Below are 72,089 nucleotides of genomic sequence, written 5' to 3'. Positions count from 1 at the left end.
ACCGATAGATTTTCAGTTAGCATGTTGAAAGGACTTGGCATTAATTTAGCTGCCCTTCTGCAAGAAACACTGTATCAGCTACAAGATGGGATAACGGCAGAGCTACGCACCAGGGAGAGCCACGTGATCCAAGTTCTTGGTGAGCAGAAGATAAACATAGAATGCCTCAGCTTGTAGCACGACGAATTGGTGTCGCAAAATCAACATTTGGTGCAAACGGTAGATGACGCTTGCCGACGCGTCCCAAAACTAGCCATCGCAGCAGATCTACTGGTAGAAGTGCAGATCCATAATTTGACAACTGGAGTCCACGAGGCTAGGGAAAAGACGACAAAGGTGTAGTTGGAGCTGAATCTCTAGATCACCAAGCTGCGGTTGAAGGTGCAACCTTCCACTCCCCTGGAAATCAGAGAACAACCCGCTAGTGCTATCACAACAGGGTTGGATGAAATTGGAGGTGCAGTGCGCGACTGTACCAGCATGTTGGAACAGGCACTTGAGGTCCTCATGACTTTGCAGGAGGACCCCAACATCCAATGCCTGGAGATAGAGGCATGCAAACTGCAGCAGTAGTATGACTGTGTCAGAGGAACTGCGCAGACAGTAGTCCTCACTCAGCGGCTTGCGAGGATGCAACAAGCAAAGGCATTAAAGGAGCAGGTGGACGCAACACACCATAAGGAAGTAGTTCTCAAAGCACACGTTCAACCATGGATTGATGAGGCCTTCATGATCATGGTGAAGATCGAAGGAAAGATTGCATACATACAGGGGATGCATGCATAGATACAGGGAAGCACGCTAGACATAGAGGTCTCAGAACAATGGATGCGGCAGGTTTAGAAAGCAGTAGCTCAGTGTGCTGCCGACATCAGTACCATTCGAGAACAGTTGGAGGGAATCTACACAAAGATCGTCGGGCCAATATAATGACTTGAGGGTGAGTAACGATGTTTGTGTTGGAGGCCTGTTGGGCAGGGATCCCCCCACGACATGTTTTGGGGCTCAAAGCCCAAGTTTTGAGTTGATATCGTTGTAAAGCTTCCACGAATTGAAAGTGTGAAATGTATGATAGAGTCATAGGCTATCCGCCCTAAGTTTTGAATGTAATGTCAGCCTAACCATGGTTCGCGGACCATGGGATTGTATAAATAGAGCGAGGCTCTAAGTTGTAAAGATATCTAATGGGATGGAATAAAGGATGGGCATGAAGGGTCTTAGAGATTAAGTAAAAGTGCGAAGTGTGTCTTGGGTCGTAAAGTAGGAAAAGGCTCTGCAGCTGAGTGCACAGAGGCCTAGTAGAATCTGTGGCTGAGTGCGCGAACCCTTGCAGCTGAGTGCGCAGGGCGGAGTCAAGTCTGTAATCGGAGAAGAGAATAATAAAACAAGCTTATTCCAAATTCTGTGTATTTGTTCTTGAGTTATTAAATGGTTATATCAATTGCTAATGTACTGTTTATTTACTGCACGCACTTGTATGAATGATTTATATTGCTAAGTATACTTTACACATGCAAGTAAGCTAAGTTAGTCAACTAATATTGGATTACTAGTAAGGACTTGGATAATAACACTGTTTGGTCCCCAAGTAGGGTTGCGCGAAGGCAGCATCACAGGCTGCAAGGTACGGGTAAGTGCGCGTAGCAACATGCGTATAGGGTTGAACCGTGGACCACTTGAACCCATTAGACATCTATAGGGTGCAGAAACTTGGTTCTAGCACCCTCCCATACTACTTCGGGTGAGACCTTGGTCCGCGCTCCGCGGACTGTTACCGAAAGGGTCAGTCGTATTGGGATTTGTATGGCTAAATCACCTTTGAACCTGGGTCAGGCCCCAACAAGCCAACAAGGTTGATTACCCCATCATGTTTTTGGCCCAATCAATTTCGAGGAGCACAGGGTAGGGATTGTTGTCATCCACAATCTCTATTACCTCAAAATATGCTAGTGCACTTGCGCCTTCGATTTCAACTATTACCCCTGGCAACTTCTCAATCTAGATAATTTTTTGTTGATTTTCCATCGTTAACTGGATCGGAGACCACTGGAGCGTAGGTCTCCCCATTCTTTCCCATGTTTTATTTGGTAAAAAATTTGCGTTGGTACCTAGATCCAGGATAACTTGGTGCATTTTGTATTCCCCTATCTACGTGGTGAGTCTCATCTCACACTCGATCCTTACCTTATGCTTGCCAAGCTTTCTGACCATGCATGGTTCGCCAGTAGCACCATCCTTGCCAGCGCACTGATTGATCAGTTCCTGCAAGCCCTTTACAACCTTACTATCATGGAGTAGTTTCATGCAAGCCTATAAGAATGTGGTAATCATGGATGGGTCCATTTCTTCAACTAGTTTCTCCTAACTTCCTAAGGTAGAAGCCTCAGCTTTGCTTCCATAAATTTTTCTTTTGTGTGCTCCAAATCAAACCCAACCTCCTTCAGGTGCTTTGCAGACCCACTCGCCTTCTATAGGCTGCTTGCCTTTATCCTTCCCAGTCGTAGTTCCACTTCAAAGCATAATTTTTACCTTAGGGTATTCCTCGCGAGGCTCAGCCCTCATCATCTGGAGGTTCTATGTCGGCTGTGGAGGCTGCGCCCCCTTTTCTCAAATCTTAGCCAACAATATTGGGCAATCCTTAGTCACATGGTCAAACTGAGTACAGTAGCGGCATGACAGCCGCGTTGGATTCAGACAGTTCCTCATGTAGTGTCCCAGGCCTCCACAATTGTAACAAATCAGCTATCCTCGACCTCTACCAGTCCCTCCTCCACCTCGGCCTCGACCACATCCCTAATACTCACCTCGCGTTCCTCCATTGCCTTGGTCTAGAGGCCATGTTTCTCCCTGCAACCTGTATGCAAGTGTCATGTCCATCATTAATTCGTAACTACAACAATTGCACTCATCATGACCTATTGATTGATAGAAATTACAAAAGAGTTATTGTGGTGTCTGTACGAATTTCTGCAGCAAATGGAAATTGTTGGTCGCATGTTTCCTAGCCACCTAGCATATAGTGCACCATAGTGTGGGCCTTGCACTTGTCCCTGTCGCAGCCTCCGACTGTAGAGGCATTGGTCCCCATGCTGCAACATATTTCGTGAAGACTGGGCAGTGATCCTTGTCATGCCCCTGACCTTTACATTTTAGGCACCAAAATTCTTTGTGTGCCTCTGGCTGAGCTGTTATGTCCTTCTTCAAACTTTTCATTTCATGACAAAGGTTTTGCAACTGCGCATGAATCTGCTAAACCCCCAGATTAGCATCCTACATTGGTGTCTCATGCAGTCTCATCACTATTTCCAGAGCTTCTGCCTGGGTCCCAATCTTCTATTGTGATAGCGCAACCCTTAGGTGGGGCAGGAGTGAGGCCACGAACCATTCACAGTGCTACCCATTAGTTAAGTTCATGTTGGCTTCATGGATCATACACTTCAATCTTTGATCCAAATCCCAGGGCATCTCACCCGGCTTCATCATGATCTCCTTGAATCCCACAATCGACTGTGCTTGAGACTTAGGTCTACTGAATTATCTATTCAACGCAGCCTAGATATCTACCAACGCAAATGCTGGGTTATCAGTACTGTACTTAATGTACCACATTAGTGCGCAGTCCTATAAAGCACTAAACAATGTGGCTTTCTTCGTTTGGTCATCCATTATACCCTAATCTCCTCATACAGCCTTCGCGATGAGCCAAAACTGGTTTGGATCTTCATTTCCTACGCCCTTGAATACAAGTAGCTTTACGGAGTTCGCCATGTTGAACAGAGGTGGAGGTGGGGGTGGTGTGGGCGATGGGTGAGAGGTGGGGGTGAGGATGAAGGCAGTGTGGATGGATGGGACGAGGATGGAGATGGTGTAGGTATTCGTGGGAACCATTGTCTTATTAGCTAAACAATGCTCAGTGGAGAAGACTCCGCTGCTCCTTCGTCATCACTCAAAGGAGGTTCGATCAATGGGCTATACTCAGGACCTTTTCTTCCTCCATCCCTGAAATAATTTCTGCTTCACGTAGCTCCAAACATCAAGGTAACTGCATGACCCAATTTTCACACAAGAGCATCTTAATCCAAGTATTTAGTGACTTCAAATACTTACCTCACTATCCTTTGAAGAAGTGATACTCTGCTTCGCTATAATTGACAGAAGTATCGACCGCGAAATCTATCACAAATCCTCCTATGATGCGGTCAAGACAGTCGATAGTGGGAGATCATATCTTCAGAGGCTTCCGATCTCCTTACTAACTCTAGTTTCCAAACAATCAAATTGTCAAGCCTCCACCTTCTTTGGTCATCTGCCAACTTTGCGATCCACTAGTATAAATCGATTGGGAAGGAACATAAGAAGATTTTGTGTATTTCTATATACAGATATCTATCCAACCATTATTCTTTCGTCAATCATGGATTCTTGTTCTCTTGTGCCATGAATTCATGGATCTTTCTATCCAGCTAGTTTTCGATCTCTTTCTTAGTTGGATTCCAATTATATGAAATCACACATCTCGTTATGCAGATCTCAGTCCCAGCAACGAAACCATTTTTTGGCTTGATGGGCCCTGACCCAGGTTCAGCGTTAGGCAGCCAAGCAAATCCCTACACTACTGGCCCTTTCGGCATCAATTCGCGGAGCACGGACTGAAGTCTCATTAGAAGCAGTATGGGAGGATGCAAGAACCAAGTTTCCACACCTTGAGATAGTTGTGATGTAATCTTACACCTTGACCCTGTATTCACGTAGATCAATAAGCCTTTAGGGCTTATCGATGTACTTCTTGTTCCTTCTTTCAGAACCTCCACGAAGGTATTCGTCTATCCTTTAGGCAACCCTAGATGATGATTCAGGCACTTACGCACCTCTGTAACTAGGTTATTGTCTTGTTCCCAAAATTATCTTAAGTATTAGCCAATCTTTTCCATGCAATTAATATTATCCTCGCGTAAACATAAATTATGACTTGCGTTCATGTAACATATGGAAACATATATTTTCGCGCATCAACTTAACATCTTATCTTAAACCCAACATTCAACATAGCATAATCACAACATTTATAATAGAAGTAAAATAACGCTTACACAAATGGAAAGTACACAGTAAGTTCAAAACACTTCTCTTTATTGATGATTCATATTTCCAATACAGACTCTAACCGCCCTGCGCACACAGCGGCAGGGGTTCGCGTACTCAGCTGTGGACTTCTACCCTAGGCCTCTGTGCACTCAGCTACAGAGTCTCTTTCCCCACTAAGACTCTCACTCTTAGCTCTCACAAACCTATTACATCAATGACTCGTCATTACTGAACTGCTTTAGACACTTTAAGCCTCTCCTTTTTATACAATCCCATGGTCCACGGACCAAGGGCAGATCTCCAAAACCGACACAACCTATCTAGACTAAGTACGAAAAAGCCTCTTTGAATTTAGATATCTTCGCACTCCGCAACCACAAAATGTGGAGACTTTACATTATTTACACAAAATTTGGGCCTTCTGCCCCAAAACTTGGGTTTTTAACCCCAAAAATGACCCCCAGGGGGACCTGTTCCCAACAAAGTGGGAGATCATGTCTACTTACGACTGAGACCCAAGAGAATATCTCTAAAAATTAGGTCATGTGCCAAGATGGAACCATGTTTTTGTGGGCCTTTTTAAGTGCTCATAAGGATAGGGCTAGTGGCCTATATGATAGCCTATTTGTGTTAAAAGTTCATAATGTATTTCATGTTTGTTTACTCAAAAATTATGTATAGGATGCTAATCATGTTATTTATTGGTCGATGTTACAGGTAGAACCAGAGGGAGAGTTCCATCCAGACCATTTATGTGTCATGGACCAAAGGTAGATCATGCTCCAGAGTCGAGTAATTGAGTAATTCAAAGTGCATTGGAGGTACTTGGGGCCTGATGAAGCTACATGGGAGATGGATGATCATATGTAGGCAACATATCCATTTTTGTTTGCTGGTTAAGAAAATGTAAATAAGTTTGTAAATGATTGTACAAAGATGTGTATATAAAGCTACTAATAGTTTTATGCTTGGTTTAAAGCATAATTGTAAATGTGTTTGGGTATAGAACACCGAGGAAAATGTTCTTCCAAAGGGGTGGGATTTTTGAAAACCCCTTGAAAATTCCTCAGTTGTAAATAATGTAGAAATTTTTGTTAAAATTAAACTAGTTGAGATATTAGGACATGTATTTCAGAGCTTGGGGAGGCCGATTTCTTGAGAAGTTGGAGGAAATTGGTTATTAATTCTAGTCATGGGAAGTTGAATGGTGTTCCTTAAATGAGAAAGAAAGGACAAGAACCATACCTCTATTGGAAAAAAATGTAAGGGAAAGAGGATGAAAATTAAATTATGGTGGACCGTGCTAGTAGGGTGGTTTCACTGGTAAGGTGCATGACCACATAAATGGTATACGGTTGCACCTATAGTAGTGGGAGGCCATGAAGACAAGTTTTGAATGAAGCAGGGAATTTTTCATGGATTTATATGAAGGATCACAGGGGATTAAGTCTTCAAGTGGGTGAAATGATTCATGAGAGGAGGGACAAGAAAATAAGATGTAGAGATAATTCAAAAAGGAGGGAGATCGCTCTAGTGGTAGCTTTTCTGAGGAACCCCAGAGGGCTTGCTTCTTAAGAATCATAGAGCAATGATTTTCCTTATGGATAATGAAACTACCGGGAAGCTTGTTGGATTGATGAACTTACTAGTTAGGAGAGAGATGCACAAGTATCTACGGGGTTGATGAACCACCAGGCATAGCCATGGGGTTGATAACCTTGTTTCTTTCACTCACTAATGAACTACCTAGAGAGGTGGTCTCTATGATCGTACAATAACTTATCCAACTGATGAACCCATTCCTGCTAAAATGGAACTCCTCTCGTTGAACCAAGCTAAGACTCTTTATTCTTGCAAAAACCCCTATGTTGATGCTGACCAAGTTAAAGTCCCTATGGTGCAACAATGAAGAACTGTTGAGAACACCTGAGAGAAATAAGTCCCTTTTCAATTTATTTTGACTTCCTAAATAGTTGGTGGGTGGAGGTGGTGTAGCCTCTGGATTCACTATTTGAACTTGAATTCTTGATTAGCAGGTTGGTGGAGGTGGTGTACCTCTAGACTCATTGTTTCAACTAGTAGCATTGGTTTTATTCCTTTGAGCAGTTTTCCTCAAGCTTTGAAATTTGGCTAAGGGGTGATTGGCTATAAGAAAGGTTACAATGCAGGCCAATCTAAGGTTGGGTGGAGAGTTCAAGTCCCAACCTCAGTTGCCAAACTTCCTTATAAGGTAAGTGTTTGATATTGTTTTCTATTGGTCAGGCCTAACTCCTCAAATCAAATTGTGCTCTTGCATTAAGATTGATCATAGATATATACATGGAGGGAGAGACTCTTAGGTTTCATCTCCCAGTGTTTCTTCATATTATAATTCTCCTTATTTGTATTTACAATATTTACATGGATTTACCTAATCCCAAATATTATGTGTCAACATTCCCCCCTTTAATTTGAAGGGAGTGGTGAGTCCAAGCATCATTATAAATCTTTCAAACTTTTCTCTTCCAAGTTCTTTGGTGAAGATGTCTGCAATCTTCTCATTTGTGGAACAATGGTGTAGGTGGATTTTATTAGCCTCAACATGATGTCAAATTAGATGGTATTTTATATTGATGTGCTTTGTTCGATCATGGAACTTTGGGTTCTTGGCCAAATTTATTGTAGAAGTGTTCTCAATCATGAGAGGAGTTGAATGCACTTGTTTCTCCTGCAAATCTTCCAAACTTTTCCCAAGCCACACAATTTCCTTTGTTGCTTCACCTGCTGCCACATATTCTGCCTTAGTTGTGGAATCTGTTGCATTATCTCCTCGAAATAAATCTTGATCCAAGACTCATAACATAACCTGAAATAGATCCCCCAATTTCTTTATCTCCTTCAAAGTCTGAATCAGAGTATCCAATGAAAATGAAGTTGCCCATCTGTGTATACTTAATTCCAAAGTCTTGAGTTCCTTTCAAGTACTTTAGAACTCCTTTTTTAGCAGACCAATGTCCATCACAAGGATTTTTCATAAAATTGGAGAGGATTCCAACAACAAATGAAATGTTTGGTCTGGTAGTAGTCAAGTAGTTGAAACTTCCTACAAGATGTCTATACTTTGTTGCATACTCAAATTATATTCCTTTAGAGGATGTGAGCTTTAAATTCTATTCCATTGGAGTGGTTAAAGGATTTCACTGAGTCATGCCAAACCTGTTCAACAAATATCCAAAGTACTTCTTATGAGAGAGGAATATAAACTTCAATGTTGAGTTACTTCAATGCCAAGATAGTAGTGAACATAGCCCAAGTCTATCATTTCAAAACCTTTCCTCAATTCCTTATTTATGGATGAAATATAACTCTCATTATTCCCTATCATCAAGAGATCATCTACATACACCACAAGGTATACAATTGTTTTTCCAACTTTCTTGACAAACAAAGTTGCATCATCAAGATCATAATGTTTGAAGTTGAGTTTTAGAATATGCTCAGTTAACTTCTCGTACTAGGTTCAAAGAGCTTGCTTGAGGCCATACAAGGATTTTACAAGCTTGCATACTTTATGTTCCTAACCCTTCACAAAAAATCCTTTAGGTTTGGACATAAAAACATTCACTTTCAGATCTCCAATTAAGAAAGCAATTTTTACATCCATTTGATGGAATTTCAAACCATTCTATGCTGCCAAGGTAAAGAGTGTCTGGATGGTAGCACATTTTTTTGTGGGGGAAAAATTATCCTCATAATCGAAAAAATCCTTTTGTGCAAAATATTTTGCCACATGATTGGATTTGTGTTTGTCAAGTGTGCCATCACATTTATACTTTTTCTTGTAGACCCACTTGCAACCTATCAGTTTAGTTCCAAATGCAGGATCAACTAGCTTCTAGGTGCCATTCTTTATCAGCGAGTCATATTATTTCTGCATCACTTCTTTCCATTCATCATGAGAAGCGACTTCTTTGAAGGAAGTTGGTTCAAAATATATATAAAAATTCAGTTCACAATCATAAGAAAAATCCATATCAATAGGTGAATCATAAACATCTACATCACCTCCTTTTTTTCTGGTTGAGCTTCTTGTTCTTGTCTTTCCAACCTCATCAAGATGAACATGTTCAAGTGTCTTTGTCAGCCATTTTGGAGGACCTTTCTGAGATGGCCCAGGTTGCTCGGCTGATTGAGATGGGGCTAAATCAATATTTAGTGTCCACATTTTTTCAATCACATCACTCAAAGTATCATTAGTATCTGGAGATTCTTGTGGGGGAGAGAGTTCTTCAGAAGAATATTCCACAGATTGATCTAGCATAGGAATCCCCCCTTCAAGATGTTGAATCTCATTATCAAATTATTCAAAATATTTTGCATGTACAAATCTATCCAAGCGATTAAGCTGTCGCTTAACAACATTGTCAGTCTTGGAAGACTAAAAAAATATCACATATCTAGATATTATAAACTTCTTTTTCACTTCATCATAGATATGGTATGCTTTGGAGATATTTGGCTACCCCCAAGAAGATAAATTTGTGAATCATTGCATCGAGATTGTTTCTTTGTTCTGTAGGTATCAAGGCATAATAGGTGGAACCAAAAATTGTGATATGCCTCACCGAAGGAATATGGCCATACCACATTTCATAGGGAGTTTTGTTTTTGATAACATTAGATGGACACCTATTCTTTATATACACGACACATAAAACTGCATCAATCCAACAATTTAAAATTCTATAAAAACATCATGGAACATACCATATTTAAGATTGTCTTGTTCATTCTTTCAGCTACTTTGTTTTGTTCGGGATTATAAGGCACTATTGTTTCATGTTTGATCCCATGCTAGCGAAGATAGTTTTCAAATTCATTTTAAGTGTACTCTTTTCCATTATCAGTGCGAATAGAGCCAATATGATATTGTGCATCATTTTCAATCCATGCATAAAAGTTCATGAATGTTTCAAAAAAATCAGATTTGTTCTTCGATAAATAAACCAACACATTCTAGTGTAGTCATCAATAAATATCATATATTTATTACCATTTACAAAAGGAACAAGCATTGGACCACATAAATCAGAATGAATGAGTTCAAGTTTTCTATGTGCTCTGGAATGAGAATCATGAAAAAACTATTTGCTGTTCTTTCCTAAGATACAAGCATCACATTGCCTAAGTGTCCTAGGAATTATAGGAAAACCAATAACACCATTTTTATTCAAAAAATGAAGGCTATCATAGTTCAAGTGTCCAAATCTAGCATGCCATAAAAAAATTGATGGAAATGTACCTTAATCATAGTGAGAACTGTATGAAAAGTTTTGTGCATGAGTAAAGGTACCTTGCATCTTCAAAAGTATTTCTTCTTCTATCCCTGTCATGACAAGTGAGTGATCTAATGATTTTATAACCTTAAACTTGCCATCCAATATATGAATAGAGTTTACTTGCTAGAGGATGTGGACCAAATACAACAAATTTCTCCTTAGCTCCGAGAGGTACAGAATAATATGTAGAAAAAATTCTGGAAGATCAGGCAGTTTGAGCCTGATGGTGCCAAGATATGATGGCTTGAGTTTTGACTTGTCTACAAAGTATAATGCTCCACCAACATTATCATTGAATTATTCAAATAAATATCTCCTGAAAGTCATGTGGCAAGTTTATCCTAAATCAAGCAACAATCATCTTTCCATGAAGCCAGTGAAGCATTGAACAAGTCTTTAATTACTCCAATATTGCAATGTGCCACAACATAATGAGTGGATTCGAGTGCCTTATCTTTCCCTTTGTCAGTTGTTTTACGTTTCACTTCATCTCTTTCCTGATAAATTCAGTCCCAAGGAAACTTACATGTGGATGCATCATGTTCAACTCTATTGCATCGCATGCAATTAAGATCAAAATTTTCTCCTTGGAACTGTCTGCCCCCCTTGCCTCTAAAAATCATCCTTCCTCTTCCTCTTCAGCCACCTCTTCCTCTAGAAGAATCTTATGCAAGATTCTTCTCCTTTTGTGTAAGGCATACAATTTCTTCAGTAGAATGAGGAGTTATGTTGTTCCTAAAGGCCTTATCTCTCTCAACAAAATTCTTCTCAAGGGAGTCAAAGGTAGTCTCCTTAAGGTTTCCACTTTCTTGCAATGACTCAAGATAATGTGAATAAGTGGGATATAGTGTCTTGACATAAGCTATGAGATGAATATCTATCTTAACACCAGTGGATTTTATATCATGAATAATGGATCTTACTTCTGATGCTAAGGCAAGAGGGTCATCTTTTTTCAATTCAAGACTGAACAACTTAATCATTAATTGAATAACTTCAAGTTTAGAGTGTGAGTCATACAATTCCTTTAAATTATTTAGGGCTTCAAAAGATTCTGAAAATGGAGAAATATGGTAACTCACCTCTTCATTTACTGATGTTGCAACCAAGGCATAGGCCTTACTTTTCTTGTTTCCCCAAATGGAAAGCTCCTTGTATGAAGTGGTCTTTTCATGTGCATTGTATCCTACACCTTCACAGGCTCCTTTCCACAACTCATTGAAAATGAGAGTGTGTTTTATCTTTTGGGACTACTCAAGGTAGTTTTCCTTTACAGTGAGAACCACTCCCACAATAGATATGAGTGAATGCATCATAAAAAAATGGTTTTAGCCTCAAAACATTTCAGTGGTTGTACAATTTTTTAATTTTGTATTTGTAATAAAATTTAGTGGCTATGTATCCAAAACATCATCACCTATATTATCCATATAAAATATGGCCTTTTTAAAAACTCAACACATAAAGGAGCATACCATCTTCAAAGGAAGAGCACACGATCATGTATCATATATCAACCATCCAATATGTAATAATGCACATCCACACTATATACCAACCAATACATTCACCATATAATAATTTCACACCTTTGCCATTCAATATATGACCAGTATTTAAAAAAGAAGTATCAAGAAATTCAGTCAACATACCATTTGGTCCAAATACAAGATTTTGAAGCAATATAGCGAACGATATTTAAAATTATGGCATCTTAGTCCTCCACGCAACACAAACCTCCAGGAACAACGCTTGCACTAACATTGTAAATCCATAAATCGATAGTCCTTCCACTCACAACAAAACATTTCATGAATTGAGGCAATAAATAAGAATTCAAGATGAATAGAGGCAGAGCTGTGGGAAAGAAGGTCGTTTGCATCAAACAACTCCAACAATTCTGATAGTGTTTCCAGCAACAAATTCACAACAAAAAATTAAATTCAAAATGTGATGTTTCTCGATGGTGGTTTTGGAAAACTCCCTGTATGTGATGGAACACCTTAGGATTCTGAAAAACTGGCTCTACTAGTATCATGACAAGGCCAGTTGAGGAACCGATATTGATATCAAAATCACTTTTTAGTGGTTGAGGGACCCTTTGCAACATTATTCAATAGTTTAGAGACCAATAAAAGTGAGGTTCTGCTGCAAATCCATGCTATTTGTTAGTAAGGTGCGAATTCCCGAAGTTAAGTTCTGATTCCTTGTTCCAATCCAAAGTTCTGTTGCTATTCTATGCTAATCATTAGAGGGTGACAATGCTCCAATATTCAAAAGGTGGTAAGCAGAGAATGGGGGAGTGGAGAATTTTTTTTTGAACCACGGGCCATAGTTGTCAGTTTGCAAAATATTCAAAACAGAGGCAGAAGGGAGTTACACAGGTAGAAAGGAAGCCAAAGCGAGTCTGGATCTGATACCATGTTAGGCCAGGAGGTAACTCCTCAAATCAAATTGTGCTCTTGCATTAAGATTGATTATAGATATATACATGGAGGGAGAGAGTCTTGGGTTTCATCTCCCAATGTCTCTTCATCTTCTAATTCTCCTTATTTTATATTTACAATATTTACGTGGATTTACTTAATCCCAAAGATTAGGTGTCAACACTATTCTTGTGATGTTATTTCATTGAATCAAAGAATATGTCCTTGTGGAAAGTATTGTTGTTATTTATATTCTATGCTCTATGTATATTTAGCTGTAACGAATAAACATGGTTCTTGGGAATTTAATGCTATTGTTTATATTCATATTCTCTATTTGTATTGAGCTATAAGAAATGAATGAACTTAGTTTTACAACTACATATAAGTGAACTAGGAGCTTATTAAGCTTCCCTGTAACCTTGTGGTTTACATTCACAAGTTGACATTCATTTTCATGATATATATGTATTTTAATGGGTAAATGCAATGGTCTGAGATTTTGGTAATAGTTCACTGAAGTCTAGAGAATAAGAATTAACTTTCTATCTCAACAAGTTTGATAGATAGGTGAAAAATAATGAAGTTTTCATGTTTAAGACAAGTTGGATGAGGTTTGTATGATCTTGGATTTTCGATCCATGAACTCATAGAGGATGATACAAAGTCTTGTAACTGTGAATCAAATGTGAAAATGTAGGTTTATGTAGCCTGAAATAACTTCACAAAGAAAATTATAAGTCCAGAACTTCGCTTAAACAGATCCAAGCTTGAGTCGGGAGTTAGCCAAGTTGGTAGTGAGGTGATTCATCCAAGAAGTGGTGTTTAGGTGAAGTTCAAATCCAAGTTGGTCAGGGCCTAGGTGAGTCAAGAGTTCGCTAGGTTGGGGGTCGAGCATTAGACTCGTAAGGTAGTTTGTTGTTTGTGGCAATGGGGCTTGACCTTGAGTAATCTACTTGTGATTCCAATATTCCACATGAACCCATCTAAGAGTGGGGGAGTGACCTCATGGGAAACACATAAGTGCCACGTGGCAGACCCTAATAAGGTGGCAGGATTTAATGGGCCAAACTTATAATGGACATAACTCTTGATCTGTAAGTCAGATTATGGTAAAACTTATATTGTTGGAAAGGTCTCAACAAGCCTAACACATGATGATACTATTTTTTAGTTTTAAAGTAGTTAGAAAAGGAGAAATTTTGTGACCCCATTTCCATGACATGACTATGAAGGTTAAGTCAAATATAAGTAACACCTCTCATGGCCTCAAGAATCCAAGTGGGATGGGAGTGAATGTTACAACCAATCAATCCATTCCCCTCCCTGCCTCCCAGCTTATCGACAACATAGTTCTCTGGACTTACAACTCTTGAGTCCCAACTTATAATTGCTTTCGACTTACTCTCTTCATGGTCAAAGACTTACCTATTTACCTCATTCCACTGCTTGATATGCTCTTCTCTCATCCTCCTTTCCGATCGACAACACAATGCTCTTGAATTATAACTATGGAGTCTCGATTTACTCCTCTCAACTTACAGTTCTCCCAACTTACTCCTCTCTGCAATCGATGACTTACATACATTGTAATTTACCTATGTACTCCTCCAACGTCATCGAATTACAACATTATAATTTAGTAATTTAGCTATGTATCGACTATTACTCCTCTTGATAACTCGACACTACACAATGAGCTTAACCTCTACCTCTGCCCCTTGACGGCTCAAGAGAATTGAGAGGCAAGTTATTTTTTCCAATTTATTGCTTGTTGTTTCAAGGTTATTATTTTCTAATTCTTTCATTTCTAAAATTTCAATCCTAGTAGCTAGATCCTAAAACTCAACATTTTCCATGTTAGAACCATGTAAAACTAAAAGCTAAAATTTAATAAAAAAACCTTTGCCACTAGAAAAAAGAGAGTTGTTGATAAAATTAAACCCAACAATATGAGTGATGATGATAGTAGCCACCATGCCATTACTAGTGATAGTGAATATGATCCCCAAATAGCAAGTCAACTTTAAAGTGTGATTGGCAAGATCTCATCACAATGAATGAAACGTAAGGTAGTAGTGTAGCTAGTGCTACTCTTAGTCCATCCCCATCAAAGACATTGAGACAACATATACAAACATATAAACACATACACACACATAGATGCATGTGTGTGTATACACAAAGATATACATATATATACATGTGTCTGAAATTAATGAACCCTACCTTTAATATTAATGGCTCAATGGGCAGTCTCAAACTTTGAATGACTCTAAAATTTGTTGATTTTCTTTTATTCATTTAAAACTATATTTAACATAAAATCGAAATATATAATATTTTATTTTACTTAGGGAAATAGATAAAATTAAAGGATACTTTATATTAATAAAATACATTTTACTTATAATGAATAAGAAATAAAAGTGAATAATAGACTAAATTAAACTACACTATGAGAATATTCATTAATTTACAACTTGACTTTGACAATTTTATTCCCAAGTGTCACACAATCACACACAGGCAGGGGGGATGCATGTGTTTATACACATACACACACATGTGTCTGCATGTATATGTAAATATATGTATATATGTATTTGTGGGTGTCTCTATATGTGTATGTGTGTGTAAGCGTGCACATATATATACACAAATAGATACATATATACATATGTAAATACATATACGCACATGCACACACACTTGTATATTTAAATTGTTAATGTTAAGATGTAAATCAATGAATTGTCTCTTACTTCAATTTGAATTAATTTAATTTAGTGTCTCATCCATTTATATTCCTTATGTACTAGAAGTAAATTTGATGTAATATAAAAATATCCATTTTATTTATTTATGTAAATAAAATAAACTAATATATATTTCCATTTACACAAACATATATGTATGTATATCTGTGTTTGTACACACAAACATATATAAGTATAAGTATGTGTCTGTACACATGCATACACATATATAGATACATATATATGTATATGTATATGCATATTTGTATATGTGGGTGCATACACACATATGTGTATGTGTGTAGATATATAATTTGTGTATATATATACATGTATCTATTTGTGTTTGTCTATATTTACACACATATTTATGTGTGTACATATATATCAATAAGATATGTACATATATACACAAACAAATATGTATATGTATATATGCACCTATGTATATATGAACATAGCAACCAATATATTACACACATATTATTTTTATTATAATGTGATAATCAAAATAATTATTTTTTAAAAATATTTTAAAACATTACATCACTATATATATATATATATATATATATAAACAGTTTTCAAATCTATATGATTTTGTAAAACACACATCATTTTTAGTGGGGATATAATTTCTATGTTTATATGGCCCAAACTAATAAACCCTATCTTTATTATTAATGGCTTAATGGGAAGTGGCGAACTTTGAATGACTATTGGCTTTCTTTATATTCTATTATTTATTTTAAAATATTTTTAAAATAAAATGGATTATATATATTGATTTATTTTATTTAAGTAAGTAAATAAAATGAAGGTATATTTTTATATTAAAAATATTAATGTTACTTATAATAAACAAGGAATAACTCACATGTATATGCATATAAGTATCTCTATGAATATGTATATATTTATTTGTGTGAGTATATATACACTTTAACACTCAAACATACATATATGTGTATGTGTTACACATAGATACATATATACATATACATGTCTGTACATTTATGCATATATATGTATGTGTATATAATAGTTATTTAATATATATATTTGTGTAAGTCTATGTGTCTGTGTATACACATATGTGTGTATATGTGTGTGCGTATATATATATATATATATATATATATATATATATATATTTATGCATACACACATATTTGTGAGTGCATACACACATATAGACATATGTACATATTCTCTGTGTGTGTACAAAAAAACATATATACTTATAAATGTATCTATAAGTATTTATATATGTATTTATGTGTATGTATGTATATATAACTACAAATATAGACACACATACATCTCTATGAGTGTATACACACATATACACAAATATATGTGTGTGTATGTGCATACACACATACATATATTATATAATAAAATTGTGTGTGTATTATATGTTTGTGTGTGTATGCGTATATATATCTAAATTTGTAAAAATATATATATATATACACAAAAATATAAATATATATATAGATCTACACACAAAGATATATGTGTATATGTGTGTCTATATATGTGTGTGTGTGTGTGTTTGTATTGAAATATATATGTATTTATAATTGTATTTGTGTGTGTGTACGAATATAGTTATATACACACATAGATACATATTCCACATACACACATTTATATTTATGTGTGTGTATACACACACACACACACATATTTATATATTTATATATATATATATATATATATATATATATATATCTATTTGTGTACACACAAAAACATGCATGTGTTTATTACACACAAAGATACATACGTACATACATACATGTATCTATGAGCCCATACACACATACACATAAAAAATATAAAGACATGTATATGTATATATGTGTTTGTAACACATATAAATATATATTTATATCTATTTATAAATTTATCTATATGTGTGTAAATACATACACACTTACACAAAGATAAATGTGTATGTACAAGCTATGCGTATGTATACACACATATACATATATACATATACATGTATCTATATTTATGTATGTGTACATGTATTTTTATATAGATACAAATACACATTTACACATATATAATATAATTAAAATATTTATTTAAAATAAAAAAAATATCTATTTCAAATAAATATTTCAATTATATTATATTATATATATTATAAAATATAAATATATATACCTTTATTTTGTTTAGGCAAATAAATAAATTCAAGGATATTTTTGTATTAATAATATAAAATTTAATTATAAAAATAAGGAATGAAAATATATAGTAGACTAAATTAAATTAAACTAAATTGTAATAGAATTCATTATTTTACACCTTGACTTGGACATTTTTATTCATATATCTTAGTGTAATATATATGTGTGTACTTGTATGTGTGTACATGCACACGCACACATATATGTGTTCCTACACACATATATGTGTGTGATGTGTGTGACCCTGTATGTACACACATACACATAACACAATATATTTCTGTATGTATGTATGTATGATATATCTATGTATGTATGTATGTATGTATGTGTCACACATATATGTGTGTGTACACATGTCTTATTTATGTGTGTATAGTTGCATACATGCTTGTGCGCCTGTCTTGTAAAGTGTGACTGTATGATATTAAGATAGAAATAAAATTGTGGAAGTCAAAATGTAAATTAATGAATTGTATCATGCTTCAAATAATTCTAATTTATTTTATTTTATTATTAATTTTTATTATGTATGTTACTAATATAAAAATCTCCATTCGTTTCATATCTATATATATATATATATATATATATATATATATATATATAATATAATAGAATATCCAAAAATTGGAGAGTCATTTAAAGGTTGACTTCCCATTCTAAAGTCAGGGTTTATTAATTTTGTCCATATAAACACATAAATTAAATCCATACTAATGAATAATATGAGCTTTACAAAATTATATAGTTTTGAAAATTATAAAAATATTTCATATATTATAGTATTATAATATTTTAAAATTTATTATTTTAATTATGATAATATTAAAATAGGTGCAATCTAACTTATAGACGAAATGACCTATTTCAAGGCATTTTTTCTAGTTAATTTTAAGCAAAATTCGGCACATATTTTTAAAAACTTGAGTTTAATTTGTTTAATATGTAGTATTCAAGTGTCCCAAGAGGTTTTTCAGGTTACTGAATCCATTTATGCATTCAAAAATGTAATTTAAATAACAAAAAATCACATTCTTTCTTGAAATTATTTGATGTGTCCCTGAGGGTGGGGTACACACACCTCACCCACATGGGACAATGGGATGCCTAGGGAAATGTTTCCCCGCATCCCCCTTTTGAGGAGACACATGGAGACATAGGGGGAAAAATTTCCCAGAGTGTGGGGGATGTGTCTCCCCAAAAAAGGTGTTTCTAGGCATCCCCTTTTGAGGGGGGCAAGTACCCCTCAAATTTGTCTAATAACCCTTAAAAAAAATAAAAAAGTACATATGTTAAAAAAACAAAAGAACAAAAACATAAATAAAATTAAAACTTTATATCTATATATATATATATATATATATATATATATATATATATATATATATATATATATATATATATATATATATATATATATATATATATATAACCTACCTACTTACATGTTTACCTAATTTTGGTGCTGCGACAACCCTTGGAAAATTCCTCTGTTGTAAATAATGTAGGCATTTTTGTTAAAATTAAATTGACAGAGATATTAGGACACAAATTTCACAGCTAGGGGAAGGAGATTTCTTGAGAAGGAGGAAGTTAGTTATTAATGCCAGTCATTAGAAGAAGATTGGTCTGCCTTAAATCAACTGACTATACCTTGACTTCAGCTGAAGAAGGAAAGGATGAGAACCATACAATTCATTAATTTACACATTGCATTTGACACTTTTATTCATATATATTAGTGTCATACATATATATGTGTGTGTGTGTGTGTGTGTGTGTGTGTACACACATGCACACACATATATATGTTTTGTGTGTGCATACACACATATATGTGTTTGTACAAACACATGTACATACACATATGTGCGTGTGCACACAACAAACCCATGTGTGTGCATGTATGTACATACACGTAACACATAGATATATCTATGTATACATGTATGTATGATATATATGTTTATTTATGTATGTGCGCCACACACATAGATATGTGTGTGTACACATGTTTTGTCTATGTGTATATATTTACAAACATATATGTGTGTGTGAGTGTATCATTTAAAGTGTAATTATATGACATTAAGATAAGAATAAAATTGTGAAAGTCAAAATATAAATTAATGAATTGTCACTTTAATCTATTAATAAAATTATGAGTTTTACAAAATTATATAGTTTTGAAAATTGTAAAAATATTTCTTATATTTTAGCATTATAATATTATATTAGTTATTATTTTGATTACCACGTTGTGTGTGTGTTCCATGAGGATGCATCCTCTAGGGTGGGGTGCACAAACCTCACCCACTTGAGATGGGGGACACTAAGGGAAATTTTTCCCCACGTCCTCCTTTTGGGGAGATGTAGGGGGAAACACTTCTCTAGTGTAGGGGACTCATCTACCCAAAAATGATGTTTCTAGGCATCCCCTTTTGTGAGGGGGCATATCTCCCTCAAATTTGTTTAATAACCCCTAAATTTAAAATAAAAATAAAAGTACATATATTAAAAAAAGAAAAGTAAAGTTTATATATATATATAATACCTATTTACCTCATTCTGCCGCTCAAGCTGCTCCCATCCCCGCCTCCCAGTTGGTCGAAAACATACACTAGTAGAAAATGATGAAATTAGTGACCAGGTGACTAAAAACGTTAGTCACCACAATTTTTCCAAGTTAAATACTACCAGAAATGAGTAATCTTAAGTGACCCAACTAAAAACGACTAACATAAACAACTAATTTAGTCTCGGATTAAAATATACAACTAGATAATAAATAATGTGACTAAAAATGGCTAACGTGAATGACTAATTTAGTTTAGGAACAAAAATACGACTACTTAAAAGTACTACAATAATACAAATTAGTCATTTAATTGTGCACTATGGTTTTTGGATTGTGATTCCTTTCTCTTACATGTTGTGATAGCTTGTTATGTTATAAATATAGATGATACTAATGTAACCTTTGACTCAATTGGAGGGTTAGAATAGGTTAAATAGGAACTTTATGAGCTTAGGTTAAATAGGAATATGACTAGATTTTTCTATATATATTTTTAAAGGTTCATATTACAGTGTAAAAGGTTTATCCTCTTGGATATATGTTGAAACCCATCTAATTCCTAGTTTTTTTCTACCAAACTCATAAGAGAGTACCAATAGATTGAGAAAACCACTATTGGTGCTCTATTAAGCTGCTAGGTGAAGTTAGGTAGCCATTGCAACCACTTAAATACTTCATCAATCCACTTTGCCTTTTGTATGCACTTCATAATTAGCAACTGAAACAATGAGATGTCAAAATATGGATGGTTGAAAGTTGGAATTTTCGTCACTACTTTGTTGTGAATAAGCATGTGTATCTACCAATCAAAAACATATTCTATTATGTCAAATGTTGACATGAAATGATACAAGATTTGTTGGTCCACCCTTGCATTGGGCTATGTTAATAAAACCACAAAATATTTCCCTGCTTTGCTTCCAACTCTATCTTGAGGATTTATCTAGTATACTAATAATTTATCCCAAGTAGATATGCAACTATGTTGTCGTATAAGTATATATAATGTTGTGCCAAACTCAGAAAAAGAAGTGTGTTGAAGACTAAAGTTGAAACCAAGGATATACCATAGTGCCCTAGGTATCCTCAAGTTTTTTCATAGGTTTCCACGAAGATCTAGAAAAGAGGAGACCATTTATTATCTCAACATTCTTGCTCAAATTTATATAAATTGTATTCCATATAAACCTTTCTTCACATATTTGAACTATTTCCCTAGGGAAAGATTGGTCTGTAGAAACAATGTCATCAATTACAGGTTTGAATGAGTGTTTCTGTCCAATATCTAAATTGTCAACATCATTTTGGGCTTGGTGTATAAATCCACTTGTATTTGATTTAGATATAGCTAACACCTCATTTTCACCTCTACGTGACTAATCATGAATGAGGGCCACAAGAATGGGTGGTTGTGTTTACCTCCACAACATTTTCCATTATATTCTTATGCCACCATCCAATCAATGTTGATTTATTAATGTGATACTAGATGATGACCTAATCAACTGCATGCACCTAGGTGAAAATACAAGAGCAAGCCCTTTCTCTCATCATTGTTTTTTCTGCATCTAGGCACATGTGGTCAGGAAAACTAAAGAAAACACCATCCCCTATGATTGCTCTAAAAATAGGGGCCATTGGTTTCTCAATGTAGTGATTCATCATGGAATTATATTCTTTCATATGCATCAAATTAATCATAATGTTATCACCCTGATTGCATAGATTATAAGTAACAAATCCATGGCAAGGATTTTCTAGGTTTGAAATCTGGAAAGTGTAATTGGTGAAACAAGAGGATACCTTTGTTTCAATATGCCTACTATTATCACCCCAAGAAACTCTCTGAGGTTGTATATCAGAGATGCTCGGGAACATTACAAACTCAACAACAATGCTGGTGGATGAATGGAAGGAGTGATGCATATTCAAGCCAGATAACCACTTCTACTATGCTTAACCCCAGACATGGGTGAACACCCCCAGACTGCAAGGTTTTAGACCACCAATTACTCACAATTTAAGGAAAATGTGATGATGGAGAATACTGATCACACCAGCAGATGGACAAGACCCTGTGATGGCCGGTTGCAACCAGTTAAAAGGTCTGCAAATCTATTTCCTAATGCATAGATAGGATGACAGCTCTCTGGCATTAAAACAGCATAAACCTGCATACATATTCAATAATACCTACTAGATTCTAACACAGAGGTGGGATGACAACCCCTCTAATGCTAAACATCAAGAGCACATAAAAAATGCATAACAGGCACAACCTGGAACAAAGAAGAAGTGGAAAGTGAGCAATTAACAACAAAAGAAGCTTGCATTAGCTGAAAATGAAGACCAGAAGCCGCAAGTATCACAGTAGTTACAGTCTCTAGAAGTTGAACTTTACATCAAAATAACATTCATAAACCCTCAACACCTCTTCTTTCTGGGTATATATGGAGTTTTTTTACAAAATTGCTCTGCTATGCTATGCGTGGAGGGGTCATAATGGACCACCAACCACATTTACAATCAGATATGGGTCTCTGCTGCAAACTGTGTGTTTTGATGAACAAAATCGGCCTTTCTGGTACTCTGTTGTACTTCACGAACCAGTGCAATTCCGTGTTTGTCTGCTCAAGGCTATCCTTCTCGTCCTTCGGGCGTACAATGTGTTGAATGCAGTGGGTGAAGTATTAACTACGCAGACTATTTGGTGAGCGATCGCTTCATGCTTCGGGTGAATGATATAGGTCAGTGGCACGCAAACAAGATGGAGGATGTATAGGCAGGACGGGGATAAACAACAGCCGTCAGATTCTGCAGATGGACGATGAAGATTGAACTGGAGGGAGCTATTGGAGAAAATAGGTGGATACAAACAAGAGCCATCAGATCAGGGAGCAGCGGATCCAACGGTCATCGCACAAGAGAGGTGTGTGGACGCTAATGGGCGGGGAATGTACGGGTGAGCGGTAAGCGGTTTCCTCGCGCCGCTTGCAGGCAATGGCGGTAAATTTATAGAGGGGGCGTGATGCAATAAGATTGAGATGCGTCGCTGGTAGGTCTGGCGGGAAACCGCTTTCCCTGCGGGCTATTATGCATGCGGATTACGAGAGCGGAAGTAGCGTATGTCATTGGATCATGAGGTGGAGGATCAGATGGCCCAGGTTTAAAAGTGCGTGTTTTGGATTGATGTGATAGGGACAACCACAGTGATAACACTTTTTCATATGCGTGTAGCTATAAAGGGTTAAGAGCTTAGCACCGGGGGGTTACATGACCACAGTCTCATGAGTTATCTTTGCGCTCGGGGTCCGAAGGAAAAGGACTTATACAGGGTTTATGAAGGATTATAGAAGAAATAGGAATAATGGGTTAAGGGGCGTAGAAGAATAAAGGAGGAGGGGAAAACGAGGGTAGCGGGAGTCATAGAGTTGTAAAGAAAATGAAGGAGGGAAGGAAAATCAACTGTTATGACCCCTTTTTTGATCATCAAACACCCAAGCAGGCTTGCATTTGTCCTTAAAATGTTAGAAGTAATAGCAGAGCTAACACTGGCTTCTTTTGGGGATGAGATCCTCCCTGTGAGGTCTCAAGAACCTGCAGACCATTGCCTTTCCAATTGAAAACAAATTAGCCAAAATTCCTAGTGTTCCATTGGGCATGGAGTCTACTTTGCCTACACAAAACTGATAAACAAAATATTTGCAACCTTTAAGGCCAAAGACCTTAAACCACATAACTTTTCAGAAAACGCCCATTGACTGGGCCATCAAAAACTGCTTCTCCTCCCATACTTTTCAGTATGAAGGTGTTGTTCCCTTAAATCTGTGAAATAATAAAAGGGCTTGTCCAGAAAGCATCAAACTTCCTATGATTGCCTTTCTTTTCTTTTAATACATCCCAATTCAAAACCAAGTCACCAACCTTAAAATTATCTGTTTTTGCCTTCTTGTCAAAGGCTTCCTTGATCTTTCTCTAATGTGCTGCAGCCTTTTCACCCAGCTGTTCTCTAATCTGAAGTACCTCCGCTAAATCAGTGATCCTTTTCGCCATGTCTTCTTCTTCATTCTGTTCTGTTTGAAGGAATTTTGCCACAGGGAGAATTAGCTGAATTGGGAATATAGCCTTAGTGCCATATACCAGTTGAAAGGAGAATTCCCTGTAGATTTCTTAATGGTCACTTTGTTAGCCCACAACGCATACTTGAGCTTTGAATTCCAATTCTTTTTGTGGTCCTCTAACAACTTCTTAATTATTCTTATCAGGCTTTTATTAGAGGATTTTGCTAGACCATTACCTTGAGGATAGTATGAGGTGGAATGAACCAGTTTAATACCCATTCAATCACACATATCCACCAATTCTTTTGCCCTGAAGGCTGCTGCATTGTCTGTGACTAATTTATGTGGACAACCAAATCTGCTGAAGATGTTCTCTGTCAAAAACTTCATGACCACATTATGATCATCCTTCCTGGTAGGGATTTCTTCAATCCACTTGGTGAAATAATCAGTGGCTACTAATACCCATCTATGTTGGCCACTGGAATGAGGATTGATTTCTCCAATGAAATCCAAGCCCCACTGCTGAAAAGGACCTTTTGCGTGTACTGGTTTTAAGGGCAGTGACTTCAACTGATGTTTTCCTTCAAATCTTTGGCACCTGTCACAAGATTTAACAAAAAAAATACATCAGAAAATAAAGTGGGCCAATAGTACCCAGCTCTGAGAATTTTATGGGTTGTAGTCTTCCAGTAATGGTGCCCTCCACACGCACTGGAATGAAACTGCTGCATAACTTCTGTTGACTGCTCTTCATCCAGACACCTTAAAAGCACTCCAGATGGATCCCTCCAGTAGAGAAAATTTTGATTAATGCAATATTTAGCTGCCCTAAGCTTTATAGTCCTGGCTTGACTTTTGCTTAAACTTGAAGGGATCTCTAGCTTCAACAAGAAACTAATTATTGCAGCATACCAATTACAAGAAGCTAGATTCTCGGCCACTGATTTCTCTCTGTCTGGTTTAGCTACTTCGTCTTTTTCACTTGCCTGACCATTTTCTGCAATTGTGCTCAGGAAATCAATATCCAATGATCTGCAATTATCTTTAGCTAATAACTTGGCAAGACCCTAACCTCTGACCAACTTGGTGGGCTTCAGTTCTATATTAAATTCTATCATCTTTGCAATCCATTTAGCGCTTCTTGCATCAGCATTAGGCTATGTTAAAACATATTTTATTGCAGCAAAGGGTACATATGCAATTATCTTTGAATGCAATATATAAACTCTGAAAGCTCTCAAGGATTTGATAAGAGAATATGCTTGTTTTTCAATAATTTCATACCTCAGTTCAGCATCCCTCAAGTTCTTGCTGAAAAATGCTACTGGATGTTTTGAACCTTCTTCATCTACCTACAATAAAACTGCTGCAATGGTGTCTTCAGAGGCAAATGAGAATATATGGAACTCCTTGCTGTAATCTGGACTTATTAAAGTGGGAGCCTCCATGATAGATTTCTTAATGGACTTAAAAGATCGTTTTGCTGTATCAGTCCATTTGATTTATGCCCCTTTCTTCAACATGGAGGTAATGTGCTTCACATATTCAGCAAAATTTGGGATAAACCTCCTTACAAAGTTAATCTTGCCCAGAAAGGACTTAATATCCTTCTTTGATCTCGGGACAGACAAAGCCTATATTGCTTTGACTCTTTCTGGATCAATTTGAACACCTGCAGCAGAAACAACATGTCCTAACAACTTTCCTTCTTCTAAAGCAAATTGTGATCTTTTAGGATTGACTGAAATCCCAAACCTTCTACACTTCAAAAACACTTTTTTCAAATGCTGCAAATGATCTTGATGGCTGCTGGAGTAAACTGTTATGTCATCAAGGTAGATAAGGACAAATTTATCCTTCTCTCCCACAAATGCTATATCCATAGCTCTCTGAAAGGTGGCTCCAACATTCATCAATCCAAAAGGCATTTTGTCATACATAAAAGTGCCCCAAGGAGTGGTAAATGCAGTCTTCTCTTGATCATTTGGATGCACAGTAATCTGATTAAAACCTGAAAATCCATCCAAGAAAGACATTACTTTGGCTCCTGAGACCTTCTACAACAAATGCTCCATCTTCGGTAGGGGATAGTTGTCTTTCTTAGAACATTTGTTTAAGTTTCGGAAATCAACACACAGTCTGATTTCACCACTTTTCTTCCTCATCACTACTAGATTGGCTACCCATTTGGAATATCGAAGAGGAACTATAAACTTGGCAGCCAACAATTTTTTAATTTCTTTTTCAATCAGAGGAACAAGCATCGGATTTATTGGTCTCATCTTCTGTTTGAAAGGAATGGTGTCTTTCTCTAAAGGGATTTTATGCTGAATAATCTTTTTATCATATGTTTTCAGATCACTATACTCCCAGGCAAACACATCAGCAAATTTCTTCATTAATTTGCAGTATTCAACACTTTGGTTAACAGATAGATGAGTGGAAAAATGTATGTATCTAGGCTGACCAGGACTTCCTATATCATGCTTACAGACTGCAGATTGGTCTTCTTTTTGGGCAGCCTTGTAAGGCACATAATTTTGGTCAAACAATCTTTCTAGAGGAATTAGACCCTTTGGAATATGATTACTAGGAAGTTGGACAATTATATTTTTGCGAATTTTATTTCTAAGCTGGGACTGGGGTTTTTCTTGCAAGGTTTCATTCTCTTGGTCAATTTCCATTTCAGAAAATTCATCAATGACTTACAGAAACCTATTTAATTCATCATCATCTTCAAAAAATTTCCAATGGTGGACATTATCAGGCAAGGATGGTCTGTATTTCATTTGGACTTCATAAACTAGTCTGGGAGGCATGGGAGGGACAAATAGACTAGCAGACACAGCAAGGGAATCAACAAACTGATTTTTGGCTCTAGGGATATATGAAATACAGAAATAATCAAAAGAGTCTCTGATTCTCCATACCTCATCTCTGTATGCTTTTAGCCTTGGGTGCTTTGCCTGGAATGTTTTATTTACTTGCTGAATAATCAAATCAGCATCTCCAAACACCTTCAGATTCCTGATTCCTCTATCTTTTACTGCATTAAGGCCCAATAGCAGTGTTTCATATTCTGCTATATTGTTTGTGACTTGAAAAGCCAGCTTAAAAGACAGCTGTGTGCTTTCTTTCTCTAGAGATATCAGCACCACCCCTGCTCTTGCAGTCTCCCTGGAACATGCTCCATCAAAGAACATCTACCAAACTCGACCTCCTTGCTCTTCCTGAGCCTGAACTGTTGGTTTCCTGATCTGCAATGAGGCCTTCTGAGATTCTTCTATTTGGAGAATACATGCTCCAAAATTAGTTTCCACTGCATATATGGGATGATTTGTAGGATTCTTCTCATCACTGATGATATATGCCAACTGTGCTTCTCTATACAATCTCCTGCTTTCTCCTCCAAACACTAGGATAGTGGCATAAGATAGATCATTCTATAATGTCCCACCTAGTCTCTTAATCCACCCTCTGGACATCAGCATGCCAAACTTGGGAAGGACATCTGCTACCACAATATCCATCATCATACTCTTCATGGGCAGTTGAGTTAGGGTAATGGCCAGATCTTTAATCAATCCCAGACATTTCACTTTCCTTTAATCAAAAGAAAATAAATCATGATAGGGTCTGGTGATATCAAGGCCTAATTCTTCCATGACAACTTTAGGCATTAGATTGTGGCTGGCCCCTATGTCTAGCAGGCAATTGTGGAGGATTTTGTCATGAATGGTCAAGGAGACATAGAAAGATGGAGAATTATTATCAACAGGTTCCATCATGGGGCTAGGCACAATGGCAGGCTTGTCATCTTGCAAATTGACAGAGTCAGTGGAGGTTTATGTGGTTTCTAGCTCAAGAGCTTCAAGTATAGGCTTTCTAAATACTTCACTCTTCACCAACTCTGTCAGGGGCACAAATATTTTCAATTTCTAAACTTCTGACTCAAGGCTGAAAGAGGAAGGAAACTTATCAGAACGTCTTACCTCTTGAACTGGTGCTTTGAGGATGATTGGGTCAGCTGCTGGTCTTCTCTGCCTGATATTCTGTGATTCTGTTTGGATAGCAGCTCTTTGGGCAGCATTCTTCTTGACATTTTTTGCATTCGACCTCAGGTTATACCTTTGCTGTTCACCAGTTTGTAGAATAGACTCTCTGTCCCACTCCTAACTATTTTGTTCCTGCAGCAAAGATTCGTCATAAGCAGCCAATGTCAGAAAGGCAGCACTGCCTTTATCTTCCATGCAATGAATTTCATCCTCATCTTCAATTTGTTCCTCCTCCATGACTGCATTTTGGAAAGGAGCTTTAACTCTCTTTTCTTCTTTTGATTCTTCACTCCTTTGCATTATTTGCAACTACTCATTTACTCTTCTGAATGGATTTGGATTTCTTGGAGCAAATGTATTCTGCTGCCTTTTTTTCCCTGAATTCTGTTCAACCTTCAGCTTAGAAATTTCAGCAGCCAATGACTCTATCATCTTAGTCATTTTATCTAATTTAGGCTTTGAAGATGATGCAGAGGAAGTAGAAGCCTGACCTCTCTACCTCCTTCTGTCAGCTTGACCTTTGAGCTTTTCTGCAACCATAATATTGGATTCCACCTCTAGTGTTGCATCCTGCATATCAACCAGTGTAGCACATCTCCTTTCTCTCAACAATAGGCAGAAATCAGAGTCAAAAGAATTGGCATAAGTGAGTTTGGCAGAGGTGTGGGTAGGCTTTACCTCTGCTGGTATCTTACTATACATACGGTTGAATCTTTTATTAAAATCAGGCAATGATTCCCCATTTTCCCTCTTCAGGTTACCAAACTTAGTATGGTAATACAACAAGTCCTTTTTATCTCCCCAGTGCTTAAAAAATGCATCATCTAATGCTTCAATATCTGTTATAGATCTCTGGGGTAATTCTCTAAACCACTTCCTAGCCTCTCCATCAAGGCTCTAGACAAAAATTCTCATCCACACATCATTTTCACTTATATCTAAGTTATCAGCATAACTGTAAAAACCTTCTAGGTGTTCTTCTGCTGTTACTCCCTCTGTGCTAGTGAATTTAGGCACATATTTCTATATTCTCCCACAGGCATAGGACTCAAAGGAATAGGAAAGACCAAGGGTCCATATCTAGTAGCAAAAATTCTTTCTATCTTCGTGGGTGCTTGTTGGCCTGCCATGATTGGGATATGTGGAAGAACACTGGCAGATTGAATGGTAGGAAGTAATGTGATGGATGGCAGAGACAAAGGGATGTTTTGGACTGGATGGGAAGCTTTCTTTGGACTAAGATTCAAAGGGGAACTATATGAACAAGGGGCTTTATTAATCTCTGCAGGTATTTGTTCACTAGCAGCACTAGGCTCTAAGTCTTCAAATTGTGAATTTTCAACTAAAAACTCCTCATGCAGAGACAAATAAGATTTCTTGGGCTTACCTGATCCTGATGCCCCTTTCTGTGATGCTTTCCTCGATTTGACAGTCCTCTCAGGGTCAGGCACTGGTTCAGCTGGTGATTTATGAGGATTTCTTTGAGTATGTCTCATAAATTGAGCTAGAACTTCAATGTGGAGTCGCTAAAGGTTGGTCTTCCTCCAGTGGAGTCACCAGATAGATGATTACAACCAGATTATGTGTCCAAACCTTGTTTATCATCAAAGCTTGGAACTGTGTCGTTATCCCAGGGAAGCTGAGCTTCAATCTCCTCTCCCCGGCAATGACGCCAATTAATGTTATCACCCCAAGAAACTTTCCTAGGTTGTATATCAGAGATGCTCGGGAACATTACAAACTCAACAACAATGTTGGAAAATGGTGGATGAATGGAAGGAATGATGCATATTCAAACCAAATAACCACTTTTACTATGCTTAACCCCAGACATGGGTGAACACCCCCAGACTACAAGGCTTTAGACCAAAAATTACTCACAGTTTATGGAAAATGTGATGATGGAGAATACTGATCACACTAGTAGATGCATAGGACCCTGTGATGGCCAACTGCAACCAGTTAAAAGGTCTGCAAATCTATTTCCTAATGCATAGACAGGATGACAACTCTCTGGCATTAAAACAACAGAAACCTACATACATATTCAATAATACCTACTAGATTCTAACACAGAGGTGGGATGACAGCCCCTCTAATGCTAAACATCAAGAGCACATCAAAAATGCATAACAGGCATAGCCTGGAACAAAGAAGAAGTGGAAAATGAGCAATTAACAGAAAAAAAAGCTTGCATTAGCTGAAAATGAAGACCAGAAGTTGCAGGTATCATAGTAGTTACAGTCTCCAAAAGTTGAACTTTACATCAAAATAACATTCATCAACCCTCAACAGCTCTTCTTTCTGGGTATATATGGAGTTTGTTTACAAAATTGCTCTGCTATGCTATGCGTGGAGGGGTCATAATGGACCACCAACCACATTTACAATCAGATATGGGTCTCTGCTGCAAACTGTGTGTTTTAATGAACAAAATCGGCCTTTCTGGTACTCTGTTGTACTTCACGAACCGGTGCAATGCCGTGTTTGTTTGCTCAAGGATGTCCTTCTCGTCCTTTAGGTGTACAATGTGTTGAATGCAATGGGTGAAGTATTAACTGCGCAGAGTATTTGGTGAGTGATCGCTTCATGCTTCGGATGAATGATATAGGTCAGCAGCACGCAAACAACATGGAGGATGTATAGGCGGGACGGGGATAAACAACAACTATCAGATCCTGCATATGGACGGCGAAGATTGAACCGGAGGGAGCTATCGGAGAAAATGGGTGGATACAAACAAGAGCTGTCAGATCAGGGAGTAGCGAATCCAACGGTCATCGCACGAGAAAGGTGTGCGGACGCTAACGGGCGGGGAATGTACGGGTGAGCGGTAAGCGGTTTCCCCGCACCGCTTACGGGCAATGGGGGTAAACGTATAGAGGGTGCATGATGCAATAATATTGAGACGCATGGATGGTAGGTCCGGCGGGAAACCGGTTTCCCCGCGGGCTATCATGTGTGTGGATTATGGGAGAGGAAGCGGCGTATGTCGTCGGATCATGAGGTGGAGGATCGGATAGCCCAGGTTTAAAAGAGCGTGTTTTGGATTGATGTGACAGTGACAGCCACGACGATAACACTTTTTCGTATGCACACAACTATAAAGGGTTAAGAGCTTAGCACCGAGGGGTTACATGACCACAGTCTCATGAGTTATCTTTGCACCCGGGGTCCGAAGGAAAAGGACTTATACGGGGTTTATGAAGGATTATAGAAGAAATAGGAATGACGGGTTAAGGGGCGTAGAAGAATAAAGGAGGATGGGAACATGAGGGTAGCGGGAGTCATAGAGTTGTAAAGAAAATGAAGGAGGGAAGGAAAATCAACTGCAGCGACCCCTTTTTTGATCATCAACCACCCAATCAGGCCTACATTTGTCCTTAAAATGTTAGAAGTGATAGCAGAGCTAACACCTACTAATTGAGGTTGTTACCTGATCGATCTCTCCATCTTTTATATCCTAGAGTTATCTGTCAACAACATTCCTCCACAACATTTTCCATTGGATGCTTATGCCACCAATAGATCGATGTTTCTTTATTAATTTGATAATACATGATGAACTGATCCAATATATGCACCTCAGTGAAAATAAAAGAGCATGCCGTTTCTCTCATCATCTATTTTTCTACATCCAGGTACATGTGGTCAGGAAAACTAATGAAAACATCATCCCCTCTGATTTTTATAAAACTAAGGGCCATTTGTTTCTGAGGGTAGTGATTCATCATGGAATTAGATCCTTTTGTATGCATCAAATTATTCATAATGTTATCGCCCAGATCACAAAGATTAGAAGTCATATATCAAGGGCATGAATTTTTTAGGTTTGAAAGCTGGAAAGTGTCATTGGTGAAACAAGAGGAGACCTCTATTTCAATATGCCTATTGATTGAGGTTGTTATGTGATTGATCTCTCCATCTTCCATATCCCAAAGATATCATTCAATTTTTACCAAGTGAAAGAGTATGGTCATTGGGTTGGGTTGTGGATCCATATGCATTTGATTTCTATTCCATTCAAGATCCAATTTTGACACCATCGTCCTAGTTAATATCTTCTTGAGGGCCACTACACTAGATGCCCTCATCTTTGTTAGAGGTCATCCTCTCTCTCTTATGTGGACCAAGTGTAGGGACACATAGCATAGATCATGTCTTCAAAATGCATTCCATCAGGGAAGCATTATTTTGCTTGTTCCTTGCCGACAATTGTCATCAAATAAAGTTTTTATTTGTCACCATTCTCTTCTTCATTCACCAATACAACATATTCATCGATTTCCTCAAAGAGACCCATTTCGTTCTCAAGGTGAATATCTGCCACAAAGTTTTTTGTCTATATTTCACTGGTACCCTGGAACATGACTGTAATGAAATTAATGTATTTTTCACTATCACACTCAGTGTTAAATACTGATAGATCATCAAGGCCGAACGCATAGGATAATGCATGTGTGAGAAATTGTTGATTTCATGATTTGCAAAATCTGGGCAATAAGAAAAAGGTTTTTCCAACTTATGGGAGGCGTTAGCTTTTACCCCCACTTAAAAAATATTAAAATAATCAGTCTGTTTTTAAGAAAATCATCTAACTTGTCATTCTTCTATGTGGAATATGTTGTTGTTCTTTACAGGAAAGTTTCTGGAAGCTTGGAGGGTTGCTCCTCTTCAGAAAGTCATATTACCCTCGAGTATGGTGTTTTCTTAGACCTGGTTGCTATGGGTCAAAACAAGTGTCATATCCCTACCTGCTGCCTATGTTAGGCTCTATTCCTCCTAGTACAATTTCGACAGAACAATTCTTTATTGATTTCTTTCGAGGCCTTTGGGAAGGGAATTCTATGTGTCTTAATCCACCGGCTAATCGAGTTTCTCTTTTTAGAGCCATGAAAGAATGATTTATGTGGATTGTAAACAATGCATCAAGGTATGTCAAAGATGGGTTACGCTCTATTGAAGTTTTTCATGTTAGACTTATTGAATGCATTATTTTTAAGCTTTTATGGTATGGTTACATCACAAAGGAAAATTATATATCAATAACGGAGCACTAGTGGATAAAGATGGTGCTTTAGTCACAAAGAGTATCCAGATTGCAACACAAAACATCCAGGTTAAGCCGCTTCCCAATTATCCCAAGAGTTTCATGCAGGAGTTGGGGAAATATATTATTGAAATTTATCAAGCATCTCTACTTTAGATCCTAGCTTGCTTCATGCCTTCAGTGATCAATTCCAAATAGAATCACTAAAAATCATTCATCTATTTGGAGATGGTGCATCACTTGAATGCAATCAGTGCATGGATCAATTTTTAGAATTTTTCTCTTTATTGGGAACATGCTTAAGTAACAAGGTTTTGGCCAACAGAGGCAAAACCCTTGCAATCCTGCAAGCCATGACTGTGGGTATTACTCACAATGCCCATATAAGTATGCTTCCTTGTGGCTACTCATCAAATTTGGGGCCATGTCTATCAATGATACTTCATGCAACGTCTAAATTACCAGAACTAAGACAAAAGACACATATATTTGCTCCAAGGGGACGAAGCTTGATGGGGTGCCTTGATGATAGTAAAGCATTGAAGCAAAGAGAGATGCTCATTCAAGTTTCTTGCACACCAGGAAATAATAGATTCCATGATTCAGGGTATTTTTCTTTTACTCAAAACCACCAGAGCTCTGGAATTAACAAAGCTCAAGGAAAAATAGTTGTGGCCAAAAAATTGTGCCTTCACCCAGGTGATGTACAAAACATGTATGCTATGAACACTCTCAAGCTTCATCATATGGTCGATTACATATTTTTCCTGCAACAAGGTGAAGGGTCTCATCCAGATAAGTGTTCAGGAAGTGATTTGGATGGTGGTTTATATTATATAAGCCTGGACAAGTTCCTAATTCCATCTCAACAGAACTGGCCCAAGGACTATAACGCTCCTCCTATAGGCTTATTAGATCACGGTGTTACAATTGAGGAAATTCAAAAATATTTTTCAAATCTTATGCTTAATGAAACATTGGGAGTTGTGGCTAACAATCATACTGTGTTTATTGATTACAGTAAAGAAGTATGGAATCTATGGATAAAAACTTGCAGGAAAGATGTGTCAACATTGTATTACTTCCTCCATGGTGGTATGATCCCTAATAATATAATATTTGATGGCAACAAGGAATTTAAAGGAGTTGCAGTTCAAAAAGGGCGGTAAGAGAAATGGACTTCTAGTATTTCTCATAATGTCAACAAGGATGCTGCCAATAAGATAACAACATTGAACAACCTTGTAGGACATTTCAACCAATTTCATGACATCTCAAAAATTGTTTGGTAGCTTGGGGCACCTCTTCTAAAAATGAGCGTGCAAGATATAAAAATATTAGGGTCAAGTGATAACAGTGAAGTTGGTCCCAGGTGTGTACATCAAATATATGACAAAACCTTTTTCAGGCATATTTGGGACCCGAGAATACAAGGATGGATTGCTTGAGGACAAACAATTTTTGGAGGGGAGGACTGTAATGTCCCTAATTTTGAGTGCAAAAGTTACCAAGGAATTTGCCCAATTTTGATAAAAGAGGGAAAATATTATTTTATGAGAAAATGGTAGCAAAATATTATTTTATTTGGAAAGGGCGGAAAATATTATTTTATTAAAATGGCAGCAAAAATCACTTAGTGGAGAATGGCCCCACCAATAAAATAATATTAAAAAGGGGAAAATCTAGAAGCTTGGGAGGCTCAAATGGAAATTATAAAAGGAGGGTGGGGCTCAATGGCTAGGGATTCTATTCTATCTATCTCATTGACAAATTGAAAACCCTAGTCGGATTGATTTACTTGTTCATTATTGAAAATCTAATTGTGAAAATTTGGACTTTCTTTAGCACCTTGGTGGATTGCAGGGGTAGGTGAATCATATTTCTTCAAGTTTGAGTTTGTCCAAGGGAAAGTCAAATTTACTTTAAATATGAAGCAGAGAAAGTAGCGAATGAGTTGGTCTATCTTAAGGTTGAATTAGCAAGAGTGGAGGCCAAGATTTCATCCATCACTTGGAGTTCAAATCGTAATAGAAAATTGTGATAATTTTAGAGGTCGAGTTGGGGTATTTCTCTCTATATTTGCATAGCTAGGAGAGTGGGTTGTCAAGAAGTTATTCTAGTCCCTCATAGAGTAATAAGGGAGGCCAATCTAATGATTATTTATTTCCATTGACATGCTAAGTACAAGGGTCGAATTCTTTTGATATAGAATGCTTATTTAATCCTCAAGAAGACACACACTCCCCGACAGGACGACCCAGATCTGAAGCTTAATATTCTAGAAGGGAGGAATGAGATTATTCTTGGGATTTTTAGGAGTTTAATATCAGTTTTAAAAAAGGGAATCAAATTCTCATTCCAGGGAGGCTGAGTTCATGAGCAGACCTGATCCTTGTCAAGGCTGAATGCAAGCTTTCTTTCAGTGGTCAAATTGAAGCTTCATTGTTTGAAGACTAAGTTTGTTGTCAAGCAGTTAAACTGATCTAGAGTGCCACAAAGTGATATTTCTTCCTTTGGAGTGATTTTAAGGCGTTATTCTCAAATTGGCGTGGTAAACAATGAAATCCCTTGTTGCAGGGTTATGCCTAAGAGTTATCGATGCAAATTGAAATGGAGTAATGCATACAAACGCCACAGAAGGGGTCTGTGAATTTGTTACTTGTATGGCTTTAACCAAAACCAAGTTCCATACTTTCTGAGCACTGTAATTTGGGATTGATATCTATATTATTGAGTTATATATATTGCTGAAGTAAAGAATGTCATTCATATTGTTGTTGTGAACTCTTGATTGTCTACATGATTTTGTGTATGTTAATTCTGAATTAAATATATGATGGAAACAACTACATCAGTGTGACTTCCAAATGTTTGATAAAATGCCTCACTGAGAAAACCGATTAAAACTCAAAAATTGGAAAGGGTTTTTTCATAAAGGGAACATTACAAATCATGATCTTTTGGCTTAGTTTGGTTCTCAGGGTTTGTAGAGCAGTTCGTCCTTGCTGCCGGTTCGTAGTAACGGGTCAATAGTCTATCTATTGCGAGGTAGGGTATATTTGGTGGGTTTGTGAGGTAGGTAATTCATCGTCCGCTTGACCTTATGCCTCTAGAATGGGGACCTTCTCCCCTCTCACTTGTTCTTTCATGTAGCGCGGCCCACCTTGCCCCTGCCTACGACTAGTATTGTGTGGTTACATTATTATTATTCTTCCTTTCAAGTAAAGCAAAAAGAACGCCATCTAACTTTATCCCAATTTTGCTGAGGGACACTTGGTACAGGGAGACTTAGATTTGAATTGGGATAGTACTAAAAATAATGATATAAAACAACATTGCCTCCAAATAGTATATCAATTGATCAACCAATCATTCTGGGCGAACTATATAACTCTGGGGTCCAATTGGTTATGGATGTTGGTTTGACAACGAACTTGGTTAAACTAACAAAGTCAAACAGTTTTTTGTAACCAATTTAGTTTTTAGTTATGTAACAGGTAGTTTAGTTGTGTGTAACGGTAGCTATTCACATAATATATCGAATGCCATGTAATGAAAACTCATTATTCAATAAAATCAGATACACATTCAGTTTCTATCTTCTTGGTCTTCTCTCATTTTGTTCTTGCTATTCTTTCTTTCTCTGCTCTTATTTCAATAAGTGGTATCAGAGCCTGGACGAACTCCTGTGCGTGAAGAATGCTGCTGTGGACGGCGTGAAGAATTCTGCTGCAGTGAAGCTGTTGATTATTGCTGAGATTGCGGCTATGCATTGAAGCTGTAGATTGCTGCTGTGCGTGAGAGATCGCTGCTGTGTCTGCTGTGCGCGAGAGATCGCTGCTGTGTCTGCTGTGCATCGTTGTGAGGCTGCTGAATCCCTGAGGACGGCCAGAATTCCTGAGGACGGTTGGACAGCGTTGTGAGGTTTACGCTGAAGATAGAATTCCTGAGGACGGTTGGACAACGTTGTGAGGTTTGAAGAATCCCTGTGGAGCTGACTCCCTGAGGACGGCCCTGTGGACTGCGTTGTAATCCAGGTACTGTTTTTTTGGCAGAATTTAAAAAAAAAAAAAAGGGTTTGCAGAATTTTATCCCTGAGGACGGCCCTGTGGACGGGTATTGTTTTTTTTTAGCAGAATTAAAAAAAAAAAAAGAGACGGGTTTGCAGAATTTTTTAAAGATAGCAGCAGAGCAGATTTTTTAGAAAAGATAGCAACAGAGGTTGTTCAGAAATTTTTTTAAAGATAGCAGCAGAGATTGAAAAGGGTGTTGTTTTTTTAAATATTGTAGAAGAACAAGTTTGCAAGGGATTTGCACGAATGTTGTGAAACTAGAATAACAAAAGGGTTTGCAAGAAATCAAAGGATTTGAAACTTGTCTTTCTGTTTGAATTGGGGAAGTTATTTTTTTTTTTTGAAAGCCTGAAATCCTAGGAAGGAGGGAAAATGGCCAAGATGTTGAATGCAAGATTCGAGGTGGAGAAATTCACCGGAAAGAGCAATTTTTCTCTTTGGAAACTGAAGGTTAAGGATCTGCTTGTGCAACAAGGGTTGCACAAGGCATTGGATGGTGTTACTCAGAAACCTACAACCATGACTACTTCAGACTGGGAGGACTTGGATGCCCGAGCTCTCAGTACCATCCGGTTATGTCTAGCGGATGAAGTTCTCTTCAACATCGTTGAAGAGACTACGGCGTCAGGTTTGTGGGAAAAACTTGAAAACCTTTATATGACAAAATCATTAACCAACAGAATTTATCTGAAACGACAATTATACAGTCTTCGAATGAAAGAAGGTTCAAGCGTTGCAGAACATTTGAATGTTTTTAATACACTAATTTGTCAATTAACAGATATGGAAGTAAAAATACAGGAAGAAGATAAAGCCATAACCTTGCTGTGTTCTCTGCCTGAATCATGGGATCACTTCGTAACCTCAATCAGCTTTAGCTCTGCTGATTCTTTGAAGTTTGAATCAGTCGTGGGAGCTCTTCTGTCTGAAGAAGTACGAAGGAAATCCAGCACTGATACAACTGCATCAGAAGCCATGGTCGCTAGAGGACGCTCAAAGGAAAGAGGAGACAAACCAAGGGGGTCTTCCAGGTCGAAATCGAAGGGCAAAAAGTGTAAGGCAAAATGTTGGAACTGCGGTAAAGTTGGACACTTGAAGAAGGACTGTTGGAAACGGAAGGAATCCGAAAACCTGAAGAACGAAGCGAATCAGGCTGATTCAGGTATTGTAGACGAAGTTTTATCTGCTGAAGAATTGTGTATGATAGATGAAACTTCACCTGAATGTAATGTCTCTCATAGTTTTGATAGCTGGCTGTTAGACTTTGGTGCTTCGCATCATGTGTGCCCACATAGAAACTGGTTTACTTTGTATGAAAATGTAAACGGTAGTTCTGTGTTTATGGGTAACAATATGTCATGTCAGACTGTTGGGATGGGAGATATCAGGATTAAGATGTATGATAACACAGTTAGGACATTAACTAGTGTTAGACATGTGCCTGATTTGAAGAAAAATTTAATCTCTTTGGGAGTGTTGGATTCAGATGGTTATAAGTTTACAGGTCAGGATGGCATTTTGAAAGTCTTCAAAGGTGCCCTTGTGGTTATGAAGGCAGAGAAGGTCGGGAATCTTTACAGGTTAAAAGGAAGTACTCAGGTCGATGAAGCAACGGTTGCGTCAGAAAAGGAAGAAGCAGGTACTCGTCTGTGGCATCAGCGTTTGGGTCATATGAGCGAGAAAGGTCTTCACATACTGATGAAACGTAAATCTCTTCCCGGTCTGAAATCCTTGAATTTAGATTTCTGTAAACATTGTGTGTATGGGAAGCAGTGTAAACAGAGATTTAAAGTTGGTAATCATAATAGTAAAGATGTTTTAGACTACATTCATTCTGATCTGTGGGGGCCTTCCCCTGTTATGTCATATGGAGGTGCATTGTATTTTTTAACGTTCATTGATGATTACTCTCGTAGAGTTTGGGTCTATATGCTAAAAAGGAAAGCTGATGTATTCAATGTTTTTAAACAATTTAAAGTAATGGTAGAGAAAAGAACAGGCAAATCTATTAAATGTCTAAGAACTGACAATGGTGGTGAGTTCACTTCTGTTGAGTTTGAACAATACTGTAAGGATGAGGGCATTGTTAGACACAAAACTCCTGTTTATACTCCTCAGCAAAATGGTGTTGCTGAGCGTATGAATCGGACTCTTATGGAAAGAGCCAGAAGCATGATCAACAATGCTAACTTGCAAAAGGAGTTGTGGGCGGAAGCAGTATCTACTGCTTGTTATTTAGTTAACAGATCACCTTCAGTAGCAATTGATTGTAAAATTCCTGAAGAAGTCTGGACAGGTCAGTCTTGTGACTATTCTCATTTGAGGATATTTGGCTGTGATGCTTATTCTCTGATTCCGAAAAATCAACGTTCAAAGTTAGATCCAAAGTCGAAATGTTATGTCTTTGTTGGGTATGACTATGCAGTGAAAGGATATAGGTTGTGGGATCCTACATTGCGGAAGATAGTCATTAGTAGAGATGTAACATTTGATGAATCCTCTTTGTTAAAATCGAATGTTGAAAGAATGGAACAGGAACAGGTATCGCCGAGTCAACGAGTTCAGTTGGAGGCTAGATCTTTCGGTGACAGTCGAAAGGAAGGAGAGACTTCTGGAGACAAAGGTGTTGAAGACACAAAGGAAGCCGTTGAAGCTTCTGAACCAGTGCGAGTTTCTGAACCAGTTCAGCAACCAGTCACTCTGAGAAGATCAACAAGGGAAAGGAAAACTCCCAAAAGGTATGAAGATTCTGCTTCATCTTTTGCTTTGGTTACTGAAGATGGGGAACCGTCTTGTTATCAGGAAGCGATAGATGATACAGATAGCGAAAAATGGAAAAAGGCTATGGAAGAAGAAATGGACTCCTTACCCAAGAACAATACCTGGGATCTTGTAGAGCTTCCTGAAGGGAGAAGTGTTGTTGGGTGTAAATGGGTCTTCAAGCTGAAACGGAAAGTTGATGGTAGTATCGAGAGATATAAGGCGAGACTGGTAGCAAAAGGGTATTCTCAGGTTGAAGGTATATACTTTCATGAGATTTTTTCTCCAGTTGTAAAACTTGTTTCTATACGTACTGTGTTGGCACTAACTGCGTTGCTTAATCTTGAGTTAGAACAGTTAGATGTTAAAACAGCTTTTCTACATGGTGATTTGAACGAAGAGATATATATGGAACAACCAGAAGGTTTTGTACGAGGTCGCAGCAGAAGATTAGTTTGCAAGCTCAGGAAATCATTGTATGGTCTGAGGCAGTCTCCCAGACAATGGTACAAGAAGTTTGATTCCTTCATGGTGAGCCAGAACTTTATAAGAAGTGAGTATGATCATTGTGTGTACTTCAAAAGTTTCAATGGCATATTCATTATCTTAGCTTTGTATGTTGACGATATGCTTATTGCAAGCAAAAGCATGGAAGAGATCAACAGGTTAAAGGCTCAACTCTCTAGGGCGTTTGATATGAAGGATCTTGGAGCAGCAAAACATATCTTGGGCATGGAGATACACAGAGACAGGAAAAATGGTAAGCTTTGGTTATCACAGCAGAAGTATGTGGAGAAGGTACTTGAAAAGTTTTCTATGAATAATGTGAAACCTGTTAATGTTCCCCTAGCTTCCCATTTTAAGCTTTCTTCGGTTTTGAGTCCTAGAGCTGATGAAGAAAAGCAGTATATGTCTCATGTACCATATGCAAATGCGGTAGGCAACTTAATGTATGCGATGGTATCTACAAGACCTGACATTTCACATGCAGTTGGAGTTGTCAGCAGATTCATGGCAAATCCAGGTAAAGAACATTGGCAAGCAGTGAAATGGGTGCTTCGATATCTAAGAGGCACAAGAGATCATTGCATCGTCTTTAATGGTAGTGAAGGATCAGTCTGCGGATATGTAGATGCTGACTATGCAGGTGATTTGGACAAAAGAAGATCTACTACAGGTTATGTCTTTACTCTTGCAGGTGGAGCAATTAGTTGGATGTCAAAGCTTCAAGACACGGTTGCATTGTCCACTACCGAAGCTGAATATATAGTTGCTTCAGATGCCAGTAAAGAAGCAATCTGGTTAAAGGGTTTGCTCGATGAAATCGGAAGAACGCAGGAGAAAGTGAGTGTACTTTGTGACAGTCAAAGTGCTATTCACTTGGCCACAAACCCTGCCTATCACAGCAAAACCAAGCACATTGATGTGAGATATCATTTTCTGAGACATGTGATCGATGGTGGAAAAGTAGCTCTTAAAAAGGTCCACACACGAGAAAATTGTGCAGACATATTCACAAAGCCAGTTACAGTAGAGAAGTTGCGGTGGTGTTTAGCTTCTCTTGGCTTGCAGGAAAGATGATGAATGGGAAAGTTGTTGTCAAGGTGGAGTTTGTTGGTTTGACAACGAACTTGGTTAAACTAACAAAGTCAAACAGTTTTTTGTAACCAATTTAGTTTTTAGTTATGTAACGGGTAGTTTAGTTGTGTGTAACGGTAGCTATTCACATAATATATCGAATGCCATGTAATGAAAACTCATTATTCAATAAAATCAGATACACATTCAGTTTCTATCTTCTTGGTCTTCTCTCATTTTGTTCTTGCTATTCTTTCTTTCTCTGCTCTTATTTCAATAATGGAGGCAAAGATTCCCCAAAGGTGGTTTTTCCTTCTGTTATGGGATCTATTGAGAAAATAGGGATGACTGATGCACTCAAAGTTAAAGGAGATTTAGAATCTTCAGATGCCAAAATGAATGAAAAGCTAGACTCTCAGAAGTCCAAGAGGAAATTGTATGTTGGTTCTCAAGCTCTTAGTTATCGACGTGATTTTATGGAGGTGATTCCAGCTTGAAGGATGGTATTGTTGTTGATTGGAATGTTATGGATAGCATATGGGACCATGATTTTCGGGAGTGCTTTCTAATTTATCCAAAGGACCATCCTCCAATTCCCAACCACAAAGGGAGAGAACGACAGGGCTTATGTTTAAAAGTCACAAGGTGCCATCCCTAGTCTTAGAAAAGAGTGTGGTATTGACTTCCTTTGTTTTAGGACGTCCCACTTCTTTAGTTTTTGATTGTGGTGGTGGGTCAACAACTGTTTCTGCATTCCATGATGGTTATGTTCTTCAAAAGGGCGTGGTGTCTTCTCCCTTTAGCGGGGAGGTTTTAAGTAATTTTCTTATGAGGTTTCTGGAAAATTAAAGGGATTTTGGTCAAGCCTCGAGGTTTATTCAAGAGAAAGGAGGCTCAACCACGAGAATTTCAAGTTACAGATCTTGACTTTCCTAATGCAAGTGTGAGTTATAAAATATACCCACATATGTTTATTGTAAATGATTTCAAGGACGTTGTCTTCCATGTACCAGACACAGCCTTCGATGAACCTACTTATTCTAACATTCCAACAACATCTTATGAACTCTCAGATGGAAAGATAATAGAATTTGGAATTGATAGATTCAAATTTCCTGATCTTATATTCAACCTTTCCCTACTTCAAACACTACCTCATATGGAAAATCTTGATAATTTAGGGAATTCACTTCGTGGCCTTCCTCGGATGGTTATCGAGCGTATAAATAAGTGTGATGTGAATATACGCTGAGACCTTTTTTAGCAGTATTCTGCTTGCTGGTGGCACGACATCAATGCAACAAATGAAGGAATGCTTGGAGAAAGATTTGATGGAGGAAGCACCCCAAGATGCATGAGTGAAGGTACTTGCAAGTGGAAATGCAATAGAAAATCTATTTAGTGTGTGGAATGGAGGAAAAATTTTGGCATCTCTAGGATCCTTTCAACAGATGTGGTTTTTTAAAGCTGAATACGAAGAGCAGTCATGGTTAAACAATGCACCTATGTAATAATAGTTTTGGAGACAATATGTGAATATAATATGCCAGTGATCAAAAGCGGAGCATGCTCCAAATCATCAATTTCCTTCTGCGTGGCAGTAATAATTGAGACTTATTTAACAAATTAATTCTTTTTTCTTTGATCCTTTGATTGGTCAAGGCTACAAGGTTGGTGGACTTATGATTGTGGGTACCTTAGTGGGTAGAGCAGCATTGTCAGGAAAGCTTGTTCAAAAGCTGATCTTCTCAGTTGCAAGAGGTCTTCATAAGGATGCCGACATATTAGAATATGTTTCTTTGCTTCAAATGGCACTTATAGCCTTCATTAAGTTGACTCGGGAGCAGAAAATTAAGTTTTTTCCTTCGAAAGCCCTGGAAGTTCTTTCAAATATCAATGATTTTCCAGTTATTCTTTTGGAACTTTTAAAAACATTCGACATGGAGAGGGAAGACCTGGTATGGGGTCGATTGGAATGAAGCAGCACTTAACACCATTTTTACCATCACATCCAGTGGTTCCTACAGGGAAACTCCAGTGGTTCCTACGAGGAAAATCCTACTTCTAAAGACAAGCAACAACCGCTTGGTACTATATCTGCTGCACCGTGGGGCTCTGCTATAATTTTGCCAATATTGTCTTCCTATGGTGCAATGATGGGAAATCAAGGGGTTTTAGTATATCATGAATACTTGGAGGGAAGCTTGTGCTTGAGGCAAGACTACTAGGACATGAGGCAAGTAAAAATCTGGAGCTTCTATTGTATCAGCTGCATTTATCTGATGTTACAATACTTCACAATTTGGTGGTTATTGTTCTGGTCTATAGTCTTGCATCTATTGCGAAGAAAAGGCTTATATTTTATGGAAAAAGTTTTAACGCGTTACCTCACTTCATCATCTCAATTGGATTCACTTGCCTTACGATCAAAACCATCTACGCCTACTACAAAAAGATATGAAGCAATAGAAGAAACAATCCAGTATGTCAAGGCTAAATGCAAGCTTTATTTCAGTGGTTAAACTGAAGCTTCATTGTTTGAAGACAAAGTTTGTTGTCAAGTGGTTAAACTGATCTAGAGTGCCACAAAGTGCTCTTTCTTCCTTTGGAGCGATTTCAGGGCGTTATTCTCAAATTGGTGTGGTAAACAATGAAGTTCCTTGTTGCTGCGTTATGCCGAGTTATGGATGCAAACTGAAATGGAGTAATGCATACAAACACCACAGAAGGGGTTTGCAAATTTGTTATTTGTATGGCTTTAACCAACACCAGGTTCCATACTTCTTTAGCACTGTACTTTGGGACTGATATCTATATTATTGAGTTATATATATTGGTGAAGTAAAGAATTTCATTCATATTGTTGTTGTGAACTCTTGATTGTCTACATGATTTTGTGTATGTTAATTCTGAATTAAATATATGACAAAAACGCCTACAATAGTATGACTTCCAATTGTTTGATAAAATGCCTCACTGAGAAAATCTATTAAAACTCAAAAATTGCAAATGGTTTTTTCCTAAAGGGAACATTACAAATTGTGATCTTTTGGCTTAGTTTGGTTCTCAGGGTTTGTAGGTCAGTTTGTCCCTGCTGCCAGTTCATAATAGTGGGTCAATAGTCTATTTATTGCCATGCAAGGTATATTTGGTGGGTTCGTGAGGTAGCTTGTTCCTCCCCTGCTTGACCTTGTGCCTCTAGAATGGGGACCTTCTCCCCTCTCAGCTTGTTCTTTCATGTAGAGCGGCCCACCATGCCTCTGCCTACAACTAGTATTGTGTGGTTACATTATTATTATTCTTCCTTTCAAGTAAATAAAAAAGAATGCCGTCTAACTTTATCCCAATTTTGCTGAGGGACACTTGGTATAGGGAGACCTAGCCCTGAATTGGGATAGTACTAAAAATAATGATCTAAAACAACATTGCCTCCAAATAGTATATTAATTGATCCGCCGATCATTCCGGGTGAACTGTATAACTCTGGGGGTCCAGTTGGTAAAGGCGGGTTTCCAGTGTTTCTCTCGGTTTTTTTGGGGTTTTATCGAGCATTGAAGCCAACTAGCCGTCAATTTATTCGTAGGAAGTAAGCATTCAAGATGTGTTCATCATGGTTCTAAGCAGGCCAATATTGTGATCGATTTGGATGCTAGCTGTTAGCTCGGCCCCGTACATCTTCTAGTTTAGTTTAGACCATTCGGATGGGAATCACATGAATAAGATCAGCATGTTATTAGCACGGTTAACAATTAAAGGAGTGTTTGTGAGCATCAGACTCCATGGCCTTTCTTGGTCACACAAACCCATGAAAATCTCTTTGTTTCATATTAGAGATCAGTGTCGAGCAACACTGTCATGGCCACACCAAAAAAGACGATAGCAAAGGTCGGAGAAAGTACTGCGAAGGCCACTAAGGTGTGAGGGCTTAATATTCCTATGCTGGTTTCTTCATAAATGAAGCAGTTCCTTGGGCATTTCTAAGGCTCCTCACTCAGAAGCAGTGAAAAAGATCTGGGAATACGTCAAAGCTAACAGTCTCCAGGTTCATCTCACTTCATTTTTCTTTAATGCTTTAATTGATTCATTCGACATAAATTGTTGAGGGTTTCAGTCTTCCATTTATATATCAATCTCATTATTGCTATATTTTAAAGTGTACAACCCAACCACATTTTTACAGAGTTATATCAGGTTATTTTCGCTAAGAAATAGAACGAAAGCAAGCTTCTGGTTGCGACAAAATGTATGAGTAGTTTCGCTTGATTTTGCCCTTTTATTTTTTAATTATCGGTTCACTAGTTTTTTCTGCGATGTTAATAGTTTCTTTCTCATGAAACATTATTAAGGTCAATAGAGGAAATATTGATGTTTCGTCCTGTGGAAACTTCCGACTGGAAAAACACGTTGGATGGTAGGGAGCTTGCGGTAGACAATTGAGGTCATCCCAAATATATATGTCCAGCCAAGAGGACAGACATAAAAGTTAGGGCATAGACTTATCGGACCTGATGATTCACCCTAATAAAACTAGTAAAGAAACCCAAATCTCAATATGGCGGGTCAAGCTAGACCTCGACTGAGATAGTATAGTATTGTGAGGGGAAGGGCTTTGTTGACCGGCTTAGGTCAATAGAGGAAACACTGATAAGCATAGAAGAATGATGTAACAAATGGGGATTGGGTCACTAAGGAGTTTGGTCAGGAGTACTAATAAAATATGGTGTGAAACCATCACTAGGGGTCAAGTGGGGAAAGGGGATATTGGTGAAATGGTTATCTAAGGATTTGGGAGGTGGTTTGGGGAATTTAAAATCAATATTATTATTAAGGTCTAAAGTGTTGTTATTAAAATATTAATTAATTGTATTAAAAGCATTATCATTAAGAGGATTAGTATCAAGGAAATTATTTGAATGACTATTTGAATCTTTTACCGAAGTATGATTGATAAAGGCCTTGGTATAAGCAATCAAAGAATTAGTTGGAGTTACACCATACATGTATACCTAAAGATTCTTGTTAACATGCATGACGACATATTTGGGTTATGATTCAATTGATTCATGGAAGTCATACTCTAATAAATTAATTGCAGGGTTTATGTGAGGGGGGCATAAAGAAGAATTCAATAAGTTTAGTTGGCATGAAAAAAAGAGAGGTATGCATGGTCAAGAATGTCATGGACTGATTACGGTTAGGGTTTGAGACATAAGTCATGAAACCTAATAATACCTAACAATAGTTCAACCACCACTAAACTCAGTAGGTTGGATGGGGATACAAATTAGTGAGAGCCTGTAGCTAGTGAGGGAAAGTATGACTAAGGTGAGGGTGCACAGGATGAGAATGGGAGGATGTGAAGTGTAGGTGCATATGTGAAGGAAGCTTTAAGGGATTTAGGATAAACCAAGCTTTCCATCATGTAATATAAAAATAGGAGGGAGGAAAGCGATGAAGCATCATCATCAATTGAAGAGATAGGAGTAGTTTCAGGGTTCAAAAGGGAAGCCATCAAATGATTAGAAATCCTAGGGAGAGATGCATAATTTTTAACAAATAAATTATTAAATTTACATATATGTTACACATATGTGCTTAGTAGTGGTAGATTAAAAAATGAAGGATGCCCTCTTAAAAAAACATGGACTAATGCATGACCAAATATTTAAAAAAAAAATGTGGAGAGATTTAGATGCATATTAAATACCTAGAAAAAAACTATTAATATTAAATATGGCAATGTGGATTCCAGCACATAGAATGAAGATATCCCTATTGAAGTTTCGATTGGGATCTATTCTTCAAACATTTTGATGAATGTGTGTAAATGGTGGAAGAATAAGGGAGTCTTGGCATCATTCCGAGCTCTTTTCCCTCTTTATAGTCATTCAAGCCTTAGTCATCGTTGATGATGGGTGGAGTGTCCACTCTAAATGTTGTACATTTAAAAAACTCTCTACATAGTTTATTCCAAAAATCTCTCGTACATTATGTCTAACTATGGAAACCTACACTCTCAAATTTTGTACTTGTATGGAGAGGATTGTCTCAAGGGGACATGGACTTTTGAAGAGCTCGGACTTAAAGTGTTGGAATGAGTGGTAGATATTACCTTTATTAAGCGATGTCGAGACTTCCTTATTCTACATGGGTCATTTTATCTTCAATTTCAACTTTAGGAGGCTCTTCCACTTATACAATTTCATTGATAACAATATTAGGTTTTTCCACATTGTTTGTGTTAATTTCATTGTCTATATTTTTATCTTCCACTTTTTGTTTTGTTGTCTTCTCTTTCTTCAAATTCTTCATTTGTGTTTGTAAACTTTTATTATGATACCTCAAATTATAAATTTCATCATCTTTTGTTGATATATTTTTATTAATACCTTCAATCTCTCCTTAGCGATCATTTTTTATGTTGTTAATTTTTTGTTGTAGCTCTCTTATCTATTGTTGAAATTTGTGAATATTTGTATTTTACTTCTCCAATTCCCTTCAAGTGTGCACAACTTTTCCATCTTTTTCGATGAGGGTTTTGTTCAAATATTTAATTTTCCTTTCTAAATCATCATAATCTTCTTGTTGTGATTCCTTGTCATAATGAAATGTCACAATTTGTATGGGTATATATATTTTAATGATGGAACTTTTGTGCATGACCTCACTCTAAAATCATGCAATATTATCCTTTTTCCCTCATATGTGGCTCTCAATTATTTATTTATTTAAGAAGAACGTCTTGAATATTTTTTTCTAGTTAGAACCTATAACCATGTTAACAATATTGTTTTGGGAAGTTTTAGTGTCTATGGATAAACGCTTAAACCCCTAGACTAGTAGCAAAGTCTAGAAAACCAGTGCAAAGCATTCTCGACTTTTCCTATGACCAATAGATTAAATAAGAGATAAAGAAGCCTACCTGTAGTTTTCGCTTGCTCCTTATCTCCCTTGACCAATTCTATCGCTCCTCTCCGTACTTAATCCACTTGGAGAGTACCTGTACACAGACAGAAGACAACAACTGATCAAAGAAACTGATAATGATATATTGATTAAACATAGCATGGAATCAAGTACATGCTACACACATGAAAGCATGAATGAATAACACAAGCCTGTGGAAAAAGCTTTGAACAATTTATTAGTAAAAGGAAGAGTTACAACCCATTTCCTGATTTAGCATCACTCCTCCAGTTAAATCCCATCCTCTCCTCATAACAAGCAAGACATTTTGAAATCATTACAATACTTGAAATCAACTCAAGTCTCATACTAACAGCATCTCCCTATAATTCAACAATTTCCAGCCCTTGATCACTTGAATGAGTGGTCTTTTTATAGGTGAATGAAGGAAGTTATGCCATAGATGGTGATAATGAATGCCCCCCTAAACTTAGAATTTAGTTCCATGGAGGAAGGGATAAGGGATTGATGTTCCTTAACTCCCTTCCTCATCCAAATATGAGCTCAAAGGGGTAGATAGGTTTGAGAAACTTTTAGAGGCATCTAATGGATAAGGAATATTTCAAACCCTCATGGAAATTTGCTCAAATTTGCCCAGCACAGGCCAAAGAGGGACCAAGTGCATTGCATATCACCCTATCAGTGTATGGTTTGCATTACAATGCACCCTAATGAAGGCCTACCTATGCTAATCTTCTTAGAGGCAGTTTCTGGATGATTTTGGTTATGGAACTTCTTGGGAAGCTAGGCATTCTGATGGTTGACTTCTTTAGGGCATGTAACAATTGAATTAGGGTTGATGAGCCCTAATAGTACTGATCTATAAGTTGGGGTTAATGTGCCCAAATGGATTTGTAACCGTTTCCCCCTAAAGCATGAAGTCGTAAATATGTATGTCGAGTGAAATTCTTTATCATGTGGAGAGGAGGTTTCGAAGCGGAAGGTGACCTGCATCAATTACAATACATATATCATGATAATTTAATTTTTTCTCATGAACTTGCTGAGGGAAGGCATACCCTGCTCAGCTTATAGACTTTCATTACATGTACAAATATAGTCATCTACAGATATAGATCCATGAATGGATGACCATGAATGTAAGGCCATTGTACATTTGATTTAGTACTCCTAAAATCATCACAGCCCGGATGGATGAAACTGGATCCGGGGTCTTCAATCTCATTCAATCTTTTGCTCAAGTACAAGTCTAACCATGTAAATAGATGTTCTGAAGTCGAACATGGGAAGACATCATCTGATTACCGGCCAATGATGTAAGCCGTTAACAGATGCGAGAGGAATCACTGATAATGATAATGACCCTCAAGGTACTATAGTACATTTCGCATGGTGTGAACAAATGATTTGATGTCGAACACCATACAAAGTCTTTCGGTCGAAGGCCAGTGATGTCAACCTATCACCGGAAGCGAGAAACTTGCCATTGATGTATGCAAGCCTCAAGGTACTGAAGGTGTGTTTCTAAGTCAACTTCTTGGATGATGTGCTAATGTCGACAAGATGCGACTCATTGCAGGAGGGCCTTGATGTATCCCACATCAATGAAACGAAATGAGGTAAATGATTTTGGAGATGAAAAATCGACTGACGACACAAGGTTCAGGAATGACAGTCATGAAAATGAAGGTTTACGGTATTGCAAAGGATGAAGTTTGAACTGAATGACTTCTCTTGAACATGTCTGCGACACTAAGATGAATTGATAGCATTTACCCAAAACAAAGTAATTGCTGGTAGGATAGACCAACGGTATGATAACCATCAAGCTGAATGACCCAACCCACATAGTCACGGTGATGAGGTGAAAGTGTCATGTTCAAGAGCAACTTGCTACCATAAAGTTTTGTAAGCTTTTTCCAATTTTCCCCAGTCATTGCTGACTAGTGCCTCTTTATTTTTTATCAAGATTGAGGAGGATAACATATTATTGTTGTATAATTTCACCCTTCAGGTGAATTCATCGCTATTTGATGCTTTAACAAGTCTAACAAAGGTGAAATTCGGTCTTCTCTAGATAGACAAGTTTGTCACTATTTGATGTTTTGACAAGTTTAAAGACAAAGATAACTTAGTCCTTTTCATGTTTAGGGAGTTTGAAAAGGGATGAAAAAGAAACTCCACAAGTTCTTTTTCGTAAAATAATCTCTCAAGTCCGAAAAAGTGTAAAATAATACAAGAGAGATATTGTTTCCAATCCTTTAACAAGTTGGAATGGACAAGCGCTCGGTAATCTTTTCATATTTAGAGAGTTTGAAAAGAGATTAAAGAGGACTCCAAGGGGGTTCCTTTTTCATTTTTAACAAAGCTTGAAAAAGAGATAAAAGTTTGCTTTGTGGTCAAATATGTTCAATTTACATTTGAGCACGTGAAATTCTACATTTCAATTGTTAAACCTGCTCAAAACACCATCAAAATAGATTAAAAATACATGTTTCATGGATAAAAATGAATAAAAACTAATGTTTACTCCATCAATGTGCAAGAAATAAACATAAAAACAAGTTTTACCATTCATTTTTACCATTTCAATTTTACCTTTTGATTTTGGTGCTCTGGAGTAGTTTTTACCTTGAAGTTCACTAGCTGATTGCAGAGGATTCAGTAGACCGTTCCTCGTGCTGTTCGAACCAGGTAGGAGCTATCTCTATTCTCTTTCATTTCATTCCATTTTTATTTTCATATTTAAGCAAAAATTTTGAGTTTTTGATGCCCTAGGGTTTCATTTTTGAACTATGGAATTAGCGCACCCTTTCAGTATCGAAAGGTGCACTGCATTGCACACACCCAGAAGGCTGTATGCATTGCAGTGCACTGTCTCTAAGGGAGGGGTGTGTTGGGTGAAAAACCCAAATTTACACAGTTGTTTTCTCCCAAATTTTTTGCTGCTTTTTTCAAAAAATGGATCCTAATTTGTTTAATGGTTTCATTGCAAACATTCATCAGATCAAAATGGTGATTATATGGAGAGAATTAGGGCATGAAGAACAAGATATGATTGCCATAAATAATCAGGGGACGGTTGAGGCCCTAAGGAATTGTGGGTTACTCAAGTATTTTCGATTATCTAGCATGTAGCAACAAATTGAGCTTTTACAGTTCCTTGTTTGTTCTTGGGATCCTACTGATCAAGCCTTCCACATCAGGGACAAAGTGATCCCATTTACCATCGATGATATCTACTTTCTGACTGGACTATCGAGGCGGGGTGCCCCCATCTCACCATCAGGATTTTCCAGAGGAGGTGAAGCAGTGAGAGATTATATACAACAGTTCTGTCGGGAAGGTGCTCAACCTAGAAGAGACAGAAAGATTAACATCAGGGATGTAGAAATTCCCGTTGTAGATCAATAAATTATGCAATATCCTAAAACACAATATAAGATCTACTTCTACAACACTTTGCGGAAGCTTAATCGAATTGAGCAAGATCAAGAGAACACATATAACTGAGAATGAGAAATCAATCACACATAACACAGAATAAATAACTTGAGGAAAGCCTCAACCTAAAACCCCAATCTCTGTATTATCATACAAGTGGAAATCTTGTTCAAGTTGCAAAAAGAATTAACTCTCAAGCTATCCTGCTCTCTCTATAATCAAATAATACTGCTCATAAACAGTCAAAGGCTCTCACAACCTTCTCCTCTGCCGTCCAAGCCTTCTATTTCCTTGCGCAGTTTTTCGTGGGGTCCAATGCTTCCAATTGTGTGAATTCCCACCTCACATGGTTCACTTGGCTCAGAAATAACTGCATAAACTTAAAGGAGATAATTCCTTCTACATGGATGAGTTTCCTTTATAGGAAAAAAATACATCCAATTGATAGTACATTATCCCTCCTCTGATCTCAATTGGGTCTCTGATAGAACTGACATGTATGAGTTATTTATGAGAGAATATTCAGTTATCTAGAGAGTAGCAGTTACATGCATGCAAGCATTAACTAACTGAACTCACAATTAATTCAACAAACAGTTTGAATTAATCTAACTGGACTTGACTCAGTTAACTGAGTCAACTAATTACAACTCAATATTACAACTCATCCTTATCTCTTTAATTGATGGATAAATTCTTCAATTAATGGAGAAATTGTTGCATGTCCTCACATAGACTTCATGTTTGATTTTTCACAACTAATTAACTCATGGTGAATTAATTAATTTATTTTCAAACAGTTGTTAAGTTCAAATTCGATTTTACTTCTCAATTTTAGTCCAGGGACTGACTAAAATTGGAATCTATCCCGAACTGCTAAAAATAGCAATACTATTTTTAGCACTTCCATTTTTCATTCCCTGTTGCTTAATCCAACACTGGTATCCAAACTACTATTTTTAGCACTTCTATTTTTAGCATTTCTTGTTGCTATTTTCAATATTCCCTCTCAACAAGAAAGGCATTCAACTCAAACCCTATCCTGTACCTTTGGAATTTTCTGCATGCAACACTTCTACCGAGTGTGGTATCTCCAGCAACTCTAGAAACAAAAAAAAGCCCCAACTGACCTCTCTATTGGGTTAGAAACATACTCTAATGCTGAAGCTCTACCTATTGCTAATAAGTGCTCCCTGTCTAACCTCTGAGCTGCTACAACACTCCATGCATCTCGCATTGTTGCACACCTCTCTGTGCCATCCCGCATTGGTGCAACACTCCTGTGCCTCTCGCATTGTTGCAGCTTGCTAGCTCTACATTGTCATGGGAATCCTGCATTGTAGCTCTCTCTGCCGCTCCATCCACATCTGTCTCTACCCACTCAGTCAATCCTGCTACTCCTCGTTGGGGCTCCTGTAGCATGTAGGTTTTAACCTCGTACAAAATTACCTGCATACGAATTCTAAAACATAGAAAATAAACAATGTGAGAGCATAACACATAAAACACATATACACAGAGATTTTCCCCTGGATCCCAAAACCAGGACTACCAGCTTGATTTTTCATTATGTTCCTTTCAATTTTATAATACATATTTATACATGCCGAAGCATCCAATACCATGGACCGAAAACCATTGTGTCCAATACCATGGATCGAAAACCATCGCGTCCAAAAACATGTGCGAAAATCATGCACAAAACCACAACTGGGTCCGCCCATCCTACCATAGGGTCTAAAACCAAATTTTTTATGAGTATGCCTCAAACCCCCTGTGACCCCCCCCTGCTACACAATCGACACAACGAAGGAGGGCTACACCCCCCCCCCCGCCCCCCAGTTAACTAGTCATGGAAAGAATATAACACAACCCAACATTCTCCCACTTGTTGTTTTCTTTCCACAGGGGGCCACAAGAGAGCTTAGTCATTTTTTCAACCATAAAATTCCCATTGTCTCTCTACACCAAGGGAACTTTTCGGAGCTCAAAGATTTTTTCAATGCATCTGCAATATTCTTCAAAGTGTCCACCTTTACCAGCGACACCTTTTTGTCTTCTATCATATCCCTCACGAAGTGATACTGAACATCAATGTGCTTTTCCTTTGAATGATATGTGGGGTTCTTTGCCAAGAAAATTTTACTTTGGCTATCATAGTCTATCCTTATAGCTCCCTGTACTAACCCCATACTTGAACACAATCTCTGCAACCAAACTACTTCCTTGCTTGCATGAGTGGCCACGATGTATTCTGCCCCTATAGTTGATAGTGCCACTACAGATTTTTTCTTACTCATTCAACTGGCTGCACCTCCAAATAGGTTAAACACATACCCACTTGTAGCTCTTCTTTGATCCAGATCTCTAGCCTAGTTTGCATCAACAAAGCCACAAATATCCAACATTCTGTCTAATCCTGATCTTCCTTGGTAGCACAAACCATAATCACTAGTGCCACGCAAATACTTGAAAACCCGTTTCACTGCTGTCCAATGCTCCTTCCCTAGTTTTGACATAAACCTACTCAATACTTCCATGCATGTGGAATGTTTGGTCTCGTACATACCATTGCATACATCAGGCTACCGACTGCACTTGCATATGGAACACGGGACATGTCCTCTTCCTCTTCTTGTGTCTTGGGACACTGTTCAGCAGATAACCTCACACCTACAGGAATAAGAACCTTCACCGGTTTACTATCCTGCATATTAAACCTCTGTAGTATTGTCTTGACATACTTCCTCTGGTTTAACCAGAGCTTCCTCTTTACCTGATCTCTTTTAATTTCCATGCTCAAAATATAGTTTGCAGCACCAAGATCTTTCATGTCGAATTTGGAGGACAATTGGGTCTTCAAATCCTGGATAATTTCTTTGTCATTTCCAACCAACAACATATCATCCACATACAAGACTAGATAAATAACACGGTCACCAATTAATTTAAAATACACACAGTGATCTGCTTTGCTTCTGTTGAAGCCAATTCCCCGTATAAATGTATCAAATTTCTGATGACACATCCTTGGTGACTGTTTTAACCCATACAGAGACTTCTTTAACTTGCATACTAGTTCTTTCTTACCCTTCACCGCAAAGCCTTCAGGTTGCTTCATGTATATTTCCTCTTCCAGATCCCTGTGAAGAAATGATGTCTTCACATCCATCTGTTCTACCTCAAAATCAAAAGCAGCAGCAACAGATAGAAGTAATCTAATAGAAGTTACTTTGGCAACAGGAGAAAAAATATCACCAAAATCAATTCCCTGCACCTGGGAATAACCTTTTGCTACCAACCGAGCTTTATATTTCTCCACCTTTCCTTCTGCATTTGTCTTCTTCTTGAACACCCATTTGTTGCCAATGGGTTTCCTTCCATCCAGCAACTCTACTAGATCCAAAGCCTCATTTTTGTGAAAAGATGCCATTTCATCAACCATGGCCTCTTTCCAGAGTTTGCCATCCTCTTAATCCACTGCTTCCTTCACAGTTCTGGGATCATCGTCAGTAATAGATAAAGCAAAATTGGAACAGAAAGCAGATGGACTATACCTTTCTGGCTGCCTTCCTTGATCAGGTGCTCATGTCCTAAGTGTCGTAAAATGCTCAAAATTTAAAGTGCTCAGAACTGGTTCAAAGTTGAACGACTGGAAAGTTCTCGTCTTCCCGATTCCGGTGCCGCAAACGGTTCGAAAAACGGTCGTCGTATGAGGAAGTTATGGCAAAAAGAAGAATTTGTCCATAACATTAGAAATTTTATTTTTTCAAAAAAAAAATTAAAAAAGGAACATTTTGCAGAATATTCCAGAGAATATTCTCTTTTTAGCAGCCAATCAGACGCTGCCACGTGGCAGGCCCGGAGGCCGCCACGTGGCCCCCAGATGACGTCAGCAAGATGGGTTGGGCGGATTATTTAAAAATGTTTTTGGTCGAATGGGGGATCGAACCCCCGACCTGTGGTATATTAACCAAGCACTTTACCGCTGGACCACGTGGTCACATGTGGTTAGAAAGGCAAAAATATATTGATATAAAGTTTGAAATGGCATGGGGCGGAAACCAAAGGGGGCCAGCCCCCCTCTCATATGACCATGACCCAGGAACCAAGGGCTTAAGCCCTAACCGCCAGCAAACCACCAGCGCGCAATCCGAGGCAACCACCCAAACATTAAATGTAACTGCAGTTAAGTTGGCGGAATTTTGGTAGGAGCGCCAAATTTGGCGGACCCGCCATAATTGGTGGAGCTAACTGGAGTTAACTAAAGTTAGCTGGAGTTTTTGTAGGGGCAGCTGGCAGTTGGGAGTAAATGGCCATAACTTTGGCTAGGAAAGTCCGTTTTGGACGAATTTTTTTTGATTTTGGGTATTTTCGACCTTCTGAAGCCATTGGTGCAGGTCTTACAGCCATCTGAGGTCATTTGTAGAGGTTTTGGAGCCGTGAAACTTCTAGGAGCCACCAGGGCCCAGTTTTGTGAAGACTGTATAGGGTTGCAAGTATGCATTGGAGGTGATCCAATAGTCAATCCTGAAGGATTCAAGTGTTTTGAATCCATTTTTACCATCTATTTCTCCTGTAGATGCTTCTATTCAGCTGTATTTTCAATTTGAGCATTTAATAAAAACAAGGACAAGCCCGGTTGGGAGCTTTGGACCCAGCAGACGTAGCCATGGAGGGGGTGAACTGCTTTATCAACTTCTTTTGCATTTGTGGTTGATTTATTTTGCAGAACAAATTCGTTTTAATGTGTTAAACAGTAAAATGAAATAACTCTGCTATGCTTAAATGGGTCATGAACAGCTGAAAATTTCATGTGTTTTCTTTCTGCAAGACATGGAAATCTTTTAAACATGTTTAATTCTGAATTGAATACCTTGCAAACAAATTTCAAGTAGTTTCAAATTCAGATCAAGTTGGTATCAAAGCTCAGGGTTTTGTGTAAAGATCTTCTAACTGTCTTGCAAGTATTGATGCTTACCAGGTTGAAACTTAAAAGAGGGGAAGGACAGTTGACTAGAGAACGAGAGAATCCTCAGTCAAGGAAGGCCAGAGAGCCATCACCTCCACCTTCAATTTCACCCTCAAGAGTCTCAGCAGAAGCTTCAAGGATGTTTGAACATGAAGGAGAAATTCCTATAGAGACAGATCCAAGAGAAGAAGAAAGAGTTTTCAGAAAGGCTTTCTTAGACCTCACTGAAATGGTGAGGATATTGTACCAAGAAAGAAATGAGAAATTGGCTGGAGAAGGGTCCAAACATCCACATGAAGGAGAGGGCTCTTCAGGAGGTAAGAAGGATGATGATCATTCCAAGAAAGGACATGGAGGAAATGGTGATCCACCACCCCCATCTTCACCTTCTTCCTCTTCATCCTCGTCTTCTTCTGTTCATAAGCATAAATCCTCTGGAAAAAGTCCTTTTTTGAAGCTTGATGTAAAATTCGAATTACCTATGTTTAATGGTGAAGTGAATGTAGAAAAGCTTGACAACTGGATTAGGTAGTTGGAAGTTTACTTGAGGATCCAGAATATGCATGATGATGCCACAAAGATTCAGTTGGCTTCTTTGAGAATAGATGGAGCAGCATTGGTCTGGTGGGAGGCCAAGACTAAAGAGGAGATCAAGAAATTTGGTAAGGTTACCTTAACATGGCCTGAATTTCTGTTAGCCATTAAAAAACAGTTTTATCCTCTTACTCACATGCAGAAGGCCATTATGAATTGGCAAAATTTCAGACAACTTAAGGGTCAGAGTGTCCAAGACTACACCCAAGAATTCAGGAGAAGAGCTCTCTTGTTAGGGGTAGATTTACAGACCCAAGAAACCTTGCTGAAATACATCGGTGGCTTGCATAGCTACCTTAGACACACCATCTTGATGTTTAACCCTATTAGCCTGGACGAGGTTTGTGTCCAAGCTACCCATTTAGAGGCAAGGGGAAAAAACACATTTGAAGAGGGTAGAAACAAGCCCCCCAAGGGGAAAAAAAGAGAGAAAACCTCCAAGGGAAAGAGCAAAAAGAATGCATCTGTCAAACAGGAGAGTGAGAAAGTGATCTGTAAACACTATTCTAAACCAGGCCATGAGGAGAAAAACTGTTGGAAATTACATCCTGAAAAAAGACCTCAATCTAACAAATCCAAAGGGAAACAGAAAACTGCTACTACTACATCTACACCACAAGATTTAGGGGAAGATTCAGGTGATGAAACCAAAATTGCAGCCATGGGTTTGAAAAACTTGAAGGGAAAAGAAATTGAAACTCAAGCCAGCACTAGTACCTCAAACTACCATGTACAAGCTCCTAATGAGGAAGAAAGAATTGAACTGTTTCATGTGAGGGTGATTTCAAAACATACTAAAATTGACACACTTTTTGATAGTGGGTCACAAGCAAACCTTATATCAGAGGACTTGGTCAAGCAGCTTAAACTTGAGACCGTTCCACATCCGAAGCCATATCCACTTGTATGGATTTGCAAAGATGCAAATTTACAAGTTTCAAGAAAGTGCACATTGCGCTTTGCAATTACTGCACATTTTATTGACACAGTTGAACTTGATGTGGTACCTTTTGATATAGCAGGAATTTTTTTGGGAAGTCCTTACTTGTTTGACAGGAAAGCTATCTTTCATCGCCATGAAAACAAATATCATCTTTTCAAAGATGGTAAGGAGTTCATTGTTAGAGCTCATCGCAAGAAGACAAATATAGCGATGGTGAATGCAGGACAGGTAAAAAGGCTGGTCAATTCAAGTAAGAATTTTGTCCTTCTTATGATTAAGCCCAAGGTTAATGTGAATCATGAGTCATTTGACAATTGTGATCTAGAACTTAAATCAGATCTGTATGATGTAGTTGATGCATATCATGAGATGTTTTAGGAGCCAACAGGTTTGCCTCCTAAGAGGGAGATTCAACATGAAATCCATTTGCATCCAGATTGTCCTCTTCCAAACATAGGCATGTACCGCATGTCTATTATGGAGAATGCTGAAATAAAGAAGCAAATCAAGGACTTGTTGGACAAGGGTTTCATAAGGCCAAGTACTTCGCCATGTGGGTCACCGATTGTATTGATTCCAAAGAAAGATGGCACTTGGCGTATGTGTGTTGATTTCAGGGCCTTGAACAAGATAACGGTAAAGAATCGTTACCCACTCTCAAGGATAGATGATTTGCTAGATCAGCTGAAAGATGCTCGATATTTCACTAAGCTAGACTTGCGCAGTGGATATCATCAAGTGAGAATTGAAGAAAGTGACATTTGGAAGACAACCTTTAAAACCAAACAAGGACTCTTTGAGTGGCTTGTGATGCCATTTGGTTTGTGCAATGCACCTGCAACTTTCATGCAGGTAATGGATGATGTCTTGCGTCCTTTTCTTGATGATTTTGTTATTGTCTACTTAGATGACATCTTAATTTTCAGCAAGTCTAGAGAAGATCATGTCATGCATGTTAGGAAAGTACTTGATGTTTTGAAGAAGAATCAGTTATTTCTTAAAATGTCAAAGTGTGAATTTGGAAAGACTTATTTGGTTTATTTGGGACACATAGTAGGAGGAGGTGCTTTGCGATTGATCCTGCTAAGATTGAGGCTATTGTGAAGTGGCCTACTCCCAAATCCATAACAGAGGTAAGAAGTTTTTTGGGTGTAGCTCAATATTGGAGGAAGTTTAGCTCTAACTTCTCTTCGATAGCAGCTCCTATGCATGCAGTGACAAGTGTGAAGCATGCTTTCCAATGGGGAGGCAAGCAACAAAAAGCTTTCGAATCTTTGAAAGAGAAGATTAGTTCAGCTCCAGTCCTTGCATTACCGGATTTGAGATAGCCATTTGAGATACAAACTGATGCTAGTGATTATGCTATGGGTGCAGTTCTTCTACAACATGGTAAGCCTATTGCTTTTCATTCTGAAACTTTTAATGGTGCTGTTGTAAATTATCCTACATATGATAAGGAGTTGTATGCGTTGGTACAAAGCGTCAAAAAGTAGAAACACTATTTGATGGGCAAAGAAACTGTTATACATACCGACCATCAACCCTTACAGTACTTGCAATCACAAAGCAAGTTACAACAGTCACGACACTTCAGATGGATGGGCTTCTTGCAACAGTTCCATTTGGTAATAAGGTACAAGAAAGGTACTTTGAATAAGGTTGCTGATATGTTTTCAAGGCCTATTATTGGTGTTGTTACTTTACTTAAGAATGATTCCATTGTACATGATAGTTACATAGAACAATATGCATCTCATGATGACTTTAAAGATGTATATGCTAACTTGAGTAAAGGGAATCATGTAGAGGAAAATGACTATCACATGCATAACAATTTGCTGTTTCATTTGGGCAAGCTGTGTATACCATAGGGGGAGAGGATAAATGTCATAAGAGAAGCTCATTCTTCTCTTATTGCTGGCCATTTTGGTGTGAGCAAAACAGTTGCACATCTACAGAGGTATTGCTATTGGCCTCGCATGGTAGATTCTGTTTCAAGGTTCATAAGAGGTTGTTCATTATGTGCTACAAGCAAGCCTAGCAACAGGAAGCTTGGTTTGTATACTCCTTTTCCGGTACCTTCTAGACCATGGGAGAGCATCTCTATGGATTTTGTAGGAGGTTTGCCAAAATCTCGAAAGAAGCATGATTATTTATATGTAGTAGTTGATCTTTTCAGCAAAATGTGTATACTTATGCCTTGTAAGAAAACTATAACTGCTGAACAAACCGCTGAATTTTTTTTCATCATGTATGGATTCACTTTGGTTTGCCTACTTCCATTATTAGTGACAGGGATTCCAGATTTGTGGGGAATTTTTGGTCCAACCTATGGGAGATGATGGACACAAAGTTGAAGAAAAGTACTGCTTTCCATCCGCAAACAGATGGACAAACCGAAGTTGTGAACAGAACCATTGTGCACCTCTTGAGAGGATATTGCAGCAAGCATCCCAGCTTTGGGATGAACATTTGCACTACATACAACATGCTTACAATCGTGCCAAGCACTCTTTCACAAACACCTCACCGTTTGAAGCTTGTTTTGGTTATTTGCCAAAAATCACCTCTTGATTTCATTCTTGAGAAAGATGTTGCCATTGAGGGACATAGTGACATTGACAAAGCTCGTTCATTCATTGAAAGAATTCAGCAAATACATCAGCAAATTCAAGAACAGCTTGAGAAGAGTCAAGGCAAGTACAAGGAAAGAAACGACAAGCATAGAGTCGATCACAAGTTTCAAGAAGGGGATGAGGTATGGCTGTACATTAGTAAGGAAAGGATGCAAGGAGAAGGTAAAAAGCTGAAGCCTATTCGTTATGGTCCATTCAAAATCCTCAAGAAGGTTGGAAATAATGCTTTTCAATTAGATTTGCCTTCCTACATGCAAATGTATTCTGTTGTCAATGTGGAGAACTTACGTTTGTATGAACCTCCTTTGATTGCTGATCATGAAAATGCTGTTCAGCTGCCATCTATAGAAGATTTCTCGCCATAATTCTTAGATGAGCTGAAAGAAGATACAATCCTTGACAGAAGGACACGCACTTCAAGAAGGGCAGTGTAGATTATGTTCGGGTTGGTTTCAAAGGCAGCGAACCGAACAAGGCAAAGTGGATGGAGGTGGACAGAGTGAGGGAGTTTTACCCTCACCTCTTTAACAGGTAGTTGAAGGCTTTTGGGGTCCAAAAGCTTCCCAATGGGGAGGCGTGATCAGGTGCTCATGTCCTAAGTGTCGTAAAATGCTCAAAATTTAAAGTGCTCAGAACTGGTTCAAAGTTGAACGACTGGAAAGTGCTCATCTTCCCGATTCCGGCGCTACAAACGGTTCGAAAAAGGGTTGCCGTATGAGGAAGTTATGGCAAAAAGAAGAATTTGTCCATAACATTAGAAATTTTAATTTTTCAAAAAAAAAATAAAAAGGAATATTCTGCAGAATATTTCTTGGAATATTTCAGGGAATATTCCTTTTTCAGTAGCCAATCAGAAAATGCCACGTGGCAGGCCCGGATGTCGCCACGTGGCCCCCAGATGATGTCAGCAAGATGGGTTGGGCGGATTATTTAAAATTGTTTTTGGTCGGATGGGGGATCGAACCCCCGACCTGTGGTATATTAACCAAGCGCTTTACCGCTGGACCACGTGGTCACATGTGGTTAGAAAGGCGAAAATATATTGATATAAAGTTTAAAATTGCATGGGGCGGAAACCAAAGGGGGCCAGCCCCTAAGGGCCAGCCCCCCTCTCATATGACCATGACCCAGGAACCAGGGGCTTAAGCCCTAACCGCCAACAAACCACCAGCGCGCAATCCGAGGCAACCACCCAAACATTAAATGTAACTGCAGTTAAGTTGGCGGAATTTTGGCAGGAGCGCCAAATTTGGCGGACCCGCCATAATTGGCGGAGCTAACTGGAGTTAACTAAAGTTAGCTGGAGTTTTTGTAGGGGCAGCTGGCAGTTGGGAGTAAATGGCCATAACTTTGGCTAGGAAAGTCCGTTTTGGATGATTTTTTTTTTATTTTGGGTATTTTTGACCTTCTGAAGCCATTGGTGTAGGTCTTACAGCCATCTGAGGTCATTTGCAGAGGTTTTGGAGCCGTGAAAGTTCTAGGAGCCACTAGGGCCCAGTTTTGTGAAGACTGTATAGGGTTGCAGGTATCCATTGGAGGTGATCCAATAGTCAATCCTGAAGGATTCAAGTGTTCTGAATCCATTTTTACCATCTATTTCTCCTGTAGATGCTTCTATTCAGCTGTATTTTTAATTTGAGCATTTAATAAAAACAAGGACAAGCACGGTTGGGAGCTTTGGATCTAGTAGACGTAACCCTGGAGGGGGTGAACTGCTTTATCAACTTCTTTTGCATTTGTGGTTGATTTATTTTGCAGAACAAATTCGTTTTAATGTGTTAAACAATAAAAGAAAATAACTGTGCTATGCTTAAATGGGTCATGAACAGCTGAAAATTTCATGTGTTTTCTTTCTGCAAGACATGGAAATCTTTTAAACATGTTTAATTCTGAATTGAATACCTTGCAAACAAATTTCAAGTAGTTTCAAATTCAGATCATTCCTTCTTGAACTGATCTTCTCACACCCAGAGTTTGTGGCTCTTCATATTCTGATTCCTTCTCTGGTATAGAGTTTGAGTTTTCCTCCTTAAGCTGAAACTCTATCTTCTCAGGTTCCTTTGGTTGGACTTCATGTTTAATAACATATTTTATCGCTCTGAACACCACATCTCAGCTGTACACAACCTTCCGTGTGACTGGGTTTCAAAGCTTATAACCCTTTAAACCATCCTTATACCCAATAAATATGCACTTTTCAGATTTACTATCCAACTTGGTCATTTATCCTTTGGAACATGTACATATGCATCACATCCAAATACCCTCAGATGTGAAAGAGAGGGTTTCTTACCAGTCCATACCTCTTGTGGAGTCTTATCCTCCAATGCTGATGAAGGTGACCTATTGACCAGGTAACATACAATAACCACCACCTCTACCCAGAATTCATATCCCAACCCAACACCACTGGGCATGATTCTTGCCCTTTCCATTAACGTCTTATTCATTCTTTCTGCAACTCCATTTTTCTGAGGTGTATATGGAGTAGTCTTCTATCATGCTATACCACACTTCTTACAGAATTCTTCAAATTCCTTGCTACAAAACTCTCCACCATTATTTGTCCTCAACACCTTTATCTTCTTCTCTGCCCGATTTTCCACGAGAGCCTTAAATTCTTTAAACCTGTCAAAGGCTTCATATTTCTTCTTAAGGAAATATATCCATGTATTCCTTGAGAAGTCATCTATAGATGATACATAGTACACAGACTTACCCAGTGATGGAACCTTCACAGGTCCAAACACATCATTGTGCACAAGTTCTAATATCTGTTTCATCCTCTTACTACCAGAGGGGAAACTCACCCGATTCTACTCCCCATATACACAATTTTCACAAAAATAAAAATCCAGAGAGCTATTACTCATACCTTCTACCATACCTTTACTATGAAGTATTCGAAGGCCCTTCTCTTCAATATGTCCAAGCCTTTCATGCCACAGCATGGTCTTCTCTCCAGAGACCACTGGATTTTTTGCTCCACTTCCAGGAACCACAGAACTGTTGCACCCATCAACAATAGTTCTACCTTGCAGCTTGTACAGAGTTCCAATCCAAAATCCCCGCATCAATACCAGTGCTCCCTGAACCATCTTGCAGGTATCCTTCTCGAACATTGTTTTTACACCTGCATCATCTGGCTTGCTTACAGAAATCATATTTCTGGCCAATGTAGGTATATGCAAAACACCCATAAGTGTTCTAACCCTTCCGCCTTGGAACTTCAACTTTACTTTTCTGCAACCAATGATTCTATCCTTCCTATCATCCCCTAAGAAGACATCACCACCATCATATTTCTCATACTCGCAGAACCACTCTCTATGGGGAGTGAAGTGAAAGGATGCACCTGAGTCAATCAACCATGCCTCATCATCTACATGTGTACTTGAAGAAGCCAAGTACACATCCCCACCTTCATTTTAGGTGGTTTTCACCTCTGCAGAAGGAGCATCATCAAATCCCTTTTCTTTATCAAGAGCTTTAGATTTACAGTCCCTTCTGTAGTGTCCTTCCTTTCCGCATTTCCAGCACACCACGCTTACAAGTTTTCCTGGAGATTTAGATCTCCCACTCGATTACTTATTTTTATTTCTGTTCTGGGACCGTCCTCGTACAAACAAGGCATCACCATTCTGGCTCTCCATATTTTTCCGTCTCATCTCCTCCGTCAGCAAGGATGAGACTATTTCATCAAACTACAAGGCAGTTGCATTGCTACCTATTGTAATAACCAGACTATCCCACGAATCTGGTAGAGAACACAATAAACTGATGCACTTATCTTCATCTGAAATTTTAATATCAATAGATGCTAATTGACTTACCACAATATTAAATGCGTTCAGATGCTCTGTCACCGAGTCTCCATCTTTCATCCTCAAGTTATACAGCTTTTTCCACAGGAACAGTTTATTCACCAGAGACTTAGATTGGTACGAAGTCCCTAACTTGTCCCACAAAGCCTTTGTTGTAGCTTCCCCTGATACATTTAGCAATATTGAATCTGAGACACGCAATTGTATTGTGCTCTTTTCCTTCCGATCCAAATTCTTCCATTCTTCATCGGACACTCCCATTGGTTTAATACCTGGATTTACTGGGATCCACTGATCTTTATCCACCAATATATCCTCCATCTTGAGTTTCCACAACCCAAAACTCTGACCATTAAATTTCTCGATCTCTATCTTTTCACTGCTCGCCATCTTCTTTCACCACCAGAATTGATCTCGTAGATCTCCCACTGAACAGGGTCTACCACAGGCCCGAGCAAAACCCCTCAGCAACAAAGGCATCCCTTTGAAGCCAAATCTGCTCTGATACCAAATGTAGGTTTTAACCTTGTACATAAATTACCTGCATATGAATTCTAAAACATAGAAAATAAACAATGCGAGAGCATAACACATAAAACACATATACACAGAGATTTTCCCTTGGATCCCAAAACTGGGACTACGAGCTTGATTTTTCATTATTTTCCTTTCAATGTTATAATACATATTTATACATGCTGAAGCATCCAATACCATGGACCGTAAACCATCACGTCCAATACCATGGATCGAAAACCATCGCGTCCAAAAACATGTGCGAAAATCATACACAAAACTATATGTGGGTCTGCCCATCCTAACATAGGGTCCAAAACCAAAATTTTCTGGGGTGCTGTCTTGGACCCCATAAAGTTGGGTTACGAGTATGCCTCAAATCCCCTGTGACCCCCGCCCCCGCTACACAATCGATGCAATGAAGGGGGGCTCTGCCCCCCCTCTAACCCCTCGGTTAACTAGTCATGGAAAGAATATAGCACAACCCAACATAGCAAAGTCGAATCAAAGAGGTTGGGTACCTCAAGGATCTTACCCCTATTCCAACCTTTTTGGGACTGTCACTCCACATCACCCCACCTCCTACCTAGAGGTATGGATGCATGTGATCCCTTTGCCCACTTGGCTCAAAATTTCCCCCTACTAAAGGTCTCTACATGAGTATATGTCTCTACTTTATTTCTTCTCAGCTTCTCTAGTTGTGGCTGCTCCACAACCTCTTGAAGCTGCTTTACCAATCGTGGCTCCTCCACAATTGTCTGAGACTTCTTCTGGCGCTGCATGTTGAGAGGTAATGTACTCTCCCTCTCAATCACCAAGTCTCCATCAGTTTCCTTGCTCCTCAAGGCTTTGCATGAATCTTGTACCTCAATTGCATACAAGTTCTTGGCTAGCACACCAATCTGTCTCATCTTTCCTGCCGTCATGAAATTTTCTAGAAAAAGAGCTGATTTTAAATCAACAATATCTCCCTCATCCAAACTTCGATTCAGCTAATTTTTTTTTTGAATTTGGGTATTTTTTCTCAAGGAATCCAGATCTGCTATTTGTTTCTGAAAAATTTTGCACAAAAAATTTCAGATCTTCTCTGCAAACTCGCGGCCCAATTTTTTAACTTCGATTTCTCTTCTTCATATACCATTCACAGCTTTGATCACCTTTCCTTTGATAACATGTAGAAATTCCCACTGTAGATCAATAGATTATGCAATATACTAAAACACAATAGAAGATCTACTTCTACAACACTTTGCGGAAGCTTAATTGAATTGAGAAAGATCAAGAGAACACATATAACTGAGAATGAGAAATCAATCACACATAACATAGAAGAAATAACTTTGGGAAAGCCTCAGCCTAAAACCCAAATCTCTGTATTGTCATACAAGTGGAAATCTTGTTCAAGTTACAAAAAGAATCAGATCTCAAGTTATCCTACTCTCTCTGCAATCAAACAATACTGCTCATAGATAGTCAAAGGCTCTCACAACCTTCTCCTCTGTCATCCAAGCCTCCTATTTCCTTGCGTAGTTTTTCCTGGGGGTTAGTGCTTCAACTTGTGTGAATTCCCACCTCACACAACTCACTTGGCTCAGAAATAATTGTACAGACCTAAAGGAGATAATTCCTTCTACATGGATGAGTTTCCTTTATAGGAAAAAAATACATCCAACTGATAGTACACTATCCCTCCTCTGATCTCAACTGGGTCTCTGATAGAACTGACATGCATGAGTTATTTATGAGAGAATATTCAGTTATCTGGAGAGAAACAATTACATGCATGCAAGCATTAACTAACTGAACTCACAATTAATCCAACAATTTGCTTGAATTAATCTAACTGGACTTAGTTAACTGAGTCAACTAATTACAACTCAATATTACAACTCATCCTTATCTCTTTAACTGATGGATAAATTCCTCAATCGATGGAGAAACTATTGCATGTCCTCACATAGACTTCATGTTTGATTTTTCACAACTAATTAACTCATGGTGAATTAATTAATTTATTTGCAAACAACTATTAAGTTCAAATTCGAATTTTACTTCTCGATTTTAGTCCAGGGACTTACTAAAATTAGAATCTATCCCAAACTGCTAAAAATAGAAATGCTTTTTTTAGCACTTCAATTTTTCATTCCCTGTTGCTCAATCCAACACTGGTATCCAAACTGCGATTTTTAGCATTTCTTGTTGTTATTTTCAAAAAGGGATGTTAGTGATTTGCCATTGAGGATGATCCTCTTCACCCTCACCAAATTGGCTGGCAGCTCGACATTACACTTGGCGAACATATCATACATGTAGTATGCTTTAGAGTTTTTAGAGGCAAAAGTGTTCAACTAGTGTGAGGTAGTCTTTTCATCCATGAAATAACAATTGACCAAGGTAAAGAATGGAAAGACAAAAAATTTTGGCTATGGGTCGATCCTGATTTCTTTTGCCTTGGAGAGAATTCCACTTATGTAGCCACAACTTATTTCGCTGAGAGTATCTGGACCTAGAGATCCATGGATGCAAAGATGGGTAGATCTTATGGCTAGACATGCTGCTCAGTAATTGATCTCATTTACCCCTGCATTCTTTGAGTGGTTTGATTGATAGGATACGGCCTTCGCAGAATATCCATATTTAGGAATGGATTTCCATGGTGATCTAGACTTGATGTTACTAGTTGGAGCACAGTGGAGTGCTATAGGTAAATTGTTTGACCATTTTTTTTTTTTTTTAAAGTTTCAATGTCCTTTTTTGTGTTTTTTGATTATTTCCAAGACTAAACAATTTTTTTTTTAATGTATGCAGATGTTGGACCTGTTCGATCTGTGGGGCACCAATGAGAGGTAGGTGGGCCAGCACAGAGACCTATTGAGAGAGTAGTTCTCTGAGACTTAGACTTAGTCGAGACATTGGCTGAGCTACAAGATCACATAGAGCATTTGACCCTAGGCATTCTAGATGTCCAGATCGAGGAGTTGCCTATGCGACTGCAGTGCCACACCATCGATGTGCCGAGTCATTGGATGAGACTTTTATGTATGATAGCACAGACTGTGACCTGTTATCATGAGTATCACTAGTCTACTTAGATGTCTTTTGCATACATTTTGAGTTTTTGGGTCAGATAACCAATTTTTGTCTTAGACACAAACTGTTTGTAAAAACTTTTAAAACAACCATCTATTTTACTTTCAGAGTTTTACTATGGTTAAGTGATGCAATCCTATTCAATTGATGACATGAATTGAAAATATTTACTTTACATATGTCACAAATGTCTATTTAACACATAATTTTCTAGAGAATCAGTTAATGTGTTTAGATTTATGGAATATGATGATATTGAATAAACTCAAAATACCTTTCCAAAATATGAACTCCAAGGAACATGCGATGAATTCTTGGGTTTCGAACAATATAAACGCCAGTGAGTTGTAGTACAAAAGGTTGTGAGTCTAGCCTAATGATGATTCGACATATGCCAAGTGAAATGGCATCAGAGAGGAGTTCAATCAACGTGCTATACTCAACAATATTGTTTTTCGATCGTCCAATACATATCCCTCTAAAACTCACTAACTCACCGCTTGGAGCGAAAATGGCCCATGCCACAGAGGATAAATTCTGCGTACTACGACTAGCCCCATCAGCGTAACCAAAAAATGGTTCCAAAAATTTCGACATCTGCAACAAATGTAGAGTGGATTACTTAACCAAATAAGAACTCTAAAAGAAACACACACATACATGCAATCAAAGCATATATACAATGAGTTTTACTACACTTAACTAAGCATAGTAACGTTTAAGGTACAACTCATTTCAGGGTTGCGACAATGGAATCCCATCATAGTCCACTAACTCATAGGCACCTTTCGTCAAAACACACTTAACAATATAAAGACCCATCCAAAGTAGTTCAAATTTTCCAAAACCAAGTTTATTAGACTCCTGATCGTAAAGCAAGACCAGGTCACCTTCTGAGAAGACACGAGGCTTGACATTTTTTATCATATTGCGACTTAATACATTTCTTGTGCTCTTTGTTAGCCAATGTGGCATCATGACCAGTGTCATGCAGATGGATTAACTCCAAGAAACGTGCTTCTTCTTTAAAAGTGTCAGGTAGCAGGTCAATTGTGAGTTTGAGAGACGAGATTTCACATTAGATTGGTAAGACTGCTTCCAAACCATACACCAATTGAAAGGGTGTAAATCCAGCCACATTTCTCACCGAGGTTCGATATGCCCACAAAGCTGAGTACATGATTAAATGCCTATTTCTTTTATGAACTCCAATCATTCTTTGCAACATGCACTTAAGGACTTTGTTGATAGCCTCAAATTGTCCATTAGCTTGCGGGTAATATGGAGTAGAACTATCTTGTGACAGTCCTAACTTGGTAGTCAATTCAACCATCATGTGATTGCGAAAATGCGATCCATGATATGTAACTATGGCTTGTGGTACAAAAAACCTGGCAACCACATGGTTGAATAAAAATAAAATAGTCGTTTCACCATTGTTGTTCAATGTTGGCATCGCCTTAGCCCATTTGGTAAAATAGTCAATGACGACTATAATATACCCATGCTCCCCGACCGAGGTAGAGTTACATGTCATAATGTCAATGCCCCATTTAGCAAATGGGCCAACAACAACGACTAGATGCAGTGGTGCAGGTGGTAATCTGGTTTTCTGGTCAAATATCTGGCATGCATGACAGCTTCTGACAACAAGAATGTAATCTTTGAATATAGTTGGCCAGAAGTAATCAGCATGGAAAATTCTCTATGGGGTAGTGTAACCAAATAAATGTCCACCACAAGCACCTGAATGGCATTCATTTAAAGCTTTTTCGTCTTCCTCATGAGTGAGGTACCTATGTAAAATCGTATCGACACCACGACGGTAAATGGTATCACCAATGATCGGATAATATTTGGCTTGGTATTGAGTACGTCGTTGTTCATAGTGAGAGGTATTAGCCTGAAAATATTGGGTCTAGAGATAGTCCGGTATATCTCCATACCATGGATCACTTGATGAAATAAGAAACAGAGACTCATCCAAGATCGATGCTTCTGATGTTAAATAATTGGAGGATGAGGGAAGATTGCAAAGTAACTTGGCGAAGACAAGATATTTCTTTGATTTAGACTTGATGAATTCTAAATCAAACTTCTGCAAAATTACTATTCATTTGGAATATTTTATCCCCACCAATTGATGTGACAAAATGTATGTCATAGGGTTGCAATCTGATATAATGGTAGTCTTATGAAAGAGAATGTAATGACGAAATATCTGTACAGCTTGAATGGCTTGCAAAGCTAACTTTTTGACATAGGAATACTTACTTTCTGTATCGTTGAGATTATGACTTAAGTAATAAATAGGATGTTCAATTCCACTTTCTTTTTGGACTAAAACCATACCAATGGTTGTATCTGCAGTGACGAGATACACGTAATAGTCTTTTTGATAGTTTGGGGCATACATTAATGATGCTCTAATTATGGAATCTTTAAGAGCATCAAAGGAAGCTTGCACAACCTTATCCCAATGGAAGGGTACCTCTTTCTTCAATAGACATGTAAAACCTTTAGCGAACTTAACATAGTTTGGAATGAACCTCCTCAGAAAGTTTGCTTTCCCTTGAAGTCTCTGTAACTGTAACAAGTTTGAAAGTGGAGGCAAGTTAAGGATTGCCTGAACCTTTATTGGATCGAGTCAAATTCCATCATTTCAGACTACGAATCCAAGCAATCGACAAGAGCCAACAAAAAACACACACTTGTGTGGATTGAGTCTTATCTTGTAGTGTCGACACCGTAAAAATATTGCTCTCAAATGTTGCGGGTGATCAAACCGCTTTCGTGAATGAGCAGGTAAATCATCAAGATAAGGTTGAACAATGTGCTTGATGTCATGGAAGGCATAATTCATTGCCCTCTGAAATGTAGCCCCTACATTCTTCAAACCAAAAGGTAACTTTCGATAGGCGAATGTGCCCCAAGGACATATAAAAGTTGTTTTAGATTGGTCCTATGGGCGGATATTGATTTGATTGTAGCTAGAAAATCCATCCATGAACGAAAATATTTCACATCTGGCACATTCATCAATAATCTGGTCAATGAAGGGTGTAGGATAATTGTCTTTTGGACATGCTCGATTTACATCTCTATAATCGACGCACACTCGAATTGTCCCTTGCTTTTTCATAACTAGAACAATGTTAGATACCCAGTTAGTAAGAGGTATAGGGAA

At 38.0% G+C, this 72,089-nt stretch overlaps 1 pseudogene; it reads left to right on the top strand.

Annotated features, from left to right (window-relative positions):
• The first annotated feature begins 42,117 nt into the window (after positions 1–42,117).
• On the top strand, positions 42,118–43,553 carry LOC149221766 (actin-related protein 4 pseudogene; annotated as a pseudogene).
• The last annotated feature ends 28,536 nt before the right edge of the window (positions 43,554–72,089 follow it).

The sequence above is a fragment of the Pinus tabuliformis genome, chromosome Q (genome assembly GCF_031772625.1).
Source record: "Pinus tabuliformis cultivar Carrire ecotype Pingquan chromosome Q, CPIR1, whole genome shotgun sequence".
NCBI classification, from domain to species: Eukaryota; Viridiplantae; Streptophyta; class Pinopsida; order Pinales; family Pinaceae; genus Pinus; species Pinus tabuliformis.
Note: the sequence above shows the minus strand (reverse complement) of the source record. Positions and strands in the feature narration are given on the sequence as shown.